Here is a 71081-nt window from a genome sequence, read left to right as displayed (position 1 = left end):
GAGACTCCCATCCACTGGAGCCAGTTTAATCCCCCAGGCAACGCATTCTGAGCCCTCTGCCATCTGGGCCCAGTGCCCCTGTGCAGCCTCTCGCCTGGCCCCTCACCCCAAACACCCAGCCTCATGGAGCCGCTCCGTGGTCCCCAGACACGCTCAAGCTGTCTCACTCACGTTCATCTCTCCACCTTCTGCCTTCTCTGCCCGGGAGCTTCTACACAACCTCCCAGGCCCAGAAAGCCCCCTCCTGCAGGAACTTCCATCCTGTCCTCTCCCCAGCCAGGCAGAGCTCGGCTCCTTCCTGTGTGTCTCACTGCTCCTCCCACCACCTTATTCGGAGCACCTGTCACTCTGCCCAGTCGTTAATCAGTAATGCCTGCATCAGTGGCCTGTGAAAGCCCCCAAGCATCCTCTGGGGTGGATGGAGAAGATGATGATCAAGATGATGCCTAGGTGAAGAGCCTGCAGAAAACGTCTCCATGTGCAGCTGGGCCCTTACATCCTCACAGCAGAGACCTGGTGCAGGGGCGCTGTCCTTACCGGGCCCATCTGACATATGAGGATTCCGAGGCCCAGAGAGGACTTGCCCCAGTCACACTGGAAGTGGCAGGCCAGGACCTACCAAGACCTGCCAGCCAGGACTCCAGATACCATGGCTGTACCCACTGTGCTTCAGGCCTTTTACAGTTGAGGGCACTGAGGGGCAGGGAACTATGTGCCCACACTCACCATAAATAGCACCGATATAATTTATATCTAGGGGCTTCTTATCCCAGCTCCACACTCCACGTGGCCCCTGTTTACTTTTCTTTATTGATTTGAGAGAGGGAAAAACACTGATTTGTTGTTCCACTTATTTATGCTTTCTCTGGTTGATCCTTGCATGTGCTCTGACCAGGGATCCAACCCACAACCCTGGTGTGTTGGGATGATGGTCTAACCAACCGAACTAGCTGGCCAGGGCTTCCATAGCCCCTGTTTAAACCTCCATCTAAAGAATCCCAGGCCAACCCCTTTTTCCTTTTTCCCTCGGCCTGGGACTTGGACTGTTTCCAGATTTTGGCTGTTATAAATATAGTAGTTGCTATGAATATTCATGTACAAGTTTTTGTAATGCTTTCAATTCTCTTGGGTAAATAATTAAGAGAGGAATGGCTGGTTCACAACATGGGTTATGTTTAACTTTTTATTAAACTGCCAAACTATTTTTCCAAAGTGGTGATACCAATTGACACTCCCACCAGCAACATCTGAGACTTCCAGCCGCTTCACAGGTTCACCAAAGGCTTGGTGTGGTCAAGTCTTATTAATTCTACATGTTCTAATAGATCTATGGCTGTGACATACTGTAGTTTCAATTTGCATCTCCCTAATGACTGTGATATTGAGGGGTTTTTCATACTTTTATTAGCATCCATATATTTTCTTTAGTGAAGTGTCTGCTCAAATTTTTGTCCATAAAATCTTTTTTTTCCCCATAAAATCTTTGTCCGTATTTTAATTGGTTTGTTTGCTCAGTGTTGAGTGGTAAGGTTCTTTTTTAAATATGTTTTTATTGATATTAGAGAGGAGGAAGGGGGAGAGAAAGAAAGAGAAGAAGAAGAAGAAGAAGAAGAAGAAGAAGAAGAAGAAGAAGAAGAAGAAGAAGAAGAGAAAGAAGGAGGAGGAGGAGGAGGAGAAGAAGAAGAGCGGGAGAGAAAGAGAAGAAGAGAGAAAGAGAGAGACATTGATATGAGAGAGAAACATCTATCAGCTGCATCCTGCAAGGATCAAGCCGGCAACCCCACCATGTGCCTTTTGGTGCGACCTTTTGGTGCATGGGACAACACTCAACCAACTGAGCCACACCAGCAGGGCATAACTGGTAAGATTTTTTATGTAGTCTGCAAACTTGTCAAATATGTAATCCTTTTCTCCCAATCTGTGGCTGCCATTTCATTTTCTTCACAATGTCTATGAGCAGTAAATTTTAATTTTGATGAAGTCAAATTTATCAACTTTTTATGGACAGTGCTAACTTATCTTAGCAATATTTTATCATTTTCAGTGTATACTAGTAGATCATATAGCTATAGATATAGATATATAGATATATAGATATAGATGTATAGATATAGATATAGATATAGATATAGATATAGATATAGATATAGATATAGATATAGATAAGATATATAAAATCAGATTTATCCCTAAATATTTTATATTTTTATGCCACTAAAATTTTTTAAAATTTCCATTTCAGCTTGTTTGTGGCTAAAGTATGGAAATATAATTGAGTTTTGTATGTTTATCTTATAAGTTCTAGTATCTTTTTTGCAGATCTCATGAGATTTTCAAGACAAGCAATCATGTCTGTAAAGATAGTTTCACTTCTTCTTTTCCAATCTTATTTGCCTTTTATTGTTCCCCCGCCCCCCCACCCCAACCCTTTATTGAACTCGCTATTTGGCTGTTTGAAGTTGTACCACAGTTCACTAAACTATTGGCTTTTTAAAGTCTTTTTTCTCTGTATTTCATTTTGAAGTTTCTGTAACTATTTTTTTCAAGTTCACTAATCTCCTTTTTGCAATGTCTAATCTACTGTTATTTCCATCCACTGTATTTTATATATCCAACATTGTAGTTTCCACTTCTAAAAGTTTTTATTTGGATCTTTTTAAATTTTTTAATTAAAAGTACCAATTTTTAAACTTTTTTTATTTAGCTAGTTTATGTCTCTACATAGTCCATCTCTCTTCTCGTTAAAATATAAAACACACCAATTTTCATGTTACTATCTATTAATTGTACCATCAGTTCAACTGATTGATTATCTCTTCACTATGGGTAGCATTTTCCTGCTTCTTTGTGTTTTTTGTTATTGTTAGTCCTCACCCCAGGATATTTTCCCATTTATTTTTAGAGAGAGTGGAAGGGAATGGAGAGACACAGAGAGAGAAACATGGATATGGGAGAGACATATTGATTGGTTGCCTCCTGCAAGCACCCCAACCAAGCCCTGCAACAGAAGCATGTGCCCTTGACCGGAATTGAACCCAAGACCCTTCAATCCACAGGCTGATGCTCTATCCACTGAGCCAGACCTAGGGCTAGGGATAGTAATTGTTGATTGGGATCGCAGACGCTGTGAAATTTACCTTGTTGGGCTCTGAGTTGTTTTGTGTTTCTATAAAGAATCTTGGGTTTTGTTCTGGGAAGTCATTAAATACTTGGAAACAGTGCGACTATTTTGTTGCGTCTACTATGGGATTACTTTCCCTCGGCACTCAGCCAAGACCCTTCTTAGTACTCTAATGCAGCGTTTTTCAACCGCTGTTCCGTGGCACACTAGATGTTGCCTGGTGTGCCGTAGGTGCAGACAAGACAAGAATTTTATAATTTTTCACTATTTTGTTTACTTAATATTTCATAATAAAGTAATTATAAAATACTTTCTTTGTGTTTATTTGATTCCTATTCAAGAGAATTACTTTATATATAGTCAATATAGGCACAGAGTTAAATTTTTTAACATTTTCTAATGGTGGTGTGCCTCGTGATTTTTTTCATGAAACAAGTGTGCCTTTGCCCAAAAAAGGTTGAAAAACACTGCTCTAATGGATGGCCCTAAATGAGACTTTCCATTCTGACTATCAGGCTGTCGGGAATAGGCTCTGTTTCCCAGCCTTGTGTGAACTCTGAGCACTAATCCACTTATCCTTTGGAGTGGTTCTCCCCCCACTCTCCCCACCCCCCACTCACGTAGATGAATACTATTTCTAGTTGATTCATACTCAGCTGGACAGCAAAACTCATGTTTCAGATGGGAGAGTAAATATAGTCTTTGTTACTCCATCTTCACCAGAAGTTCCTGTCATCCGAGCTGGTGTTGGAATCAACCAGGAAGCGTCAGGGTTGGCTCTGTGCTGAATCCAGGAGGTTTTCCCTCCCTTACACCAGGTGGCACACCTGGCCCCAGACAGGGACGGATCCTATTGTGCTGTCAACTGCTCAAGCACTGGGTGCCAGCCAACCCGGGCAGTAGCCAGGAAGAGGAGGTAACTGGTGTGTCCCAGGGGAAGACAGAGCTGGGGTATCTCATTATAACTTTTATCAATGAAATGATTCCTCCAGTGCCTCCACCTCCCCCAGCCATCCCAGCTGGAGTCTGGCAGCTCTGACCTCTTCTCCAGTCTCTGACTTCACCTGACCAGGACTGAACAGGGATTAGCACCTGCAGCATTCTAGCTGGCAACATTAACTACTACCTATCATCAACAACAACAGTAAAATCTCCTCACCCCTCTCACCCCCCCCCCCTTTTTTTTTTTATCAGTTGCCATTTTCCAGGCCCTAGGCTACTTGCTAAGAATCCGAGGCCGGGGGAGGTAAAGTGACTTCCCTAAGGGGCAGGCTCAGGATTTCGCACTTATCTTTGGAGACCTGGGGCTTTGCCTGTCAGGAATGAGCCCTGGGAACTTTCCTATCCTCGGAGTCCCATCCTCTCTTTTGCCTGAGCCGTTTCTAGTCCTGACTTGTGTCTGCCCCTGGGCCTCAAGCCCTGTCAGAATCTGCTTAGCTGTGAGAGGTGGCAGGATGGGTGAGACACACGGAGGCATCCTAATTAAACAGACCGAAGTTCAAATCCTACTTTCTAGCTGTGCGGCCTGCAGGGAGTCACTTACTCCTCCGGAGCCACAAGAATCGCTTCTACAAAATGGAGTAAGGGTGCTACCTCACAAGGCTGATGCGAGGATTAAATGAGATAATATATAAAAAGTACGTACTTCGCATGGGTGTTCATACATGATAGCGATGTGAACACAGAACCAGCTCTCAACGTTCCTGTTCTGTTGAATGAGATACTGGGTTGCCTCTCAGAGACAATAAACTAAAACTGCAAGTCATGCAGCCAAAGCATGTGCAGGGGGAGAGAACGGTGATTGCCAGCTGCACCTGGAAGTCTCAGCCCTCCTTCCCCCGGAACCAGAGGACCAGGTCAGAACCAGAACTTGAACACCAGATCCTTTCAGAAGCCAAGCGTTCCTTGTCCGGGAAGACCCAGCGTTGATGCCCCTTTACTACAAATGGCCAATTCCAATCCCCTCCAATTAAAATGATGTACCCCGCCATTACTTCTGCATACTGCTCCCCAGCCCCTTAAAGACTTTAACCTAGTCTAGTGAGCAGGATGGATTTGAGGTACCATTCGGTCTCCCATTTTTGTTGGCCGGCACCTTCTTAGTCAATGAACTTTCCCTTATTCCAAACTCTGACATATTGAGTTTTGGTCTTTTGAAGGGTCAGGTACATGAACTCTGGTTTGGTAAAAGCAAGATTCTCACTTCCAAGCTGGACTGTAAGGAGTTTGGAAGTCACCAAATTTAAAAGCTGAATAAACTGGAAAACCAACAAGTCTTCTTAAATCCGTCAGAGAAGTGAGGTCACGGGGCCAACCACTGAGCCAAACACGGGAGAGACAGACAGGTGGCTGCAGAGAATAGCAACGTGCCAGAGCAGAAACCCACGAGTGGGAACCTCCGCAGGAATGAGGACGGGACGGGAAAACCTGAACTGTCATCGAAGAATTGCTGGAGGCTCTCTGTGGACAAGTCTGAGAGTTTAAAATTCCGGGGGACCCAACCACAGGGATACTCCCTCAGGTTGGTGAGTTTTACCTCCAGTAGCTTGACCAGGTCCTCACAGTGAACGTGAAAAAAATCCCCTCTGCTTCCCGTGGGGTAGAAATACGCCAGCGCATTCTGTTCTTCTTAACAAAATCTGCCCTCAGTAGAAACTATTTATCAGAGCCCAGCCTATTGGGGTTCTATCAGAGTGTGACCTATCTGGAAGGGAAATATCCAACTGCCTAAGTAAGGTGGAAGGTGAAGGGGGGACTGAGAAACACCTGTCCCGGGATGCAGGTTCACTAAAATACTGAGACATAACCATAGGACTATAAAACACGTCCCGTCTCCCACACCTTTACCACCACATCACTAAGGTCTCTTTAGACATTCCTCCTACCCAGTACATCATGCCCAGCTTTCAACAAAAAATTGCAAATACAACTTGAGCAAGCAGTGAAATCAGGCGGGGACGTTAGAATCATCAGACTGGAAAATTTAAACAACCATGATTGCTATGCTAAGGGCTCTAATGGAAAAAGTAGACAACATCAAGAACAGATGAGCGATGGAAGCAAACATGACATTTCTAAGATCAAAAAGAAATGCTAGAGATAAAAAAAAATACCTACAGAAATAAAAATGCCTTTGATGGGCTATGGACTCAGCTGAGGAAAGAATCTCCAGCTTAAGGTTATTTCAGTAGAAACTTGCAAAGCTGAAAAACAAAGAGAAAAAATACATACTGACTGGGGGATGAAGGGAGAACAGTGGGACAATTACAAAAGGTATAACCGCCGGAACTGGTTTGGCTCAGTGGATAGAGCATCGGCCTGCGGACTGAAAGGTCCCAGGTTCGATTCCAATCAAGGGCATGTACCTTGGTTGTGGGCACATCCCCGGTGGGGGGTGTGCAGGAGGCAGCTGATCGATGTTTCTCTCTCATCGATGTTTCTAACTCTCTGTCCCTCTCCCTTCCTCTCTGTAAAAAAAATCAATAAAATACATTAAAAAAAAAAAAAAAAAAAAAGGTATAACCTACATACTGTGAATACCTGAAGAGAAGAGGGAGGAACAGAAGCAATAGCTGAAGGAATAATGACTGACAATTTCACCCAAGTTAATGTCAGACACCAAACCATAGATCCAGAAAGCTAAGAATACACTGAGCAGAAAAATCTCACCCTCCCCACCCAAAAAAAGAAGCTACACCTTTATTACATTGACTACAGAAAAATCAAAGATGAAAGAAACCAGAAGAAACAAATACCTTATCTATAGGGGAGCAAAGATAAGAATCGCATCTGACCTCTCCTCAGATACCATGTTAGCAAGAAGAGAATAAAGTGAAATATTTAAAGCTGAGAGAAAAACACCACAAACTAGAATTCTGTATCTGTAAAATGTCTTCCAAAATGAAGGAGGAATGACGACTTTCTCAGGCAAATAAAAATGGAAAGAATGTGCTGCCAGTAGACCTGTCTTGCAAGAAATGTCAAAAGAACTTCAAAGAAAAGAAAGGTGATATAGATCAGAAACTTTGATCTGTGTTTAAAAGGGAAGAGAATCAAAGAAGAAATAAGTGAAGGGAAAATACATTTTTTAAAGTTTTTCTTCTTCTTTTTTTTTTTTTTTTTAAAGTTTTTCTTCTTAATTGATCTTAACAGATAGGTTTGTTCAAAATAATGGCAACAAGGATGGTTACAACTTATGTATAAATGAAATGAATGACAGCAATGATATAAGGGACAGGAAGGAAGAATTAGAAATATTAGTTATTATAAGGTACTTGCACTGTAAAATAGAACAGTTTAGTTGAAAATGGACTTGGATTGGTGTAAATGTATATTGCAAACTCTAAGGCAATCATTAAAAAAAAAGTTTAAAAAGGAGTAAAATTGATAAGATAAGAAAGGAGAGAAAATGGAATCATAAAATGTTCAACTAAAAATCACAGAAGGCAGAAAAAGAGTAGAAGACAAAACTAGATACAAAGAAAGGACAATGAATAAAAAAATAGTAACAAATATGGCAGACACTTATCCAACTTTATCATGTAATCACTTTAATGTTAATGGTCTAAATGGACCAATTAAAAGACAGATTGTCAGGTAGATTAAAAAAAAACAAGACCCAACTATATGTTATCTAAATAAACCCACTTCAAATATAAAAACGCATATAGATTAAAAGTAACAGATAAAAAATAAAAGTAATAGATGGAGAAAGATAGACTATGCTATATTAACCACAAGAAAATAGGAGTCGTTTGTATTCATTTCAGCCAGAGCAGACTGTTATCAGAAATAAAGATGGGCATTATGTAATGAAAAATGGATCAACAATCCAATAACACAGGATCTTTAATGTGCTATGCCTAACAGCAGAGCATCAAAATACATGAGATAAAAAGTGATAGAATTGTGAAGAGAAATAGATGAATCCACTCTTAGAGTTGGAGACTTAAACACCTTGCAGTCAGAAAAGGACAGATCCAGCAGGCAAAAACTCAGTAAGGACATAGCTGAACTCTACAGCACTATTAATCAACTGAGTATAATTGATATCTATCAACTACCTATCCAGTAGCAGTAGAATATACATCCTTCTCAAGCTCACATGGCATATTCACCAAGATAGACCATATTCTGGTCCATAAAACATAACTTTCACAAGTCCAAAAGAATAGAAGTCATACAATATCTGTTCTCAGATCACATTGAAATTAAACTAGAAAGCTCTCATAGAAACCTACCTGAGAAATCCCCAAATACTGGGAGGTTAGATAACACACTTCTGAATAACATATGGAGTCAAGAAAGACATCGAGAGAAATTTAAAAATATTTTGAACTAAATAAAAAATGAAAAATACAACTCATCAATTAATACACATTGCCCTAGCTGGTCTAGCTCAGTGGATAGAACAAGGGTCCAGGTTTGATTTATGTCAAGGGCACATATCTTTGTTGCAGGCTCCCTCCTGGCCCAGGCCCTGGTCGGGGCATGTGTAGGAGGCAACCAATCAATGTGTTTCTCTCACATCAATATCTCTCTGTGTCTTTTCCTCTCTCTTCCTCTGTCTCTAAAAGTCAAGGGAAAATATCCTCGGGTGAGGATTAAAAAATAAAACAAAAACATGTTAACCACTACCATTAGCCTCACCCTCTGGCCGCAGCCCTGCCCCAATCATATCTGAGCTCACTATGATTATCATACGTTGGACCACCCAGGTCCCATCTCTTGGGTCTCAACTGTCAATGCTCTAAAATCCCACTCCACTTGTGTGATGACAAGTATAAAAGAAAGTTAAGAGCCTCCTATCTCAAGCATTTCTGAGGGCAGCTGATATAATCCTACCATGGACAGATAGATCACCTGGTGAGAGAGTAAGAGCTGTGTTAAGATGGAGAGTCGGTATGTGCCAGCTGTGTTGTTATAGGAGAGATGTCTGTGCTGAATAAGGTGTTGACTCCATGACCCTGAATGGCCCCTTCCAGTTGTAAAATTTGGGGGATTCTAAAAATCTCTGTGGTTTTTAAACCTTGTGCTCCTTGAGCCAGATTATTCCAAGATTCTTATTTCTAAGGTTATTTGATTTTAATGTTCTGTGACTTTCAGGTTTTATAAGCGGTACTCAATATGATGATGTAGACGGAACTACCTTTGTGGGGGAAATGCTTTGCTGATGGTTTTAGTAGACATCTGACTGAGAGCCTGGGCTCTGAGGGGATTGGGGAGAGAGTGGGAGCACATGTCCCGTTGCACATCTAGATGCCAGCAGGCTGTGCTCCACAAGACGTGATCCTTCTCTGGAACATCCAAAACATCTATAAAATGTACTCTCAGGAATGCTTGGGAGGAGTGATTTTATTTTATTATTATTTTTAATAAGAAATCCAAATAAGGATCTGAGTTTCATAACATTCAAGTCAGTGTGGTTCCGGACCAAGCCAGCATGCTCTGCTGGAGGCCGAGGTGATGAGGGTAACTGAATCCCCTGGCATTTAGCTGGCATCTCTGGGATAAAGCAGGGCAACCCTGTGTGGCGGTGCAGGCATCAAGGGGCCCTACAGTATCCAGGGGGCTCCATTCATATCAAAGCTTATGTGAATGGCTTTCTCCAGAGGCACATAGTGCACAGCCTGAGCAAGAACGGGACAGCCCTGGCCCTGAGGCATTGGGAGAAATTTCACCACCATCGGAAGGGACAGGGAGGCCCCCAGCTGACCTTCAGGCTCTCTGCTTTATTTAGATTCTATGTTTAAGATTTGAAGACCCTAGGGTTCTGTGACTACAGTTTTCTGACTTAAAGAATTTAAGAGTATAAGAAGGCGTTACAGTTCTAAGGCAACAACCTTCACCACCAGCAACAATGCTGTTGCGTTACCACATGCCAGGCATGGTACCAGGCACTCTACATGCATTATCTTAGTTAATGATTATTACTTTATTTTTATTGTTGACGCTATTACAGATGTCTCCACTTAAATTAATTCATTTATAATGTGTCTTTATTGATTTTTTTTTTTTTTAAGAGAAAAGAAGGGACAGGGAGAAAGAGATAGAAACATCAATGATGAGAATCACCGATTGGCTGCCTCTGTACTTCCCCTACTGGGGACTGAGCCCACAACCCGGGCATGTACCCTGACCTGGAATCAAACTGGTGATGGCTTAGTTCATAGGTTTACACTCAACCATTGAGCCACACCGGTCGGGTTCATTCTCAAACCCTTATGAGATATCCATTATTCTCTCCATTTTGCTGAAGTGGAAATGGAGGCACGGAGAGCTAAATCATCAGTCCAAGATTACAACAGCAGTTCTGAAGCCAGGTATTCTGACCATGGAACTTCTTTATCTCTACCCTCTACTACTGGCAGTCCTATAAGCACTCCCCTCCCTACCTGGTGAGACCACTCAACCCTTTACCTAGGAACTGTCCTTTTTTTTTCCTGGTCAGGGATCTGTAAAACCGACCTGAGAGTTGAGGTGTGTGTGCTGTGTTGAGTTGAGTCATATTGAACTGCGCTGTGTCATATTGGAATAGATTGTGTTGTGCTGAAAGTGTTTGTCTCCATTATACTGTGAACCTTCTAGAACAAGGACTGAATCTGATTCAACCTTTTAAGTTCAGCTCTCGCCGAAACCGGTTTGGCTCAGTGGTAGAGCGTCGGTCTGCAGACTGAGGGGTCCCAGGTTCGATTCCGGTCAAGGGCATGTACGTTGGTTGAGGGCACATCCCCGGTAGGGGGTGTGCAGGAGGCAGCTGGTCGATGTTTCTCTCTCATCGATGTTTCTAGCTCTCTATCTCTCTCCCTTCCTCTCTGTAAAAAAATCAATAAAATATATATTTTTTTAAAAAATTCAGCTCTCACTCCAGGGACTGGCACACTGTGGGTGTGTAAACATGTTTGTTGTGTGTGTGATGCTAGGCAGGGAATGCTGGTGTCCATGTACTTTAGATAATCATCTTGTGACTGTATTGTGAAGGGGCCTGGTAAGGTGAGCACACTCCCAAATGCACCTGAGAAGAGGGAGCCCAGTTCATCCTCGCAGGAGCTTAAAGGTGAGGGGAGGTCAGACCTGCTGCAGCCTTTGGGTCCCCAGGTCCGGAGCAGATGGTAACTGGAGTCAAGATGAAAAGCCTGCCAAAACCGGTTTGGCTCAGTGGATAGAGCGTCAGCCTGCGGACTGAAAGGTTCGATTCTGGTCAAGGGCATGTACCTTGGTTGCGGGCAAGTCCCCAGTAGGGGGTGTGCAAGAGGCAGCTGATCGATGTCTCTCTCTCATTGATGTTTCTAACTCTCTCTTTCTCTTCCCCTCTGTGAAAAATCAATAAAATATATTTGAAAAGAAAAGAAGGGAGGTGGTCTGGGACACAAAGGTGCTGGAGCCAGGTTTGCCCCTTGCCTTGTAGCTTCTTCTCCCGTCAGGACCAGGGCTCCATCGGACACCCTGCTTGACCCATGGGAACTCTTCCCCAGGGCCAGATTTTGCCCTGATTCCTATGTTAGACTGGGGTCCTGCTGTGGACCTCCTGTCTCTAGACACAGACCCAGCTTTATCTGCTGACCATGAGCCTGTTCAAGCTCAAAGCCTAGGAGTTCCTCCCTGTTTCAGCCTCTCTTTGACGTGAAATTGCCCAGCTGCTGAGTGGGGCCAGCTCTATAGCCCATTTGCCCCATATCCACCTTAGTTCTTATGCCCAGAGGTGCTTATACCTGCTTAGTGACCTGCCCTAGATTAGGCTTGGCTTTCCTACCTGGACTGTGTCTTGCCCTCTTACTGGACACCCTGCCTGGCCTCTCCTTCTCCAGCCCACCCCTCCAAACCAGCTTCCATACATCCCTCCAAGATGCAAATCTGAGTGTGTCCCTTCCTTGCTCACAATCCTCCAAAAGCTCCCTATTGCCTACAGTAGAGCATCCCAGTTCCTTAGTCCAGCATTCAAGGTCCTTCATGGACTGTCCTTCTGACCTCTCCAGCCTCCACTCCTGCTGTCCTTGGAACATTCCCTGGCAAAGGCAAACCATCTTTTTACTCTTCCTTCAAGCTGTCCTCACTGCTTGGCATGCTTTCCTCAAGTTCCAATTCCTTCATCAAGAATCAACTTTCCCTTGTTCCTCCCTGGGTTTAAAACACCCTATGCACAACACCAAGGTGGCAATAATCACATTGTATTAGAGTTGTCTCGTTGCATTTGTTTCCCACCCAAGTGGGAGTTCCATGTGAGGCCATATTCTGCTTCTAGCTTCATCCTCAGTGCCTGGCACAAAGTACCTATGTGCTGAGTGCATGAAGACATGAATGAATAGCAATGAGTGAGTGAGACAATGGCATCCACAACACCCACGCTGGGGATGGTGTGGGGGATGTTGGAGCAGGCCAGGGGTCACGATGAAACAAAAGCAGAGAACACCAGGAGATGGCTCCAAGAGAGAGGCCAGGAAGTTGCTGCAGCAGGCCCCAACCCATCTCTCTGGGTGGCTGCGTCCTGTACCAGAGCCCTGTGCTCTGAAAAGCTTTGGAATCCCTGTCATTTCCTCATGTTTGTTATTTCTGCTACCTCTGCAAGGAAGTGCTCCTTGACCCTCCCCTTGGGAAGAGTTGCTCAGGCCTTACCCAAGCCTGTTGCATTCTTTGTGTGTATGGGAGGGGGGGGGGGTTGAAGGGGGGAAAGTAGCTGCACAGTTCATGCCTACCCTGGGCACTAGGACCCTCCTGGCCTGGAGGCTGGACCAGTGGGCCCTCCCGCTACCACTGTCTAAAGCCCCTGGTGAGTTCCCTGTCCTAGCTTTCTTTTATTTAGCCATATTCCTGATGACAAAGCACTCCATGCTCAGCCAGCTGAGAGAGGCAGAACTGACAAAAAGCTTTGTGAGGGGTATAGAGTGTCTGTTTTATTCATCATTGTACTCCAGGACCTAACCCCATGGCAGGCGCATGGTGGGAGAGCTCAAAAACTGCTTGTTGCATGAATATCAAGATGGATGGATGGATGGATGGATGGATGGATGGATGGATGAAAGGATGGATGGAAGGATGGATGGAAGGATGAATGGAAGGATGGGTGGATGGATGGATAGATGGATGGATGGATGGATGGATGGATGGATGGATGGATGGAAGGATGATGGATGGATGGAGCCAGACCTGGTGACAAATGTGGCCAACAGAGTGTGGGATGCCCTGGGAGAGTGTTAAGAGGCTTGAGTTCAGAAACAGAGAGCTCATCACCTCATCCTCACCTTCTCAAGCTCTTGCTTAGATCCTGGAGGTCCAGGGTGGGTATTCCAATGGGGCCTTTCTCTGCTTAGAGACACCCTCTCCCCATGCCAGGGTTCCCATTTCCTGGGGAGCTTTAAACAGTATAGATTCCTGGTCCCACCTGAGACCTACCACTCAGAATATTGCTGGTGGAGCCACAGAACCTGTGTTTATAAAGTCCCTCGGGAGATGCTGCCATGCAGACGGGCATAGACACTCCCACCCACTGGAGCCACTTTAACCCCCAGGCAACACACTCTGAGCCCTTTGCCATCTGGGCCCAGTGCCCCTGTGCAGCCTCTCGCCTGGCCCCTCACCCCAAACATCCAGCCTCATGGAGCCACTCCATGGTCCCCAGACACGCTCAGGCTGTCTCACTCACATTCATCTCTCCACCTTCTGCCTTCTCTGCCCGGGAGCTTCTACACATCCTCCCAGGCCCAGAAAGCCCCCTCCTGCAGGAACTTCCATCCTGTCCTCCTCCCAGCCAGGCAGAGCTCGGCTCCTTCCTGTGGGTCTCACTGCTCCTCCCACCACCTTATTCAGAGCACCTGTCCCTCCGCCCAGTTGTTAACCAGTAATGCCTGCACCAGTGGCCTGTGAAAGCCCCCCAAGCATCCTCTGAGGTGGATAAAGATGATGATGATTATGAAGATGATGACTAGGGGAAGAGCCTGCAGGAAACGTCTACGTGTGCAGCTGGGCCCACTCACAACAGCTTGTGCAGGAGTCACTGTCCTTACCGGGCCCATCTGGCACATGAGGAAACAGGCCCAGAGAGGACTTGCCCCAGTCACACTGGAAGTGGTAGACCCAGGACCTACCAGGCAGGGCTCCAGATAGTGCGATCTTACCCACTGTGCTTCGGGCCCTTTACAGATGAGGACCCTGAGGGGCAGGGAGCTACCTGCACAATCTCACTGTTCTCACAAGGAGCACTTGTACCTAGGGGCCTCTGATCCCAAGCTCCACACTCCGCACTCCCTGTTTCACCTCCAGCTAGGTAATCCTGAGGCCAACCTCCATTCCTCGCCTGTTCCAGGCTCCTCTCCTTTTCCCACAACCCCCCAGGGACCTGACCTGGCCTGCCCTCTGATCTCACTCCCCACCCATCTGCTCCACCAGTTCCTAGGAAGGAACACCCCATTCCTTACTAGGCCATCTCTCAGCTGGCAGGCAGAAGTCTGGCACCTCTGGCAAGCTTTTCTCCTCCACTTCCCCTCCAGCACTCCCGACTGAAGAAGCTGTGGTGGTGGAGGGAGCAAGCCTCCTCCTCTGCCTGAGCCCTCTCCGCTCCCCCATCTGCCAGGCAGAGCGTGGCTCTGCCCTGGCTGCCTTCAGGGCTGAGACGTGGTTCTGATGATCTCAGGGTAAAAAAGCTCTAGGCCCTGGTCGGGAGGAGGAGACCCCAAGTCATCCTGGGATCGAGCTCTGTCGCCCTGGCAGCTCACCTAAAACCTGCCTGTGCCCCAGCCCCTCATCCAGAGAACAGGATCTCAACAGTGCCTTTCACACAGAATCATTGTGAGAACTGACTGCAACAAGGCACAGGTGCCTATCAGGGGCACCTAGCACCTCCGTCTAAAGGGGAGCGTTGAGTGAGGGACCTCTGTGGAGGGGACTCAGACTAAAGCAGAGTTGTAGTTGTGATCGGGCACCTTCCTGGGGCGCTCCAGTGGGAAACCTGGCTCTCCAAGGTGCGTGCCCAGCCAGCCAGCCCCCGGCACTGAGAGAGAGGCTAGTTAGCGGCCCAGGTACTACAGATGTTAACCGCTGTCACTATGGATGTTCCTTAACTCATAAGAAGTAGAGTTCTTTAAAAAAAAAAAAAATTTTTTTTTTTTTTTTTTTTTTTTTTTTACTGATTTCAGAGAGGGAATGGGAGAGAAAAATAGCAACATCAATGCTGAGGATCATTGACTGGCTGCCTCCTGCACATCCCATCCGCAACCCAGGCATGTGCCCTGACTGGGAATCAAATCACAACTTCCTGGTTCACAACCACTGAGCTACGCTGGCCAGGCACAGAGCTCTTTAACACATCCTTTTCTCACCCGCCCTTTGCAAAGCCCACAGAAGGTATCTATGTGAGCTTTGGCTCCAGACTGGCCTGAGCTCATTTCCAAGTCTGCTACTTATTTGTTGCATGATCTTGGGCAAGTTCTTTCCCTTCTCCGGACCTCACTTTGCCTCACCAGTAACGGAGGCAGGACACTCCCAGTCTCGGAGGGGCCCTGTGTGAACCCCTTTCACGTCCTGCGTGGTTCAGGATTTCGGTTCAGGGTTTGGGTTCTGGAGAAGACCGCACACAAATGAAAAGAGATTAGAAAAGTGTTAATTTGGGAATATTGGGGGCCAGGCAGGAGACCACCGCTAGTGGGAAGACTACAGCCTTATTTTGGCCTTGCCACCCCTTTTATTCGGGTTTTGGATACACCCATAGCCCTCAGGTAATTCCAATAACAAACTATCTTACCAGTAAGGATTTACATGATTATTCGGTGGGGAAGTTGCCTCAGTTACCATTGTCTTAATTAGATAGGTTGTGGTTGGCACTGACCTTTCAGAGCTTAAAGGTTGAATAGCCTTCCACATCTTTCTTTCTTGTTTAAAAAATATATTTTATTGATTTTTTACAGAGAGGAAGAGAGAGGGATAGAGAGCTAGAAACGTCGATGAGAGAGAAACATCGACCAGCTGCCTCTTGCACACCCCCTACCAGGGATGTGCCCGCAACCAATGTACATGCCCTTGACCAGAATCGAACCTGGGACCTTTCAGTCCGCAGACCGACGCTCTACCACTGAGCCAAACCGGTTTCGGTGCCTTCCACATCTTTCTATTAGTTCTGGCAAGGTCCTACGAAGACTACAAGTGTCAGACATGAACAAAGTACATAAGAATCCTAAAAGCTCTCCTACCCACTTATTCTAGATAAAGAAACTGAGGCTCAGCACGGCTTCATTGCTTCCACCACAGCTATAAAGCAGCTGAGCTGGCTCTGACCAAGGACTCCCACTTCCACACCAAAAATCGCCCCTGATTCATGAGTGTTTGAGGCCATAAAGGCTCCGGCTGCTCAAAGCCAAAGACTGATCTTGGGGTCCCTCTTTATGCACCTTGCCTTAAAACCGTCATCAGCCATAGCTGGCCAGGTCCAGACCTCAGCACCAGTGGGTCATATGGGACAGGGCCAAGTCAAGATAGGTGTGGTGAGCCTGGCAGGCGAGGTCCTGTGCCCTGTGCCCACTGGAAACTCTCAGACCCGAGACAGGGCAGCAGGGAACTTGTCCCAGTCAATTGCACTGCGAGGACACAGCAACCTCACCTCCTCGACCAGGAGCTCGGTCATCAAGGCTGTTCTCCCTTTTTCCGGCCTTTAGAGTCCGTGGGTTGAGAGACACTGCACCACCCTGCCCGGCCCCTGCTGACTTGTTAGGCTGCTTCTGAGGAAAAGGCAAGAATTCTTCTGAAGCCATCTGGCAACTTTTAGCATTCTCTCTTTTGAAGACAACAATGAGATACCATTTTTCACTGATCTAATTGACAAAGACTGAAAATATATAGACACACCCAGTATTGGCCGGAGGATTGTGGAAAGGGCAGTCCCTTGACAGCTGCTAGAAGTGCAGTATGCGCGACAGTTTTGAAGAATGATTTTGCAAAGCCTTAAAAATGCCCCTGTCCTCTCCTCCTGTCGTCCCCCTCCTCCAAGGATTTGTACCGATTTCTTGATACAAAATTCGAGTTGTTCATAACTGCCCCCAAATGAAAGCCACCTAAATATTCTTTGGTTAAATCCATGGCGGGTCCTTGGCCAGCCACTAAAACTCAGGCTGGGAAGACTATTTACTCCCGGAGAAAATGCTCGTGATAGGTTAAGAGAGAAAGCAAGTAATGCCCAGGAGGACGTGCAGGGATTAAAGCATGTTTGATCAGCGTTCCGCAGGGATCGTTCCCTCCTGGGCGCAGCCACCACGCGGTCACGCTGTACGGAAGTTGGGGCTGTGCCGCTGGAGACGGAGGAGGATGCAACACCATACGGAGAGAATGGCCCCAGCCCGGGATCCCCTGAAAGCAACTGCACGGATAAAAGCACCTCCGCAGTGCCACAGGGAACAGAACCGCACAAAATCACGAGGAACAAAACATTTGCAGTTTAAAGCCACTAAATTTTGGAGTAGTTATTTTATGAGCTGTAGATGGCTGAAACAACCCGTTTGTTTTCATTTCCTAGATTTTTATTTTCTTTAAAAAAAATTTTTTTTAAATATATTTTATTGATTTTTCACAGAGAGGAAGAGAGAGGGATAGAGAGTTAGAAACGTCGATGAGAGAGAATCATCGACCAGCTGCCTCTTGCACACCCCCACGGGGGATGTGCCCACAACCAAGGTACATGCCCTTGACCGGAATCGAACCCGGGACCTTTCAGTCTGCAGGCCGACGCTCTATCCACTGAGCCAAACCGGTGCCGGCTATTTTCTTTAAAATTTTATTTTAAAGATTTTCTTGATTTCTGAGAAGGGGAGAGAGAGGAACATCAATGATGAGAGAATCATTGATGGGCTACCTCCTGGGGATTGAGCTGGCAACCCCTGACGTGTGCCCTGACTGGGAATCAGTTGTGACCTCCTAGTTTATAAGTTGACCCTCAACCATCCAGCCACGCTGGCCAGGCCATTTTCTAGATTTTAAGAACGCACGAAGCAGAAAAGCAGAAGGCCTGTGTCTGAGCAGCCAGCCTTGTGCATTCCTGAAAGGCAGGGCCTGGGTGACACCAATTACTGAGTCTTTGTCACAGGCCAGTCACTGTGCAGCTTTTACAAACCATCACATAACAGATCCTTAATAAATACTCACTGAAGAAGTGAATCAATGTGCTAGTCAACCACACTGCAGCCCTGTGAGGTAAGAGTTATTAAAAGTCTTATTATAACTCAACTAATATTCATTAGAGAGAAAAAAATTTAAATGTAGGCATTACAAAAGAAAATAAAAGCTATCCCCAATCCTTCTACCCATCATTTCAATGAACATTTATCATATATATATGTATGTATATATATGTATGTATATATATGTATATGTATGTATATATACATATATGTATATATGTATATATGTGTATATATACACACATATGTATGTATATATACATATATACATATATATGTATAGAAATTCAATTATATTACATAGGCATATTGACTTCTTTTGTTTTTTTATCCTCACCTGAGGATATTTTTTCCACTGATTTTTTTAGAGAGTGGAGGGGAGGAAGAAGGGGGGTAGAGAGAGATAAATATCAATGTGAGAGAGGCACATCAATTGGTTGCCTCCCATTCAAACCCTGACCAGAGCTGGGGGTTTGAGCCTGCAACTGAAGTATGTGCCCTTGACTGGGAATCGAACTGGCAACCCTTCAGTCTGTGGACCAATGCTCTAACCAACGAGCAACCCGGCCAGGGTGCATATTTACATTTTAAAATATGACAAATGTACTGTTTTGTAACCTGTTTTTTTTTGGTTTTTTTGTGTTTTTTTTTTTGTGTGTGTGTGTGTGTGTGTGTGTGTGTGTTTTCATTCAAAACAATCTTGATTTTTTTAAAAAAAATGCTTTTATTGATTTTTTTCCAGAGAAAGGAAGGGAGGAGAAGAGATAGAAACATCAATGATGACAGAGATCAATGCTCAACCACTGAGCCTCACCAACTGGGCTTGATTTTCTTTTCATATCAGTGTGTGTATATTTCTATTCAACATTTCTAATATACACACATGTTTGCCTTTGTGACTCATACCCCTTCCTCCGCACCACCCTGTTCTCTTTGTCTGTGCTCTATGACCCCAATTGGTCTGACCACAGCCAATTGGACCCTGGGCAAACCTCTGACCAAAGTGGAACTAATCTGCTTGTCTCCTCTACAAACAGAAGCAGGACCAGGAAACAGCTGAGTCAACCTTGAGGGTCATTGAGGTGGTCCCATGTGATGTCTGGCATTGTGTGATGGTCACATCCTGTCGGGTAGAGCAGAACATACCTGTCCATGAAAAGAGAGAGGAATAAAGCCTGGTGAGGGATGGAGACCATCCTGGTGGTAGTTTCCTCACGAACCCCTACCTTTTTCAGCCCCTGACTGCCTCTCTGCCACTGATTTGGGAGACACCTCTATATCGGTATGCTTTAATGAATTCTCTTTTATTGACTGAAATTGTCTTAAATATATTGATACCTGCAACTGAAAAATCCCAACATTATTATTCTAAGGAAAGGAGAAAAATGGTGCTCATCAGCCACAAGGGCAGGCCTCTGGGAACTGGTAAAAAGGAGAAGCCAAGAGAAAAGAATATTGCCCCAGTACCTTCTACAAGCAGAGGCTCTACCACCCACTCTACAATCCCAGGCACACAGGCTGGAACACAAGCAGTCGAAGCCCTTCTTCTATGCCTCTGCTTTCCAACCTCAGCAGCGAACGTCTGCCGGACGCCTGCCATAGTCACGGCCTTGTGCTCCGGGCACAGATGGGAATGAATGCATCAAGTTCCATGGCCTTGGGTAAGTCATTACCACGTCTCTAGGTCTCAGTCTTTTTACCTGTAAATGGGTTGATACACACAATTCTAAATTTCTTTCCAGCTCTCACACCTATCAACTTAACGTTGGGGTCTTGGTCCCAGACCTCCAGGAAGAAGGTTTTATATATATATTTTAATATAGTTTATTAATTTTTTACAGAGAGGAAGAGAGAGGGATAGAGAGTTAGAAACATTGATGAGAGAGAATCATCGATCAGCTGCCTCCTGCACACCCCCCACCGGGGATGTGCCGCAACCAAGGCACATGCCCTTGACTGGAATTGAACCCGGGACCCTTCAGTCTGCAGGCCGACACTCTATCCATTGAGCCAAACCAGTTTTGGCAGAAGGTATATTTTACAAGCTCTAGAAGTGGCATCAGACTTTCCCAACACCTTCATATGCATTGTGCCCTGTGATTCAATCAATAGTCCCACCAGGCAAGACTTATTCGGCCTGAGGGCACACCGCTGTTGAATAGAAGGATTGGAACTTTAATCCAAGTCTAGCCAAATGCCCAACTACCCTGTTTCCCCGAAAATAAGACAGTGTCTTATATTAATTTTTGCTCCCAAAGATGCGCTAGGTCTTATTTTCAGGAGATGTCTTATTTTTCCATGAAGAATACGGTACACATTTATTGTTAAATGAAAATAAAGAAAATTTATTACCTGTATATGGTACGGTAGTACGGTAGTTGTCAACACAAACCAGACAAACTGTGAATCCTACAGTATCAAGAATTTACTCATTTATTCAATGACAATCATGTCATCATCTTCTGGAACATCATCATAACAATCCAATTCCTGAATTTCCTGGTGAATTTCTTGTGACTCCATTTCTTTCAGAATCAGTGGACCAAATCTCTCATGTTTAGCCTAGGGGGGGGCCTTATTTTTGGGGGATGCCTTATATTTCGCTCAGAAGGAAACCTGTAAGTAGGTCTTATTTTCGGAGGATGTCTTATTTTCGGGGAAACACGGTAGAGGGGTCAAATAACTCTTGACCATTTTTTTTTAATTATTTTTTTTTTACTGATTTCAGAGAGGGAGAGGGAGACAGAGAGACAGAAACATCAGTGATGAGAGAGAATCACTGATTGGCTGCCTCCTGCCCACCCCACACTGGGGATTGAGCCCACAACCCGAGCATGTGCCCTGCCTGGGAATTGAACCATGACCTCCTGATTTATAGGTTGATGCTCAGCCACTGAACCATGCCAGCCAGACAACTCTTGATCTTTATTATCATAGTTTTAAAAATGAGGAAAGTTTACCAGGTAACTAGAGTAGTCAACTTCAAAGGACAGAAAGTAGAATGGTGGTTGCCAAGGGCCGGGGGGTGGGGGTGGGGTGTAAGTAGATGGGGGGGAAATTACTCTTTATTGGGTATGGAATTTCTGTTTGAGAAGATGAAAAAGTTCTGGAGATGGATAGTAGGGATGGTTGCACAACAGTGTGAATGTGCTTAATGCCACTGAACTGTCTACATAAATGGTTAAAATGGAAATTTTATGATACGTATGTACGTTCTGTCACCATTGTTTTTGAGGAAACAGGTCCAGTGGAATAAAGGGAGTAAGTATAGATGTGATTGTGAGAGTTCTGGAGACAGACAGCACTCAATCCTTACTTCTACCACTGGTTTACTTGCTTGACCTGGGGCAAGCTATCCTGAAACCGTGCCTCAGTTTCCTTCTTGTGACATGGAATAAAACAGCATGTCCAGGATTTGTTACCGGAATTAAAGGAGATCATTCTATACGGCTCACTTCGCCCTGTACCTGGCACATCGTAAACTGTCAGCACACACACGTGTCATTATGACCAGAAAAAGTGTCTTTGGAAGTCACACCCATTACAACATCCTCATTACAAACCTGAAGAGACGGACTTAGAAAGTGACTTGCCTGCAGTTCCCCAGCAAACCTGTAGCAGAGCCAGCGTGGAACTGAACCGCCCTCTCCTAAGTCCTGAGATCTCCGCCTCCAGCCAGCCCAGGGCTTTCCCTTTCTTAAGAGCTCGCCTGACTTTGGGTGTTAATTTCAAGCCTCAGTGAGGAGGGAAGGGAGGACTCCGCAAGCTCACAACTGGTTCTCAGTCCGTCTCCTAAAGTGAGTCAGCTCTGGGATAATGGGGTGAATCAGCCAGCAACTCTGAAGAGTGTGCCTGACTGCCAGGTGGGGGCAGGCATGGCTGGATGCCAGCAAGTGGTTCCTGTTCCCCTGAGGGGGGTTGGAGAATGGGGGAGGGAAAGGGTGAGGTCCAGGTTTCATACCTTTAATTTGCTACCAATTTCCTTCTTTGGTAAAGCAAGTAAGCCTTAATCTCCTTAAACTGCCCAGGGGATGTATCCATAAAACGTGGTCTTGCCCTCAGCACAAGGTGTGAAGAGACAGGAACCAAGGAAGGACAAGTGGGAAGGTTTTGTACGAAGTTGCATCCGCATAAAGGGGATTATTATTCTGCTTCTCAGGAGAAATAAGGTTCTAAGAACAAAATGGAGCCCAGCCAGGCTGCTTGTTTTTCCCATCCGTACTGGGACTTGTCGGGGGTCTCTGAGTCCCTCTGTCTCCGTGTGCTTCTCCCACACCTCAGAGTGCCAGATCAATTCCTCAGAGGTAAATGTTATGAAGGACCTACTGGGTGCTAGGCCCAGGAACATGCCCTTGGACTCTCAGAAGAGCCCCGTAAGATCAAGCTTATTCTGAGCCCCATCCTACAGAGAGGTCATTGAAGCTCGCAGAGAGGAAGCAACTCATCAGAGGTGGCACCGCTGGCCGTGAGGAGCTGGGCCAGACTTCCGGACCATTCCAGCGCTTGCTCTCCTGACCAGCGTGAGGAAGAAAGTTCCTGTGGGCTGCATCAGGTCCCCCCCTTCCTCCTCCAGAGACCCCCAGAAAACAATACGTGGAAACAGAAAGAGGCAGATTCCTGCCACCCTGATATAAATAGGCGTTGAAAATGGAAAACACTAGAAACAATAATAGTTACCATTTTTCAAGTTATCTATCATAGGCCTGTCACTCAACAGTCGTTTTCTCCTTTATATTCTCAATCATTCTTTGAGGAAGATACTGATATTATTCCGATTTTATAGGCGGGGGAATTGAGACTCGGAAAGGCTACGTAATATACCCAAAGACACACAGCTAGCAGATCTATCTTCGAAACCTGTGCTCTACCCCCCCACCTATCACGGCTGGCCTCATTCATTCATTCTTTGCTTCATTCATTTAAACATTGATAGCCTTTCCCTTGTGCTAAGCAACTAGCTAGAAGAAGGAAGTCAGAAATGCCTGAGTCCCTGCCCCAAGGAAGTCATTATCTAGAGAAAGATACAGTTCAAATAATTGTAATCTAAGTGATAGGGCCGGACCTAGGTACACTGCTGGTCAGGAGTTTTTGTTTATTTTTTTAACCGAGGCGCTGGAACTCAAGCTTACTACCTGTGTGATCCTTGGCAAATTACTTCACTCCCCTGAATCTCAGTGTTCCATTTTTAAAAAAGGAGAGCAAAATACTTAGAGTTTTTGTGGGTATTAAATTAACTGAAATAATATTGTATCCATTCATTCATTCAACAAATAAGTCCTGAGCCCTGGCCAATGTGACCTGATTGGTAGAACATCGATCAATCGTCCTGCGTACCAAAGGTCACGGGTTTGATTCCCAGTCAGGGCACATGCCCAGGTTGTGGGTTTGGTCCCAGTAAGGGTGTGTGCAGGAGGCAACTGATGGTCAGTGTTTCTCTCTCTCTCTCTCAAATCAATAAAAAACATAATTTAAAAAAACAACAAATTAGTACGGAGTCCCAGTGTGTGCGGGATTTTTTTTTGGTGCTGGGGATGCTAGCTAGAAGAAGCAGACAAGCAGACATTCCCTTGAAACCAGAAAGGGATTTTTTTTATTTTTTAGTAAAAAATAATAGTACAATTTTTAATTGAAGCATACTATACAAGCAGAAAAGTGCAAAAATTGGACGTGTACAGCTCGCTGAATTCTGACAAACGGACACACCCTGAGTGAGCAGCACCCTGATTACAAAACATGACCAGTCAGGTCAGAATTAGGGTGTGGCAAGAGAGGCACTCCTCTCCCCAGGAAGACTTAAGGGGGTGCCAAAAGCGCAGTCATAAAGATAAGCAGTGTATTTCATAGAGTATTTCCTAAAATCAAAACGAAAGAAAAAAATACCCCATGATGACAAAGTACCAACATTTCAAATGACAAGATTAGTACCAGTGCCTGTTGAGTTATATTAAAGCTCAGGGCGGGGATCAGTAATTTGGTGAATTAGAGGAGCCATCCTGGACTGGGGACCAGAAGGGGTAGGGGAAGCTGGTGCGTCTAGAGTTAAACACGGGCAGTGCCAGGTCCCTGTGGGACATGACGAGGGCTGTCCTGGAGACAGCGGGACAGACAAGCCTGGTGCTCAGGAGAGAACAGAGGAGTGACGTGTTCCCAGCGTCAGGGAGCCAGTGGCGGCCCTGAGGGATCTTGCAGAGAAGGACACAGAAGGATAAAGAAGGCAAGCAGAACATTCTCTAGGAGCAGGTGGTTTGAACAGGTGTGCCAATGAGAGCGAAAACATGAAGCACAAAAAAAACTGTCCTGCTTGGCCCACCAGGCCTCGGAGGAGTCCAACACCGTGTTTACCTGCAGCCCTGGAGGATTTGAGATGCAAAACATCCTGCGGTCTGGGACTCCCGCATCCCAGCCGCCCTTGCATCAGCTGCAATTGACTCAGCGGGCCTTTCCTCCAGACTGCCATGACGTTTGCCTTTTAAAGGCAAAAAAGAAAATAATAAAAATGTAAAAGCCTTTTCCCGGGCTGGCTGGCGGCTTACTCACGGATGACTCGGGAGACGCGAGGCGGAGCCGCTAGGACTCAGCGCCGCCCCCTCGGCCGCCGCAGGGGGAGCCCACGTAGCCCACAGGCGTGCGCTCCGGCACGCACTCCAGCATCATCTGCCATCACCACCTGGGACGGCCCTGCCGATCCCAGCATGCTCTCTTCCTCCGAGCAGCCAAGCCTGGAATGGCTTGGAATCAAACCCAGAAAAGTCCCCAGTTCCTTCCTGGCGGCCTCAGAGACAAAGCTGCCAGTGTGAACGCAGCTTGGGGAGGGGGCCGCTTGGGCCCTCCGAGATGACGGCCAGGGCTCCCCGGCACTCTTCACAACTCTAAAGCCTCTAGCCTTTAGAGTAGAGGGTAGGGTAGGCTTGAGGGGAGGCTGAGATTGCCGCAAGTCCTTCCTCTGCTCAAAAACCCTCCGTGGCTCTCCTCTGCCTACTGAACCAAGTCCTAACTCCTATACCTGGCATTGAGGGCCTTTGTGACCCTCACCCACCAGCTTCTTCTCTCATTCAGATTCCCTCCAGGCTCGGCTCCTCCCTCTCCCAGCCCCCAACCCCCAACACTTCAAGCACAGGGGCTACTTAGCCTGGCTCTCTCTGGCTTAATTAAGCTGCACCTTCATGACCCACTTTCAGGCAATTATTTGTTTATGCTCCCTGCTCTCCCCCCCCCCCACCGCACCCCCTCTTCCACTCCCCAACCCAACCTTCCAGGCTCAAATGCTACTTATTGTTTCTGGTGTTCCCTCCTTGGTTGAAGTTCAATCCTATTTCACAGGACTCAGCCACCCCAAAATAGACTAGCAGGCCTGAGAGTCTAATCTCTGATCCAGGCTCAATAGCTTCTGATGACTGTACCTCTAAAGACAGCCTCCAGGGGTCATACAACTTTCACAGGGAAAAGTTAGAGAAATGAAATTTCAACCAGGTCACGGGTGTCTGTTTGAGCAGGTATGGTGTGAAAGGCAGGGGTAACGCTGCTTGGTCACTCCACTTTGCCTTCGAGGGCCACCATGGCAATAGGAAGGGGAGTAGTTGAATTTCCGACACCGGGAATTAATACCATTTATTTGGGTAAACTTTAACTCGCATCCATTCACCTCAGGCTTACCCAGGAAGGAATTGGTATACCCGTTTTATAAACGCAGGTCTTGAGGCTCCGAGAGAGAGAGAGAGAGAGAAGGGATCTGCCCAGGGATGTCTGGACAGTAAACAGCAGAGCTGGGATTCGGTCTTCTGACTCCAGGGCTCCACCATCCGTCTCTGAGCTGGGTGGGAAGATTCTTTTTTCCCTTCAGCAATTACTCTCTGCCTGCCTGCCGTCTCTGCACGAGTTCTTCCCTTTGCCAAGAATGGCCTTTACACTGACCGACCTGGTGACCTCACATTCATTCTTCTACACCCTGCTGCCCTCCTCCTCCCCCTTCCCCCGAAGATCTCCGCTCTCTCCGTGATACAAATCCTGCTCCTGTGTGCATTCTTACCCCTGCAGTCCACTTGGTGTGGTGGTGCGTCTCCCATCTTGCGTCCTCTCTAGTTTTGGGTCTCCATGAGGCTAGCTAGCGTTAGGGTTAGGGACCCATACCTCTGTCCCGGGGGAAGTGAGACCCCTAGCTGAGTGGAGCATCCCACTGCTGGGAAGAGGCACCCAGAGTAGACTAGATGTGCTAGGGAACAGAGACTGCGCGCAGGGAGGTGGCAAGACCCAAAAGGCACTCAATGAAAGGCTAGAAGAGTTACCAGGAGCCTGGTAGGTCAGTTGGGTACAGCGTCCTCCGGATGCGCCCGTCCATCCTGGGTCAGGGTACATACAAGAAGCAATCAATCAATGCAAAATAAGCGGAACAACGACTCTCTCTTTCTCTCTCTCTCTCTCTCAAATCAATTAAAAAATAAAGTATTTTTTAAAAAGGTGGCAGGAAGCAGGCAGATTAACGGCCCATTCGTTCATCATCTCTGCCTTCCTTCTTCACTCCTTCACCCAAGCGTCGGAGTGACGGGAGTCCTCTCTCGGGCCCCCTCCCCGCGCAGCCCCGCCCCCGACGTGCCCAGGCCCCGCCCCCGCGCCCCCTCCCCCGCCCCAGCACTCACACACACACCAGTGGCGCCAGCCAATGCCCGGGGTCCTATAAACCGTGGAGGTGGCCTCGCGGAGCTCCCAGACCGCGGGTCCTGGGAGAGAGCGCCATCACACTCGCCGTCGTAGTCTCGGGACCTGAGCCGCCTGCCCGCCCGCCCGCGCGCCCGCTGCACCCGGAGCCTCCGGCGCCACACAGCCCGGCCATGGATCCCAGCGAGAAGGTGAGCCGCGCGCTCGCCCGGCCCGGGTCCCTGCGGCCGCCGGCCGCGCCGTGCACCCGGGGGGCGGGCGGCGCGCGTCCCGGACCTCCCGGGCGCCGGCCTAGCGCGGGGGGACCGGGCCGCGGAGGTGGCCGGGGCTCGGACCCGGCGCGCTCGGAGGCGCCCGGCGCGCGCGCTCTCGGCGCCCGCACAGAGTGTGTGGCTTCCGGGGCAGCTGCGCGGGACCGGAGGCTCACGTCTCTCACGATCTCCCGGCGCCCGGACTCCTCCTGTGGCACCCATTGGCTGAGCCGGCCGAGCCCCCGGCCCGGCCCGGCCCGGCCCCGCGGCGGCGTGCGGAGGAGGCGGGACCCTCCTCCTGCTGGCACCCCGCCGCCGCTCCCCTTTCTTGGGGCGCCGCAGCTCGCGCGGCCTGGGCTCCGGGGCGCGGGGCTCCCCGCTGAGGCCGGGGGACTCTGGCTCCGGGGTGCCCGGGGCCTCCCGGGCTTTAGATGAGAAGAAGCTGGACCCCCCGAGGCCCTTCTGGGCGAGGAGCGCAGGCCCCGGAGCTTCACGTGGTCCGGGGAGGCACGCTTCCCTCTGGGGCGGGGCCGCCGCCGCGTGTCCCCGGGGCTGGGACGCGGGAAGGGACCCCAGGCTGAAGGGGAACCAGAGGAAGGGGGCTGGGGACCTGGAGGCGTCCCGCTCTGGATAGGGGACCAGCAGCTCCTCTTCCCTCCGGGGATGGCTTTGTCCGACCCAGAACGGGTATGGATCGAGCCCCTCCCGCGTGCAAGACATGGTTTCTTTCCTTCCTCCCAGGTTTTCAAGTCACTTTTTTTTTTCTTCTTGGAAACTTTCCCTCTTATCCGCTTGGATGGTCCCAGCTCCTGGGCTGGGAAAGCGCGAGGATGCGCTCTCTTCTTTTTTTTTTTAAACTGGGTAGCCTGAGCTCTGCACCGCCCCTGCCTGTGGGCTGCAGAGGGGTGCGGTGCGTCTGATCGGGGTCCCGCTGGACATTGACACCAGGGCTGTGCCCTCAGTGGGAAAAGGCTCCCTCTTACCTGTTGAATCCTGACTGCTTGCTTCATTCCGCCCTGGGGAACTCGAATTCTGACAGTCATAGGTTAGTTAGCCTGTAATGTTGGGATAGAACCTAATAAAAACCAAATGGAAAAGCGCTAGTGGCCAGGGCTTGAGACCACCAAGTCTGAACCCTTGCTGTGTTATCTCAGGACCCTGGCAGGCCGCTGAACCTCTCTGGGCCTCCGTTTCTCTGTGTGTAAGGCAGATAACTGTGTGCTCCTTCCAGGATAAGAACTATCTGTTCAGCATGTGATATAGAGGACCTGGGTGTTTATTTGTTGAGTGGATAAGTGAATATTCTGCGTGGAGGTAGAATATGCTTAACAGTGTCCGGGCTGGCATGGCTCAGTGATGGAGAATATCCTTAACCGTTTGTAAGCACCTGGCTAGTTAAATGCTTTTCTGAGGTCCTGCAGATGTGGTTCTGAAGTCCAGTGTAGCTCAGTTGCCTTATCTGCCTGCTAATGTTATTTTCATCACTAGAATAGCTGTAAGAATTCAGAAGGAAAATGTGTGTGTCCTCCTGGATGGTCCATAAATCGTCCTGGTCGGTGTGGGCTCCCAGGATGCATTGCTCTTACTTGGGCCTCAGGTTTCCTGGACCTGAGCTGTGGCCTCTGTCCAGAAGCCTGGCATTCTGACAGTGTGTACTTTCGGGGAACCCCAGGGTGTCTGGGCCGCGAGTACCACTTGGTCAAGGAATCATGAAGGTCCCAGTTCTTCCCCAGTTAGGCGTTTGTCAGGAAACTGGTTTGCAGAGGTCGCCAGCCCAGGGGTGAGAGATGAGTCAGCTAAGGTGGCTGCCCTGCCTCCCCTGTCAGGGCGAAATGAATCACAACCCAATGAAAAACGACTTTCCCAAGGTCACACACCGAGCCTCCTGCCTCAAGACACACGGCCGTCTTCCTAGAGTGACAGAAGAGGGTGAAGGAAAGTCAGAGCAAGAAGGGGCCTTCCATTTGGCAGACGAGGAAACTGAGGCCAGAGAAGGAAAGAGACGTGACCGAGATGAGGCTTTCACAAAATAGTGGAGATGTTCTATAGTATTTAAAAAAAAAAAAAAATGATGCTTTCTTTGCCACACCCCGGTCCTCTGTGCCATCCTGCACGCACCCCGAGTGAGGAGGAATTCCCAGACTCCTGGGGCTTAGCAAGCTCTCTCTGGGCTCGCAGGAGTCTCAGAGTTGGATTAGGCACAACTTGACAACTGAAACCCTTCTGTGAGCGGGAACAACATGTGTCCTCACAAAACTATGACCTTGGGGAAGTGGCTCTCCTCAGAGCCCTGGTTTCTTCCCCGGAACATGGAGGCCCGCTCCCCTGTGGTGGGTGCGGTGAGACAGGCCCGGGGCCCTAAGTCAGAGCAGTGGCTATTTTAAGTGGATACACCCTCAGTCCGGCCTGTTTGGGTGCGCAGGCTATTGTAAACATCTCCATGAGGATCCTTGTCCCCGACTGAGCCATTCGGGGACCCGACCCCACTTGCCCCGGAGCTGGGTCAGCCCCAAATCCCCCCTAATCAGCTTGTGACTTCAGGGAGCTCAGCCTCCTGGTCACGGGGTGTCGCGGCCAGAGCTCGGCTCTGGCTCCAAGGGTAGGGCATCCAGTTCCCCCTCCCCCGGGCTGGCAGAGGTGCGGAGGCCGGGAACAAAGGGGAAAGTGTGTGCGGCACTGGCTGGGGACCCGCGGCCCTCCCCCCACGCCACTCCTGGACAAAAAGGTGAAAAAGCCACGCAGTTTGGTAACCAGTTTGGTGACCGGCGTCCCCAGGATCGTAGAGGCCGAGAAGGCATCTTACGGGCTCAGAGAGGCTGTGTCCGGGCCCACAGACCCCGCCTGGCCACCAAAACAAACCTCCATTGTTACCTCCGTCCGTGGGAGGGGTGGAATGGAGCTGGAGGCTCTGCCATCCGGCCACCAGGCCAGGGCAGCCGTAGCTAAGGCGTAAATGCTGGGGTTTGGCAGGAACGAGGCCTTGGATTTGGGCAGAAGGAAGGCAGCACCCATCCTCTCCCAAGACCACCTCTCTGGCGTTTGCCTCCCAGGGGCCTCGGCACCCTGGAAGTTGAGGGGGAGAGAGCATTTGCCAGATCCCGGTTTATGGAGCATTTGTCTACAGAGGGAGGCCTCTCTGTCCGTATCACCAAACCCCCCCCCCCCCTCCTCCCGGTGGAGACGTTTGGGAGTGGGGAGGAGAAGGAGGTCCCCTAAGCAACAGCTCCACCATCCGACCTCAGGCCAGCCACGCCTCCTACTGGAACTCATTTCTTCAACCGCCGCAGTAGGAAAACAGAAAATACCTCTCTGGGTCAGGTTGTGGATTCTTTTTTTATTATTATTATAGAAGTATTGGAGGCCACTGTGGAGAAATACACGAAGTAAAAGAGTAAATGCCTTCCCCCAGCTGTAACAGTTTGCTGTTTACCCTCACACACCTCATTTTGTGCGGGTGGATATGTGTGCCTGTAAGTGTAATTTTTATGTAATTGGATCCCGTTCTGCGTGGCCCACTGCCCGTTAGAAGTAAATTCTCGCAGTTCTTCTCTGCGTGTAGAAGCAAGTACCATTTGTACAAGCTAATTATCTTCCCTTTCTCTACACAAAATGTACATTCTAGTCATTGTTTTGTACTTTTCGCTTTTTTTCTCTGAAAAAAATCTACCCTGGGGCTCTATTCCAGATCAATTACATACAGATGTGTTGCATTCTTTTCAACCAGCTACGTAGTGTTCCATGACAGGCGTGTCCCGTGATTACAAAATGGTACCCCCATCATTTTTTCTTCATGCCACTCATCGCCTGATGTATATCTTAGGTATTTCTTTTCCGTCCTCGCCCTCACCTAAAATATCAAGTTCCAGAGAGGCAGGAATGTGGTGTAGAGTGCCCAGTTCCCCATTGACTAGCATAGTGTTGGGAATGTGCATCCAAGCATTATCCTTTCCTTAGTAATGTAATTTATTTTTTGTAGAAAACCTCTCTTATTGAGAACTGGAGGTCTTAGGGGAAAGGGCATGTTCAAGGTCGGGGAAGCTGGAACTTATATTTGTTTGCCGAGAGTGTCGTCGACTTTTGCCTATCCCCATGGTCTTATCAAATTAAATTGATCAGAGTTGAATTGGTACCCATCTCACCACTGAAGGGGTACCCCCTCAGGGTGGCAGCTTCTCCAGATGTCCAGGTCCTGATGCAGGGCCCACACACACACAGCCCAGGGAGTTAGTTGTTTGCATTTAACATCTCATTTTATTTTTTAAATATATATTTTATAGATTTTTTATAGAGAGGAAAGGAGAGGGATAGAGAGTTAGAAACATCAATGAGAGAATCATCGATCAGCTGCCCCTTGCACACCCCCTACTGGGGATGTGCCCGCAACCCAGGTACATGCCCTTGACCGGAATTGAACCTGGGACCTTTCAGTCCATAGGCCAATGCTCTATCCACTGAGCCACACCAGTTTTGCTAACATCTCATTTTAGGAGCAGCCCCTTTTTACTTATTTAGGGAGAACGATGTGGTTTTGCCTGAAAGGCTTTGAAAATCCTATGCCGTTTACCCATCGAGTTTGCACGTAGCGGTTCAGGGGACCTGGGGCTTAAAGTATTATAGAAATTGGCAAACTTTTTCTGTGAAGAGCCACGCAGTAAGTAAATATCACCGGCTCTGTCACCGTCAGCCACGATCACTCATCCCTGTCACTGTCGCACAGAAACAGCCATCAACAATACATAAACCAGTGAGCGTGGCTGTGTCTCAATCAAACTCTATGAAGGCTCACTGAAATTTAATACAATTTTCTTGCAACACAAAATATTAGTCCTTTTCCCCAGCTCGTTAAGAAAACATAAAGCCCATTCTTAGCTGGCAGGCTGGACTCGGTCCACGGGCCTTGTCGCCGACCTTGGAGCAAAATCCACCCGAGTGGCCAGGAGCTTGGGCCTGGGCTGTTCTGACTCAGAATGGGCAAGGCCCGGCGCTGCTGGACGGGGATCTGACCTACATAGAAAGCACCAGGTAGAAACCTTGTTTCCTTCAGGGGCCAGAACCCGGAAGCGAAGCGGGGAGGACAGGAGCAGAAGGGCAGGCGTTGGCATCAGAGACCCCTCCCTGCTTGAAATGTCACAGAAGCCGAGGGATGTGTTTCTCTCCGAGCCCCCCATTTTCTCATCTGTGAAGGTGGGAGCAATCTCTCCCCAGCGTGTGCTCCTAGTGGTGAAATGGGGGTGTGTAAGCAGCCCCGGGGATGGTGCCTGGCCCCTTGCAGGTGCTGCTAAATTCAGCAGCTCCCTCCTCTCCTCCTGCTTTAAAGATTGATGAGGACTGCTCCCCACACACAAAGGATTGATCAGTGCCTTCTGCCTCCAGGGCCAGGGACAGCGAGGCTCCGCCAGGCAAGTCCTGACATCCCTGGGAGGGTGGAAGCGAATGGCTTCAAAGGCAGTAAATGCCTGAGGTCCCTGGAAGGTCAGGCACTGGGGCCATATAACCCATTGCTCAGCTCTTAGGAGGAAAGGTCAGAGAGGGCAGTTCCAAAGAACTCCCGTCCCAGCCCCTGCCCTGACCTTCTGCTCCCGCTTATCACACACGGGTTTTAAGTCTATTATGCAATTTCTTGGGCCTTTTTTTTTTTTTTTTTAAATCCTCACCCAAGGATATGTTCATTGACCTTAGAGAGAGAGAGGGAGAGAGGGAGAGAGAAACATCAATGTGAGAGAGAAACACTGATCTGTTGTCTCCTGTGCATGCCCCCCTGTACATGCCCCGACATGGGATTGAACTGGCATCTTAGGTATGAGAATCAAGCCCACAACCTTTTGGTAGAGGGGATGATGCTTGAACCAACTGAGCCACCCAGCCACTGCATTGGGCTTTCTCTTTTTTACCCAGAATGTTGTTCACGTGAAATCTTAAAAAAGAAATGTACAGGAAATAAGTACAAAGGGGGCTGTCATGGATCCAGTAAGCTCCCACTCCCTCAGCCCCCATCTCTTTAGAGCTGGGGCCCAACCAGTTACAAAGGCTGTGTCCCATGCTCCCGTGCGCCTGGGGAAGCCATGGGAGCCACATCCTGACTCCAAATGGCAGTAGCCACCTGCCCTCCTCTGCCAGGATCCACCGAGGTTCTGCTGAAGGCCAAGTCCGAGGAAGGGCACGTAGCAAGTCAAAAGGCTACGCTGCTCGCAACGCTACCCGGCCAGAGCCAGCAGCAGCATCTCCGTGTGTGGGAGGAGAGGTCCCAGTTGCTGACACCTCACCGCTGGCTTCTGGGGGAGGGGGAGCTCTCGGCGAGGCTCCGGACCCCCAGACTTAGTACAGAGGTGACGACGTTTGGGGGTGTGCTGTCCCTCTCTGTGTGGGACCCTGAGCCTGAGCCGTTGCTGACCTGGAGTGTCTGTGGCACCCGACGGGTGTTGGGAGTAAACTGGGCTCGGTGGTCTTTCCTCTCCAGCCCGGTGGGTGGGGGTAGGCCGTTCCTGTTGGCCTGTCTCCGCCTCTCGGAGCGGAGCTTTCAGTGCTCATCGGAGGACTGACAAATGGCCAAGTTAGTCCGTGAGCGTGAATACCGTTCTGGCAGAGCAGATACACACAGAGCCAGTTTTGTCCAAAAGTTAAATTCAGACACGGTGGGTCTTTTACAAAGTCCCCGTGCTGTGTCCTACCCCGAGCACTCTAGGCCCTGCTTACTGAGTTCCCAGTCTGGTGGGTAAACAGCAGGTGAGTGTTCCCAGCTACGTGGAGCAAAAGCTGGAGACTGTAGCAGACACGGCAAGGGAAAGGCCTGGAGGAGTGGGTGTTGTAGAGGCAGTCCCATCCCCAGGGGACGTCAGGGGGCCCCATGACTACTGCACCCCTCAAAAAGGCTTCCTCAGAAAACTGCAGGCTGTGGGGTTTGCACCCCTTCCCTAAGGCACCACCAACTTGTCCTTTAGCTTGACCCCCAAAAATATAAATAAATACATGTTGAATAAATGGATTCCGTCACCATGCTTCAGTTCCAGCCACAGGGATGGCGGGGGCGGACGGTGCTATGGCCGCCCGGCTGAGGGTGGCTTCCACTCCTCCCCTGATTAAAAAAACACTTGTCTAGTGAACCCTGCGAGCTCTATGATGGGCTCTATTCAGACCTTGACAGCAATCCTGCAGGGAAGGAACTCTCGTCCCCATTTCCTATGTGAAGAAACCAGAGCCAGGGCCACCACAGATCCCAAGTCCACGGTGAGGGAAGCAGCTCCCTGCCCTCCAGCCTGGGCCTCCTGACCCCAAGGCCAGCAGCGGCCAAGCTGGGTCTGGTGGGCGCAGGGGGGCGGGAGTGTAACTGTGTGGTTGGTGCCTACCAGAGAGCATGGGCACCTAACATCCAGCCACGCTGAGCACCTCCTGTTTCGTCGGGGGCCCCCTATGGGGCCTCCTTTCCCCTGCACATGCTGTTCCGTTACCTGGAATGCAGTCTTGCCACCACCTTCCCCGCTTGGCATTCAGACTCCCTGCATGGAGTCCTTCACGGCCCAACTCCGGTGTCCCCTCCGCAGAACCCATCTTTGATGGTCCCCAGGCAAAACTGGAAGTCTCTCTGTCCGGGACCCCCACAGTGCCCTCTCCCACCGGCTGGCTGAAGCTCAGACCGCACTGGCCTGTGCACCGGACCAGAAGCCTCTCCGGTGATGTCAGGACCGGGCCCTGAGCACGGGTCCCCGAGCGTTTGTGTGGGCCCTCACGCAGCGGCCTGCCTGGGTGGATGTGCTTATAACCCAGGGCGTGGACAGGCAGGTTTTCTATGGCAGAGTTTGACCTTGACCTGCCAAATAGCACAGTCCTTGATTCCTAGCAGCCGCCAGAGGCGACAGCTGCTGCTCGGGGTCCCAGGGGTGACTTCAGAGACCCAGAGAGGCCCCTGGAAGATCCCAGCCAGACTGAGAACAGGGCCTGTGGTAACAGCACTACCTCTCACAGGGCCCCGGCCGCACCGTCATGTATTCATGTGCTACCGGCGTGATTTTTACCAGGACACATCTCATCTGTGTCATTCTTCACTTCAATTGCTTTGTTCTAAGTCATATGAAACTGCAGGGCTTGTAAAAAGTTCAAAAATGTGCCAAAGGGTATATAAAAAGAAAATCTCCCTTCCAAGCTGCCTCTGCTACTCAGATCCCCTAAAATATCTTAATATATATATATATATATATATTATTATTTTTTTTTACAGAGAGGAAGGAAGAGGGATAGAGAGTTAGAAACACATCAATGAGAGAGAAACATCGATCAGCTGCCTCCTGCACACCCCCCACTGGGGATGTGTCTGCAACCAAGGTACATGCCCTTGACCGGAATCAAACCTGGGACCTTTCAGTCGCAGGCTGACCCTCTATCCCCTGAGCCAAACCAGTTTCGGCTAAAATATCTTTCTTATGTGGCCTTAAATAAGTAGATATTTATACCCCAAGCCTTATTTATTTATTTATTTATTTCCCAAAAAGTAGCATATAGCATACTGCTCTGAAGCTTGCTTTTTTTTTTTTTTACTTAATATATCTCAGTGTTTGTCCCAAGTTAATATTGCATTATATAATTGGGACACGTTTTATTAAATCATAGGTTTGCATCGCTCGTTATATCGAGGTTTTTTAAAAAAAATATTTTTATTTTTAGAGAGAAGGAGAGAAACATGGATGCAAGAGCAAAGCATCCATCGCCCACCTCCTGCACACCCCCTGCCAGGGATCAAGTCCGCAGCCCCAAGCATGTGCCCAGGGGACCGAACCACCGGCAGCCTTTCAGTGCTCAGGACAACGCCCTACCAACTGAGCCACACTGGCCGGGGCCGCATGGCTTGTTTTGCGCTCACTCTGTTGTGTACTAGAGAAACATCTCTGTCGTACCGTGTTTGTCACACCCTGGACAACCCGGTGGACAGCCCCCAGCTAACGCATGTGACTCACCAGGCGGAACACGCTCACATGGTGAGGTTCAGCAGCCACCGTTCAGCCCCGCCTCTGCCATTGCTCCGTGCCTTCCGCATCCTCTTCCTCAGTCCAGGGGTCAGCCTATGAATGGGCTGGGCCGGGGCCCACCGGAGGGGGCTGTCAGGTACTCACCAGCCACTCAGACCTGACTCCCTGGGTCTGAAGGCTTCCTGGGGAGTTGAGAGAAGGGCACTCTGGGGTGAGCTGAGTGTGGGGTTGGGGTGCTGGGCGGGGAGGGACAGGGTTTAAAGGGGGTGCAGCCTGCCGCGAAGAAAGCCCCGGCGTCCAGGATGAACGCCCAGAGTTTGGCCCTGGAGGGGCCGGGTGAGCTGAGGGAGGAAGGGCCCAGCGCTCACCTGGTGAAGAGTGGACTCTGAGCTTGCGCGCTCGGGCTGGCCGAAGCCCCTTCCTCCTCCTCAGCCTCTGCTGTGAAAGCCTCGGCTTTCTCAGTGTTGGCCTCATAGCAGAGACTGGAAAGGCCACACTAGGAACATGTCTGATGAGCAGCTAAGCCCAGTGCTGTCAGTGAGGGTTCGGTGGGGAAACTGAGGCCCATCGCAAGGCGTGGCTGAGCTGAGAGCCACGAGGGCATGGCTCAGCCCTCTCCTCAGGGCCCAGCCCGGTGTGATGTCCACAGTTCTTTGCTGTCCCTCCCCTGGCTCCATTCTCTCACTACCAGTTAAGGGCCTACCTAATGTCACATTTCTTTTTAAAAATATATATATATTATTGCTTTTTTTACAGAGAGGAAGGGAGAGGGATAGAGAGCTAGAAACATCGATGAGAGAGAAACATCCACTAGCTGCCTCCTGCACACCCCCTACTGGGGATGTGCCCGCAACCAAGGTATATGCCCTTGATCGGAATCGAACCTGGGACCTTTCAGTCCACAGACCAATGCTCCATCCACTGAGCCAAACTGCATGTCACATTTCTTGACTTCTTTGTTTTAAAAGAAAAAGAGTCCCCCTTTTAACAAGAGGGGCTCTTGCTACAAGGCACCGACTCTCTAGCAAGGTGCCTTGTCACCCAGGGCCCGCCTGCCTGCTGCTCTCAGGCCCCAGCTTCCAGGGGGCAGAAACCCACCACCGTCTTTCTCCCCTTTGCCCATTGAAAACCCTTTGCCCCACTCTTTTACTTGCCTCCTGACACGTACTTTTCCAGAGCACATTCCTGAGCGGTATGTCATCTGTGTCCAAATAACCCTGAGAGGTTCAGGGTCTGGGATGGCTACGTGAGGGACATGGGGTGGGGAATCCTGGAACCCTGGGCTCCAGCCTGGCTCTCTGTAGACCTCTGAGCGAGCTGGAAACTCTGCTCTCCCTCCCCTCTGCCTCCTGGGGCTCCGTTTCCCACTGTGAATGGAGGGAGGGAAGGATGGGACCACATTTCCAATGCCGATCAGCCTGAAACTGTTCCCATTTTGCAGACCAGCAAACAGAGGGTCTGGGACGAGTGGGGGAGATAAGTCTTATCAACACTTAGCGTGCTGGAATTCACAGAGCAAGCAGGCAGGCGGACTAGAATCAGAAGCTAGCCCCTTTTGAGTCCAAATCCAAGGCCCCCTCTCCCCCACCCATCTATGTAGTTTCTCCCGTGTAATTTGGGCATTGCTTCCTGGATCTCCGCAATCAGTCTGGAGCCACCTGCACCCCGGCATGGCTCCACCCAGAGAATGACACCCCAGAGAAGACAAGGCCTGTCCATCTGCAGCTGAAACCTAGCTGCGGAGAGAGAGAGGAGACCCAGTTCCCGCTCCGCCCCGGAATGAGTCTGGCCAGCCTGGCGTCTAGAGTCAGGAGGGCTGGTTAGGGCACCTGGAGTCAAAAAGTGGCCAAGTTTCCTGGGAGAAAGGCTGGTGGAGCGCCAGGAGTCAGGCAAGATACCTGAGTCAGAGAACCTGCCAGCCCAGGCTCTGCCCTGTAGTAACCCTGCCCTGAGCTGCCTGTAACAGTGTGTTTTTTTTTCTCTGCAGAAGCTGACCGGCACCCTTATGTTGGCCGTGGGAGGGGCAGTGCTCGGCTCCCTGCAGTTCGGCTACAACACCGGGGTTATCAATGCCCCCCAGAAGGTGAGCGCTCTGCTTTCCTCGGCTTATCAGCACCAGCTCGCACTGCACACCCTCTCACACACTCACCCTGCTTCTGAGGTGTCAGGCATTTATGCCAACTCACCATCTGCCTCAGTATCCTCTTTCCTGGCCCCGAACAGGTCAGAGGTTCTTACCATTGGCCTTAAATTCTTGGGGCCCTATAGAATCATGGGGTCTTCATAGCAGGGACCTTGAGCAACCTCCTCTACAACACAGACATTTGTAATAATCAGAGCAATCCCTGGTATAATGAGGCTGCATTTATGTGGTACCTGGGGCCAGAGAGGGCTCTCGTGGTGCTTATCTCACTGGCTGCTCACCTGCAGCCCTAAAAGGCAGGCGGGCAGCATCCACCGTGCCCATCCTGCAGATGGAGAGAGTAGCTGGAGAGAAGGCACCGGTCTGGCATCACCCAGCTCGTCAGGGATGGAGCGGGTGTCCAGCACCAGTCTGCTGGGGAGCCCTCCGGGCCTGATGGCCCCTGAGCCTGTGCTCACACCCATCCACGCACAGCACACTCCTTATAAGGCCTCCCGCTCTAGGTTGAGCCGCCTCCTCTCCCTGGAGGCCCTCTGCCAGTCAAAACACAAATGGCGTCTTGCCCTAGGGAACCGCAGGGGCTAAAGGCCTGTGCTCACTTCCTCTCCCCACAACGGCATCCCAGATCTGCCCTCACTTGTTCACTAGGAGGGACCCTGGTGATCACCTCAGCCCAGCCCTCTTGCCCCAGGGAGGAGAGAAGAGGAAAGCAGCCAGGAAAGGAAACTGGACTGCCTCCCTCCCTCCTCCACACCAGGCCTTCTGCATATGTTCCTGAGGTTGAGCGGTGATTTCCATTTTACGAACCTGAGAACTGGCCCTGGGCAGATGAGGGTGGATGACATGAGTAATGGTCTCAAGGTCCTGTAGCTAGTCAATGCTGGAGTCAGAAGCCACGTTCTTGTTTACACGACCCCTTCTGGACCAACCGGCTTGTGAGTGTAAAATGCTGCACCTTCCTGGGGAGGATGAAGTGAGAGTGGGCATTCGCTGTTCAGACTAGAAAGTGAGAGTGGCTGGCCCCCAAGGCTCGGGGGCCCCGGGGAAGGACAAGGTGGTGTCGGGAGTCAGAGCTGGGCCTCCTCCAAGCAGGCGGAGGGTGGCTGTCGAGCTACGCCCCGTGCTGAGGAGCGGGTCACAGGAAGGCCTGGCCTGCTGAGTCATGAAGGGACTTTTCTCAGCTTGTCTGGGATGGGAACTGAGGGCGCATGCTTGGTGCAGCCACCAGCCCTGCATCGCTAAGTGCTCCGAACAGCCCTTGCCAAGGTGTGTGCCTTGGAGCGGGCTCCTTTTGGGAATCCTTACAGATGGAAAATCTGTATCATCATAGAAGGAGGTTGAGGGCACATTAGGATTCCCTGGACACTCCCAGATTCTGAGCTCATTGGTCTGGGCTTCTGTTTGGGCATCGAATTATTTTTCCTCTCTTTTTAATTTAAAGTCTTTATTTTATTTTATTTTTTTAAAATATATTTTATTGATTTTTTTACAGAGAGGAAGAGAGAGGGATAGTTAGAAACAAGGTCCCTCCTATTAAGGTCCCCCACAGGGGATGTGCCCGCAACCAAGGTACATGCCCTTGATCAGAATCAAACCTGGGACCTTTCAGTCCACAGGCCTGTGCTCTATCCACTGAGCCAAACCAGTTTCAGCTGAAGTCTTTATTGTTTAAAGTATTACATAAGGCTTATTTTTTTCCCTCATTGACTTCTCCCCAGCCAGTCCATTCCCCCGAGAATCGAATTTTTAAAGCTCCCCAACTGATTTTAATGTGCAGCCAAAGTTGAGAACTATTGGGTGAAGTGATGTCATGACTGATGACATAGTGAGTTACTGACAGAACTAGGGCTCTCAGAGCAGGACACAGGAGGTGTTTTCCAGAAACAACAGGGTGGGGATGAGCAGGGGCCCTCCACCCTGCAGAGAGGGGAATAAAATGCCCAGAGGAGAGAAAGTCCGGTGTGTGACTTGGGTGAATGGGAGGAGAGAAAAGATTGGGAAGGCCACAGCTAAGCCAGAGCCTGGCCACCAAGGGCCTTGTGGGTAGGGTAGCTTTCATCTGTAAAATATCCAGCCATCGGTGTGGCATGGGACAGTCAGACTGGGCATGTGGGCCTGACCAGTGTGGTTCAGTGGTTGAGCATCGACCTATGATCCAGGAGGTCATGCTTCCATTCCCGGTTAGGGCACATGCCCAGGTTCTGGGCTGGATCCCCAGTAGGGGGCATGCAGGAGGCAGCCAATCAATGATGTTTCTATCTCTCTCCCTCTCTGTCCCTCTCTGAAATCAATAACAACATATTTGGGGGAGTGGGGGCAAAGAATGGTCATGTGCACACTACCATCTAGGGCAGTGGTGGGCAAACTCATTAGTCAACACAGCCAAATATCAACAGTACAACGGTTGAATTTCTTTTGAGAGCCAAATTTTTTAGACTTAAACTTCTTCTAACACCAATTCTTCAAAATAGACTCACCCAGGTGTGGTATTTTGTGGAAGAGCCACACTCGAGGGGCCAAAGAGCCAAGTGTGGCTTGCAGACCGTAGTTCGCTGACCACGGGCTAGGGCAAGCTAGGGAGTGTGGACTTTAGAACGAGGACAGTGGGGGCCCATGAAGGAGGGCAGAAGTAATCAGATTTGTATTTTGGGGAGATGATCCGGGTGTCTGGGGTCTGGGATGGATCGAACATGTGAGACTAGAGACTGGGGAAGCTGGTGAGAAGGCTGCTCTTGCAATAGGGGTGGAAAAACAAACACCGAGTAGGAAGGATGGGCAGGATTTGGTCCTCAGATTGGTGTGAGGACAAGAAGGTAGGGTTTCAAAGTCGTTTCTAGGTTTCTGGTTTGGGAGGTGCTGACAGAGCCTGAGGGCCGTGCAGGAATGGAGATTTGGGATGGCACCACCAGAGATGTACGAGACGCACTTGGACGTGGGGTCAGTTTCTTAGGGATCAACCGGAGAAAAGCTACAGGTTGGTCATTGGTATCCAAATAGCGGGAGAGGAGACTGTTCTAGAGAGATTGGAATAGAGAGAAGTGAGGGCCAAGCCTCACTGATTGAAGAGGGGGATCCTTTGCAGGAGGAGAGCTAGCACTTTCAAGCTAAGAGACAAAACCTCACAAGACAGAGGAAGAATGGAAGCACCTGAGGGCCAGGGTGTTGGGTTTGCCCCCGGCCACGACCTAGAGCAGAGCCTGTCCATCCATCGTAAGAGGCACTCGGGAATAGTGGGTGGAGGAATGGAGTGAAGGAACGCTGTCAGGGGCCCCAGAGGTCAGCCTGGACCAATCAGCCCCATATTTCTGGATGTGGAAGACCCACTGGTGACCCCGTTGTGGCAAAGGCTGGCTGGGGGAGCCATGTGAGCAGAAACCGCCCTGTGGCCAGTTGAAGAGAGAGGGGGAGTGGGAAAGAGGAGAGACGTGGTGGAGAAGGGAGAAGAGGGGTATTAGCTAGAGGGGCCACCTGGCTGGTTTGGCTCAGTGGATAGAGCTTTGGCCTGCGGACTGCAGGGTCCCGGGTTTGATTCCAGTTAAGGGCACATGCCCAGGTTTTGGGCTCAGTCCCCAGTGGGAAGGCAGCCAATCGATGAGTCTCTCATTAATGTTTCTATCTCTCTCCCTCTGTCTGTCTCTCCCACTTCCATACCCCGGCATCAGTCATTCTCTCTGAAATCAATAAAAATATATTTTAAAAAAGAAATATAAAGACTTCATTTTATTTTATAATTATTATTATTTTAATCTTTACCCAACAATATTTTCCCATTGTATTTTAGAGAGAAGGAAAGACAGGGAGAAATATCGATGTGAAACACATCAATTGGTTGCTTCCTGCACCAGGGCCCAGGCAGTGAGGAGCCTGTAACGAAAGTACATGCCCTTGACTGGAATCAAACCCAGGACCCTTTGGTCCACAGGCCGACACTCTATCCATTGAGCCAAACTGGCTAGGGCAAGCCTTCATTTTTAACATGTAAGGAGTTGGCAGAGGAGAAGGGGGTGAGGAGGAGCCTGGAGGAGCGCCTCCAGAGGAAGATGGTGAAACAGAGGCAGAGGGGCTGCTTCTGGCCGGAGGGACTGTAATACTTCTGAGGTTACGGATGTGGACAAATCCTAAGCAAAGTTCTCCAGGTCGTGGGGCCTCCGGTCCCGTCGGAAATAGGTGGAAGGTGAGACATGCTGTGGAAGACAGGTGGGGCAGCTGGCCAGGGCGTCTAGAAGGCCAGGTGGGCAGCACCTCGGGCCCAGCTGAGCCCATAAACTGCGCATGTGGGCACCCGTCCAAAGGTCACTGAGGAAGCCAGCCTCAGGACTGGAGCCAGGGACCCGAGCGGTGCAAATGGATAACGCACACCCTGAGCCGAGCGGCACTTCCTGGGCCGCACTCCATCTATTTACTCTCGCACTTGACAAACACTTCTCACAAGCCTGGCCGCTGTGCCCCAGCCAGAGGCAGATTAGAAGGGATACGTTTAACACCCAAAGAGGGGAGAGTACGACCGAGCGAGAACGGAAAGCGCAGCTCAGAGCACTTGGACATGGGGTCAGGGATTCTGCAACTTCGTTCCATAGGGACTGTGCCAGGTGGTGTCCTAAACAAGAGGGACAGAGGGCACATGCTGGCCCTCGGGCAGCTGCCTACACATGGTCTGAGCAGGACTCTGCCCTCCAAAGACTCAGCCTCCCAGGAGATGGGGAGATTCTCCTTCGGGAAAAGCCAGTATAATTATCAGAGGGCTTCAAGGTATACGGGAGCAAAGAGGAAGGAATGACTGATGCCGGGGTGTGGAGGTGGGAGAGACAGGCAGGGTTTCTCGAAGGACTTGGCCGCTGCTCTACACCTTAAAGCGGGGTGGGGAACCTTTTTCCAGCCAAGGGCCATGTGGATATTTATAACATTACTCGCAGGCCATACAACATTATCAACTTAAAAATGAGCCTTCTATACTTGGTCAAACATTTAATGAACTCACCCCCAGTGCCTTGGCTGGGTCAGACCAAACGATTTCTTGGGCCTTATACGGCCCGCAGGTCGGGCGTTCCTCACCCCAGCCTTAAACCTTAACGGTGAGGGAGAGCAGGTGTCCCAGGCATGGGGGCGGCTTGTGCGAGATGCAGCGGCACCAAGTGTATCCCTAATGCTGAATAGCTAACCGCCGGCATGGTCCGGCCGACTGCCCACGGGTCCGACCCACTGCCCGGTCTGTTGAGACCTTCTCTTAGGAAACCGTGCGGGGCTGACGGGTCGCCCGCTGTCCGGGAGGACTACCGCCGGTGGTGAGCATGCCGGGGCTGCTCTTAATCACCCGAAGCTCAGGCTCCTCCATAAAACAGCCCCGGAGGGCTTCCTCCTGGAAGTGGTTAATTAACGATAATATCATTTTAAATGTTTACAAAGCAGCTCCCCATAAATTATCTCCTCACAGTAGCTTCTCAAGGTGCGTGGGATGGAGGCTGTGAAGTAGGAAACCGAGGCTAGGTGAGGTCCCCTGGCCGGGGAGAGAGGCTGAGCCGGAGGTGGACTCCAGGCCCCATGCCTCCGTGACCCTCTGCGGCCCCGTGCCAGGCCGCCTGCCCCCTCGGGGAGAAGGCGGGAGGGAGCCCAACCGCAGAGCGAATGAATGAACAAGGGCATCGGCCTGGGTGGAGAAGCGGCCTCTCCCTCCGCATGTGGCTGAGTTGCCAACAGGATGACTAACGGCCATTTAGGAACCATGAGTTCCTGGCCCAGGGACAGTGTCAGGCACGTCTAAGGATGAGGTATCCTCAGAAAGCACACGGCTGGGCTGCCCCTCCTTGTTTGACAAAGGAGGAGCTTGGCCTGGAGAGCCAGCAAGGTCTGCCTCACCCAGTGACTGGGTGACTTGGTGAGCGAGTGTCCCAGTCCCAGCCCTCTGCGCCCCCCCCCCCCCCACCACCACCACCAGGCTGCGCCTCTCCTTACCTGGGCCAGATCCGAAGAGTCCGGCTCCCCTCTCCCCTCTCCCCTGCCCCCATCTCCACTAACACAGCCGCTTACGCTTCCAGTGTCAGGCATTGTTCTCGGTGCTTTAGAAATCCTAATGCAATTGATTCTTTCCATCACCCCGTTAGGTAGGCACTATAATCCCTCCTTTATAAGAAACTGGAGCACAGAGATGCTAAAGCCATTAAATCAAGGACACACAGCTGGGATTTGAACCCAAGGAGTCTGGCTCCAGGCCGCACCCTTGACCACTGTGGAAACCCCGGCCATCATACTGTAGTTTGATGAGCCCCGAAAACCCCCTTCACACCTCCAGCTGCTGCCCAGCTGGTCCCTCCTGCTCCGACTTCCAAGCCCAGCCAGGCTGAGTCACATGCAGACATTTCAACCGTTTACACAATTTCTGACGTTTTCATGCGACAGCTCTTCCTACCCCCGGCCTCCGCCGAGCCCCAGCCACACAGATGAATCAGACGGTCCTCATGTTGACATTCAGTCTGGAGGGAGCACATGGTACCTTGTAGTGACTTCCTCAGGGCCATCATGGAAACGTGGACCGGCCAGCGGGAGCAGAGGAGAGGGAGGGGCCACAGAGCAGGGTTTTCTCAACGCTGGACGCCCGGGGCCCTGTGCCTTGTAGGATGTCTGGCAGCACCCCTGATCTGTGCCCCCTCGGTGCCAGTCGTAAGCCACCGGAGTGACAACCAAAGATGGCTCCTCCGCACATTGCCAGATGTCCTGTTTGAGAACCAGAGACAGAGAAGGAGGGCGGTTATCAGGACGGCTTTCCAGAAGAGTTAGTGCCTTTTCTGAAAGATGTCAGCAGCGCCCCGGGAGAAGGAAAATGCAGGGGCGTGGGGTACCCCGGTAGCATGGGGGCGTTGTGTGGGCGGAGGAGACACTTCATCCATCCCGAGGTGAGAAAGGCTGTCTGCAGGGGACACCTCGGAGGCCAGGCCCCCGTGAGGAGGAGCCCAGAGCCAAGGCCTGGCTGGGTTTGGGGAGAAGCCAAGCCCGGGCTCTAACCGAGAAGCAGCCTGGGTGGTCCGGGCCTCTGCGGCCGGGTGGGGCCCAGCTTCTAGCTCCACCTGTGGCCCAGCGGACGCGAGGGGCAGGGTTCTCTGTCCAGCCCCACCTGTAGCCTCTGGCTCTGAACCAGCAGCTGGCCCTGGGGCGTGGCTGAGAGTTGCTATAGAGACATAACTCCGGGCTGAGGATGGGGTGCAGCTCCAGCTGCGGGGGGGTGGGGTGGGGGGGTGGGGGGGGGCAGAAAGGGAGAACAGGAAATAGGGGTCAAATTCAGACTGAGGGCTAAATTGGAGGAGCTGGGAGCTCAAAGCTTGCCTGGCTGTTAACCCCTTCGTCCCCACAGGAATGTCTCCGAGAGAGGAGAGAAGGTTGAGAGGGAGCTCTGAGTCTCTCTCGGGATGATCTAGAAGGCCTGGCCTCCTGAGCGAGAGAGATGTCTGCAGGGAAGGGTGGTGAGACAGCCAGAGGTTCCAGAACACCCCTTCTATTGGTAGTCATCTACTAGAGTTTTAGATCAAGGTTGGCAAGAAGGCCACATTCAGCCAGCAGCCTGTTTGGATGGCCCATGAGTTAAGAATGTTTTTCATTTATGTTTTTAAACGATTAGGGCTGGGGGAGGAGAAACGGAAGCAACAGGGGCCATATGTGGTCTGCAGACCCTAGTATCTCCTATCTAGCCTTTTGCGTAAAATGTTTACCAGCCCTGCTCTGGACTGTGACTTGTATGCTTCCCGCTGTGAGGGAGCTCACTGCCTGTCAGGTGAGTGATCACGGCCTGTAAGGCCTTGAAAGCCGGTTTTTCTCCCGGGCTGACTCTGTCCACCAGGAAAGCCTGAGGCTGGCGCTTGCCTTGGGTCCTTGCCCACAGTATAAATTCCTAAGGGTAATGCTTCGTCTCCCTGCAGCTCGCAAATGGCAGACCTCTGAAAGCGAAAGCGGAGGGTCCTCAGGGACGCGCGGTGATGCAATAACAGCTTATTCCGTGGGCCAGGCAGCGCCTCCACCTCCTGCCAGGGCAGGGGGGAAGTGGGAACTTCCTCTGTAGACAGCAGGCATGTGGTCCGTCACCACAGCGGCTCGGGTGTGGGGGCAGGAGAGGATCATTCCCAACGAGTCAGACGTGATGCAAGCCTGCCCTTCCCCCTCCCCCCACCCCGTGCTTATTTACCCCGGAGAACGGCTAGGATGAGACATCGCTTCTAACCGGAAACCGAGGGATCTCACCTGCCCAGAGCCCACCCACTTCTCCACGTGGGCCCCATAGTGTCGCCGAGCAGGCCACGCTAGTTCAATGAGGGGACAACTGGGCAGAGATCCTTAAAAGCCCCAACTCCTGACGGTCCCCCCTCACAGGACCCTCCCTTTCTCCCCAGAATGCACCTTGGCAGGGTGAATGAGCTGTAAGGGAGCGGAGGAGAGGGGCAGCTGAGCCTGGGCACTGGGTGGGCAGGGCTCCGCCGGCCATGTTGGGGATTAATTATGAGAAGAGGACTCTGGCTTCAGCGGGTGGGAGGAGTCGGGAGCAGAATCCAGGGGAGACCCAGGGCAGATGTTGCGTGAGGGCCGTCCTCGAGGGGCAGGTGCCAGGGCGAGTGCAGAACTGACAGGGCCCGGTGATTGGTCGGATGGAGGGCATGGCAGGGCCCAGGGTGTCTGCCAGGCTTGTGACGAGCACGTGGGAGGAGGGCGCATGAGGTGGCATGTTCAGGAGGAGCCCGGGCCAGGCCTCTCCTCACACAGGAGCCGGGCCGAGGATGTTGCCAGTAAACATGCTGTGGAGGCTGGATCTGTGGGGTTCTTTTAGGGGGTAGTAAGTAGGTCCTTCCCTTCGGGGTACCCAGCTCCTGCAAGGGGGGTGCTGGGGGCAGTGATCCCAGGACCTCTCATTCTCCTGGCTCCCCAGGGATCTATCTCCCTGCCTTTCCGGGGCCAGGGCCAGCTTTGAGCACCTCGTGGGGCATGGACCCGAGGGGCCAGAGGACACACGGCCCCACACCGGCAGCAGGAGTGGAGAACAGGGCATTGCTTCTTCCCAGAAATGTCAGGTCTCAGACCAAGAGGCAGGGCTCCACGGCACAGCCTCAGCTTGGCCAGGAGGTGCTGCTGCGGGGGGAGAGGAGGAGCATGGGGCCCAGGTGGAGGGCTGAGCTGCTCCCCTTTCCTCAACCCCGTAAGGTAGCCTGAGTGGCAGAGGGGCCCATGAGCCATGCAGGAGCCAGGCCTGCATAAGCTTTGGGCCCTCTGACTTGCCACTACAAGCAGGAGACTTAACTGGAGGTGAAGGGGAGGAGTCCAGTCACACCTCACTTGCACATGTTCCTCCAGCCAGCCCCAAGCCAGCCCCAAGAAGAGGCTTACAGACCTGAAATGCCCAGACAGACACCTCCGCCTGTACCCTTCAGCTCACGTTAGGCAGTCAGTCCTCACTCAGCCCTTACCTGTTGACTCTTGGTGCACAATTCAGACAAGTCCCATCTGCCGACTTCTTGGCAGAATCTAAAAGGGCGGTGCGGGCAGTTCTGTGGTCGAGCATCGGAACCACAGGAAGATTCTGAGAGCTGCAGGAGGCACAACTTCGGAGCATCTGGGCAAGCCCCTCTGGCTGTGTGTAGGTCTGGTTGCTAAGGGCAGCAGGGAGAGTGACGGGCGGGAGCAGGACTTCCCCGGAGGACAGGCCGGGAGAGTGTGGGGCCTCGGAGGCGTGTCGTGTATCTGGACGGCACCCTTATCCAGGACAGCTTGTTCTCCTCGGGGCTGATAACCGCAGCATTCCTGTTCCCGGCGGTCCTCCTCGGGGGTGGCTCTGTCCCTTGAGGAACACAGGCACTCTGTTTTGTTTGTTTGTTTGTTGGAACCCGCCTTCTCTCTGCCCTCAGATGAGGCAGGGGTTTCCAGAAGGAGGGCCTCGGGCCCTTTCTCCATGGACTCCTTCCTTCACTCACGAGGCGTCCCTGGCACCAGCTCTGGGAAAGGCCCCGGTGTGAATCCACTGGGGTCCCTGTCCTCCGGGAGGACAGACTTCTTGGATCTCAAAAGGTCTTAGTGTGATAAGGCAGGGTGGGCCCTCCCGGTAGGGTAGCCACAAGGGTGGGGATGTGGTGCCCAGCGCTAAGGTAGAGGCATGGGTAGGTGGGAGGCTGGACTGATAGCTGGCAGGAGCCCTGGTTTGAGTTGTGGAATGCAGGCTTTGTTAGACTTTGTCAATGGTCTGCACTTCCCTCGGGGCAGTACTATCCCTTGGCTCGGGGATGGTACCAGGTACCATGTAAGCATCGTAAGGACACTTCATTAATTTCCTACAGCGCTATTTCCAATGTTGTCATTTGAGATGAGATCATTAGTCTTTGATCACGCTGGAGATAAGGACAGAGCTGGGACTACCCTTGTGTCGAGGTCCCTAACCCTGTACTGTCTGGCTTCCCCGGGATAAATATCATTGGAGCTGCCTCTCTCCTCCCCCCACTCCCCATGGCCCCTATCCTAACTCCCTAGAGGCCAGCCTGCCAGGTGTCTCCATGCCTGAGACAGGCAATGGCAGCAGGGCTGAGAAAAGATGGCTAGTGGCCGAGGATCCACTGGAACCTCCGGGCCAGGCCCAGCAGGCTCAATGGCATTCCTGGGACCGGAGGCCTCTGTTTCCCCTTTGGTGATTGTGCCTAACCGCAGCCCCCTCTTCTGCTAGACCCCTGGGACTTGGGAGGGTGAGGGAGTGCCGAGGGCAGGGCCAGGGGAGGGTGTCTAAGAGATGCATCTGCCGTGTGTGCATGAACTTGCAGCATGATGCAGCAAAGGGCGCTGGGATGGGCACGGGGTTGTTTGAGCCTCACGTGGTGAGGGGAGGAGGGGCACGCAGGTTTGTGAGTGGCTGATGCCAGGAATGCTCAGGTGATGTGGGCATGAATATGTGTGTGAGGTCTGTGTGCACAGGAAGCTGCTTCTGGGTACATTGGGCCTGTGCCCGGCTGCACATGTGGCCGGGGAGGTCTGGCCGGTCCCATGGCCCTAGGTGTGTGTCTGCATGTCCCGGAGTTAGAGAGAGAGGGTGCTCGGGCATAACCAGTGCCTCCTGCCTGTCACAATCCTGGGAGCCGGCCAGGCCCCCCCTGGGGAGGGACGGGGCTGGCGGGCAGGCCTGTGCTAGGACAGATGGCTGCAGTTCCTAGAACTACTTCCTCGTCCGAGCCTTTCCTACGTTTCCCGGCTGGGCACCTGGGAGAGGGGAGGGGGCCATGGGGCCTTCAGGATGGGATTTCCAGTCCAGCCACAAGGAGCTGGGCCTGGGAGACAAAAGGGCGGCAGAGTGAGTCTCATGAGCGTGGCTTGTGTGCACGTTGGCACAGCGGGCCCTGAGCGCAGAGCCGGTGAGCCTGCCCTCCTTCCCTCCCTCCCCGGCCTCTGGAATGGCAGAACCTGTCTGTCCGGCTGTATTTCCTCCCCCGCAGAGGGGGGAGGGGGGAACCTGGTGACAGGAGCTGGGGCCTTAGGGTCCTTGAGGAGAAAGGGGCAAGAGGGAAGGAGCACTTGCTCTCAACGCCCTGCTCTATGCCTGAACCTCCTCCAAATGCCGTTGTCCCCAGCAGGTCCCGCTGAGCATGCACCACCCACAGGGCGGAGCCCAGCCCCTGTTCCTCACCTGGGGAAGCTCAGCCCCGCAAGTGGGGAGGGACTTGGCTCAAGAACATGCAGTAGACCTGGCTGTTGTGACAGTGGTTGAACATCAGCCCATGAACCAAGAGGTCACTGGTTCGGTTCCCAGTTAAGGCACATGCCCGGGTTGCAGGCTTGATCCCCAGTTGGGAGGTGAAGGGGGCGTACAGGAGGCAGCCAATCGATGTTTCTCTCTCATCCATGTTGTTTCTGTATTTTCCCTTCCTCTCTCTCTAAACACCAATAAAAAAACATTAAAAAAGACAACAAAAAGAACATGCAGTTGAAATCGGTTTGGCTCAGTGGCTAGCGCGTCGCCCTACGGACTGAAAGGTCCCGGGTTCGAATCCGGTCAGAGGCGTGTACCTTGGTTGCAGGCACCTCCCCAGTGGGGGGTGTGCAGGAGGCAGCTGATCGATGTTTCTAGCTCTCTATCCCTCTCCCTTCCTCTCTGTAAAAAATCAATAAAACATATTTTTAAAATACTAATTAAAAAGAGAGAGAGCATGCGGTGAATTTGGGGCGTGGCCAGGCACAGGGCCCTCTTCGGCCTCCTGCAGTAAGATGCCCGTCCTTGGGTGGCAAGCGCCAGGGAGAAGAGCCGCCGGGTCCTGGCCTCCCTCGCCCACCAGGCTGCTTCTCCCCCTGCAGGTGATCGAGGAGTTCTACAACCAGACGTGGTTCCACCGCTACGGGGAGAACATCCTGCCCACCACGCTCACCACCCTCTGGTCCCTCTCCGTGGCCATCTTCTCTGTGGGGGGCATGATTGGCTCCTTCTCGGTGGGCCTTTTCGTTAACCGCTTTGGCCGGTGAGCACAGGGGTCCCGGCCCCGCCCAGGGTGTCCCAGAGGGGAGTGGGGGGGGGGGGTTGGAGGAGATGTCCCTGCCTATTTGGGATATTCCCTAGGACCCAGTCCTTGGGGAGTCTGGGGGACCAAAGGACCCACCTGACCGGTGACCCCTCCCCCACCCGCAGGCGAAACTCGATGCTGATGATAAACCTGCTGGCCTTCATGGCCGCGGTGCTCATGGGCTTCTCGAAACTGGCCAAGTCCTTCGAGATGCTGATCCTGGGCCGCTTCATCATCGGCGTGTACTGCGGCCTGACCACGGGCTTCGTGCCCATGTACGTGGGGGAGGTGTCCCCCACGGCCCTCCGAGGGGCCCTGGGCACCCTGCACCAGCTGGGCATCGTCATCGGCATCCTCATCGCCCAGGTGAGTGGGGCAGGGTCTGCTCCCCCCGCGCGGCCCCCGCCCTGCAGCCCCAGTGGCTCCTGAAAGGGTGTCCAGACAGCCCCCGGCTAGACCTCTCGCCCCACCTTCCGCAGCCCTGCCTCCTGGGACAGCCTAGCACGGGTCCCAGAGGACACTCCGCCACGCGTGGTTTCCCCGTGGGCCTCTGTGGCAGGAGAGCACATCTGGCCCAGCTCACTCAGCCCCTGGGCCATTGGTCCTCTCACTGATGCCGGGAAGCGGGTCCTACTTTCCTCCCAAGGAGGGAGCTGAGGTCAGAGAACTCGCAGCCTCACATCGGGGCAGAGCCCCAGAGCCCGCGCCCTTTCCCTAAAGCAGCACAGACACACAGCGGCCCAGGCCCCGGGGCGCAGGGGCTGGTTGTGGGCCCGGGCTGGAGCGCTCACAGCCGCTTCCTCCCGCCCTGCTTCCCCAGGTGTTCGGCCTGGACTCCATCATGGGCAACCGGGAGCTGTGGCCCCTGCTGCTGAGCATCCTCTTCGTCCCGGCCTTGGCGCAGTGCATCATGCTGCCCTTCTGCCCCGAGAGCCCCCGCTTCCTGCTCATCAACCGCAACGAGGAGAACAGAGCCAAGAGCGGTACGGGCGGGGCCCTGCCCCCCTCCCCAGCCCCAGCCCCCGCCCCAGCCCTCTTCCTGCTCTGAGCCGCCCCCGCCTCCCCTCCGTGTCCCCCAGTGCTCAAGAAGCTGCGCGGGTTGGCGGACGTGACCCGGGACCTGCAGGAGATGAAGGAGGAGGGGCGGCAGATGATGCGGGAGAAGAAGGTCACCATCCCCGAGCTGTTCCGCTCGGCCCTCTACCGCCAGCCCATCCTCATCGCCGTGGTGCTGCAGCTGTCCCAGCAGCTGTCCGGCATCAACGCCGTGAGTGCCCCACACCCGCCCTCCCGTGGCCCCGGCCAAGCCCCGTGGCCGAGTGCACGCCGTGGACAGAGCCCAAACTTCACATAACAAACGAGCCCCCGCCAAAGGGGCCTTCCTGATCACCAAACTGCTGCAGCGTCCCCGCCCTCCTGTGCCCGCCCTGTGTCCCGTCCCCCCCAGGCCCCGGCGCCCATGACTCCTCTGTCCCCAGGTCTTCTATTACTCCACGAGCATCTTCGAGAAAGCGGGCGTGCAGCAGCCTGTGTATGCCACCATCGGCACCGGCATCGTCAACACCGCCTTCACGGTCGTGTCGGTGAGTCTGTGCCCGTCCTTGCCCGCCCCCCCCCCCCCCCGGTCAGCAGCCAGGGTCCAGCTTAGTGCCTCTCGGCCTCATGACTGAGTGGCAGCGCTTACTGCGGGCCAGGCCTGTGTCATGTGCTCCCTGAGTGCCTTGTCACTTCGTCCTCAACTCGTCAAGCTCATGACTCCTATCAGACAGCTGATGACACGGATGCTCAGAGACGAGCGATGCTTGCCCAAGGTCACGGTCGGGGTGCTCGGCTGTCTGGCTCTCCAGGGCCAGCTCTCAGCCCCCTTGGCTGCTGTGGGGCTTTAGGGCCAGCCTCCCTTCCCTCACTCCCCGTGTGGCCCCCACGCCGAGTCCCCGGGAGGAGGGGATACCATCTTCTCGTGGTCTCTGCAGTGCCACGTGGCTTTCCCACTTTGGGGCGAACCTCTGGGTTGGGGTGGGGGGAGTTCAGCGTGGCACCATGTGGTGTGGTGGGCGGGCACTGACATTCTCTCTGCCCACAGCTGTTTGTGGTGGAACGAGCTGGCCGGCGGACGCTGCACCTCATTGGCCTGGCTGGCATGGCGGGCTGTGCCGTGCTCATGACCATCGCGCTGGCATTGATAGTGAGTTGGCACCGTGTGAAGGGTGAGGTGGCAGGGGTGGGTACAGAGCTCACAGGGGCTTCTTCTGATTCCAAAGTGCCTGCCTCAGCCCCAGCCTGGCCGTCGGCACCAGAGGCTGGGGTTGCTGATCTCCCTAGTTCTGCACTCTGCCCGCTCGCATCCTTCCCTGAGCTGGCTCCTCCCTGCACGGAGCTGGCCCACCACGGCACTCCAGCCGCAGACCCCAAGTCCCCTCTCCCGCGAGTTGCTTTGCCCGATGCTAACCCTTTAAGTGTCTTCATCTGTGGACACATGCCTGATCTCACTCAGTTCTCACAACTCTGTGTAGCTCAGTCAGTAGTCAGTCCCATTTTACAGATGAGGAAACCTAGTCCCAGGGAGGTTAGTAAACGCGGCAGATAAGGACAAAGTCAGGCACTGACCGCGGGCCTGCTGGCCACAAGCCCTTGAGGAACCTCTGTGATAACCTGTGCCAGGCACTTCACATACTCGAACCCTCATTTGTCCAACCTCTGCGCAAGGAAGGCGGCCGGTACGCCAGTTTTACAGCTGAACCGAGACTTAGAAGTAAGTCCCATGATTCCTAAGAGGCCCGGCACACAGCGACGAGTGGCAGGTCTGGGTTCTGGGCCAAAACCCATAACCTCCTCTGTGGCCTCCTCAGGGTGGCAGTGATTACATATAGAACCACACGTCCGAGGCCTGTGCCGTGCCGGCCCTGAGCTGGGTGCCTTGCAAGGCTTCTGACACCCGCCACGGGCAGACTGGCTTGCACCCAGAGGGAGGCCACAGGGATCTCTTCTTAGCACTCCTGCAGGCACAGCACGACCATCCCCGGAGGGTGGATGAGCTCACCACCACCACCACCGTGCTGGGCGTCAGTCATTTTGTTCCCAGGAGGAAACCGAGCCCCAAGGCCGGGTACTTCACTCCCTCTGTAAATCCAGGATCAGCCCCAGGCCTCCTGCTGTCCAGCCCAGCCCAGCCCGCCTCTGCAGTCTGTCTCCTGAGGCTCCCATCTAACATTCCTCCTCTCTCTCTCTTCTCCTCCACAGGAGCAGGTGCCCCAGCTGTCCTATCTGAGTATCGTGGCCATCTTTGGCTTTGTCGCCTTCTTTGAAGTTGGTCCTGGCCCCATCCCATGGTTCATTGTAGCCGAACTCTTCAGCCAGGGCCCCCGCCCGGCTGCCTTTGCTGTTGCCGGTTTCTCCAACTGGACCTCGAATTTCATCGTGGGCATGTGCTTCCAGTATGTGGAGGTGAGAGCCCCCGTTTCTCCGCACGCCATTCCTCCCCTGCCAAGGGCTCTCCCAGCTGTTCCCAGTGGACTGGGTCTCAGAAGCCCAGGCTACACAGCTGAGAGCCCTGACTTCAGCCCCAGGGTTCTTTCCTTGGCTTTGAATCGTCTCCACTCTGCTCTGCAATGGGCACCTGTACCCCTGGAGCCTGTTGCATGCCCACTGCAGGCAGGCAGGCAGGCTTTCCTTTAATCACCCCAGCACTCCTGGGCTGTAGGTGGGTTTTCCCTTTCTCAGATCAGAGGCCTCAAGAGTAAAGTGACTTATCAAAGATCCTACAGCTAGCTGAGACCAGTTTGGCTCAGTGGATAGAGCATCAGCCTGCGGACTGAAAGGTCCCAGGTTCAATTCCGATCAAGGGCATGTACCTTGGTTGCTGGCACATCCCCAGTAGGGGGTGTGCAGGAGGCAGCTGATAGATGTTTCTCTCTCATCGATGTTTCTAACTAAGAATTCTAGTTTCTAAACTCTCCTCCTCTCTGTAAAAAATAAATAAATAAATAAAGATCCTACAGCTAGAATGTGGAGAGTCAGGACTCTATCTAACCAAGCGTGTCTGTGTCTTTCAGCAACTGTGTGGCCCCTACGTCTTCATCATCTTCACGGTGCTCCTGATTCTGTTCTTCATCTTCACCTACTTCAAAGTTCCCGAGACCAAAGGCAAGACCTTCGATGAGATTGCTTCCGGGTTCCGGCAGGGCGGAGCCAGCCAAAGCGACAAGACACCCGAGGAGCTGTTCCACCCCCTGGGGGCCGACTCCCAGGTGTGAGGAGCCCCCACCGCCGGCCCAGCCCGTTCCCAGCAGCCCCGAGGGTCTCCGAGCACAGGCTGCTGGACGCGACTTCCACACTGACACATCTCAGCAGAGCTGGGCCCGGGCTCCTCTCTTCAGCCAGCAGTGATGTCCAGAAGCATATTCAGGACTTTTTAACGCCTCCAGGGTTTTAACAAAAGCAAGACTGTTGCTCAGGTCTATTCAGACGAGCAACAGGTTTTATAATTTTTTTTTTTTTATTACTGATTTTATTATTATTTTTGTATCAGCCAGAGTCTCCTGTACCCACACTTCAGGCTCCACCCTGAATGGCTCAGTGCCTGAGGGTGGGGACCAAGTCCTGCCTAGACGCACTTGCCTTTTTCACCAAGCTAATTTGTAGGGCTGGACCTATGACCAAGGACACACTAATCGAACTATGAACTACAAGGCTCCTACCCCCAGAGGTGGCCAGGGCCACGTGCTTGTGCGACCCTGAATCTCCCCACCCTAGGGGTCAGGCTCCGTTAGGATTCGCCCATTTCCGTCTCTTCCTACCCAACCACTCATTCATTTTTCCTTGCCTGAGACCAGTTTGGGAGCACTGGAGTGGAGGGAGGAGAGGGGAAGGGCCAGACTGGGCTGCCAGACTCCAGTCTCCTCTGCACTGAAGGCCGGACGGTCACCACAAGAGGAGGGCCGTGGGGGACGGAGAACTCACTACTCAAGAACACGCGGATGCTCCTGCCCTGCTGTGTATAGATAGAAATATTTATATATTTTTTTGTCAATATTAAGTACAGACACTAAGTTATAGTATACCTGGACAAACCAACTTGTAAATACACCACCATACTCCTCTGTAACTTACCTAAACAGATATAAATGGCTGGTTTTTAGAAACATGGTTTTGAAATACTTGTGGGTTAAGGGAGGAAGGTTTGGGTGGGAGTGGGAGAGAAACAAGCAGTTGCAACGGCTACACTTGGTTTAGACTCTTCGACTCTTGGAAGCACCTGTGATCAGCACCCTCTATGTTCAGGAAGCTGGTCTCTGTTACCCAGAGAAAATTGAAACGTCTTGACATTCGTGGCATCCCCATGTTCCTTCATATATGCTAGCTGGCATGCAAAACACATGATAGCAGTGTGCAAATCTTGATGGTTGGGCCTTGATATGCGATATCTTGCATGTGAGGTAGGTACTATATCAATGTTTGACAGGCTCAAAGGTTATATGCCTGAAGTCTCAGGGGAAATATGCTAACCACCCTGCCTTTACCCCACCCCCTCATACACCAACCCCCCCAACACACACACACACACAACGTGAATCATGTTCACTGCATGGCCAGTGAGCTGTTAAACTGCCTTCTTCCATCAATTTCACTTGGAAATGCCCCCTCTGGATCCAGTTTATATCCTTTCTTAAGACTTGATCCTCCTACCCTACCCCATCTTCCCCGCCGCCCCCCTTCTGTTCCTTTCCTATGGCACTATCCCCTTCCATCCTTATCACAAATTCCTAATTTTTTCCCACTAGTTTCAAGTTAATGGGAAGTCTCTTGGGTTCATCTGGATCCACAGATGCAGGGCTTGGCACGCACCAGGCACTCAAATAACTGATGGAATGAAGCACCAACTTTATTTGTCCCTAGAGGCTCAGCTGACAAAATCTGGGAGGAATTTCCTGTTGAAGCCTTCATAACTGCACACACGCACCAAAACTATACAGTCTTGGCAAGAAGAGGCGTTATAGGGAAGGGCGAAGAAGGGAAAGCCGGTACAAATAATGGGGGTGCCTATGAGGTGTGTGTCAGGTAAAGAACCTGAGAATTCAGTAGGATGGGGAAGCCCTATCACTTGCCCCCCCCCCCCCAAGGAGTTGTCTCTGTCACCTTCACTGGGTGGCCCCCAGAGGACAATGCAGAGACAGTCAGGGGTGCTATCTAGAATAATAAAAGCATAGTATGCTAATAAGACTGGACATCCTTTCAGATGACCTAAACAAAGCCAGGGCTGCGAGGAAAGCCCGGGTCCCTGGTGCCAGAATCCGGTGCAGGCAGCCAGGGGGAGGAAGGCCTACTCTTGCACGGTTTTCATGCATGGGGCCTCTAGATGAGTCATAAAATCCTAGGGCTGCATTCTGGCAGCCGTTAGCAGAGAATGGAAAAACACGTGGGGTGGGAGGGGCGCGCTAGAGGCAGGAGCTTAAGGATGCAAAGCAGATGGCCATCAGGGCCTGAGGCTCCTACGCGCCCAAGGCCCAGGAGCTGGGCAGAGCCCGGCCGCACCCGAGCCCCGCCCACCGCCAGGTTCCCTCCCGCGCTGGCACTGGGTTTGCACCAACCGGCCAGCCATTTCCCCCGACGGAAGTGCGTGCAGGCGCCCGGAGCTCGGAGAACCCGCCGCGCCCACAAGGCTCGGGGAGGCGCGGCTTCCGGCCCTGGACACCTTCCCCAGGAACCGCAGGCTCCCGCAGGCATGGGTGCGGGGCCGGCCGACCCCTGGTGTCCTCCCCAGACCTGACAGCTGCGGTCCAGCCCCACCCAGAGGTCGCCACCCACCCGGTTAGCCTCCTCTCGGACCCCAGGCCCCACCCATCACAGCCGGGCAGCTCCGGCCCCCGGGCCTCGGGATGCTGCAGTCGGGCTCCTGGGAGTTGCATTTGCTCCAGGAGCGAACGCCGGTTGCTATTTTCGCGCCGGCATCCTGGGGAAAGGAGCTCCCTGGGATACCTGTTGCACATTAGTTGATGCCTATGGTTTCTGACAAAGGGGTAAATGGGTCGCGGAGCAGACCCCTTTCTTTTCCAGTGCTTAGTTTAAGTTCACGGACAGTTCTGTGAAATCCTTTGTTTGCTATTCTGAGCTCAAAACGCTTCTCTCCCTGGAAACCTTACGGATCGTTTTCCCCGATGGGCCCATAGCATCCTGTACTTCTCCCATCAAAGCCCTCCCACCAGTCTGGGGAGGCAACTGCGAGGTCCTTCCCTTGTCCCCGTTCCCACCACAGACGCTGGTCAGGACGATGAATGAACTAGAATTCGCACTCCACGAAGTTCCACAATCTGAGTTTTTCCTGTGCGGTTTTAGGCAGAAAATCCAATTGAGACTGTGTACCAGGGAAAGAGTATTAATTCTCCTTCCTAACTAAACTTTTAATGATCCCTTTCTCATCCTATTATTATAATTTCTTAAGCCTCCTAGAAATCTTACCCCTTTCCATCCATTGCAATTGCTGGCCCTAGTGTGGACGGACCTCTTATCACCTCTTCCAAAACCACTGAAGCACCTCCTCACTGTTCGGCTCCTGTCTCTTCCCCCTCATTCTCCATTTTTAAAAAATATATATCTATATTATTGATTTTTTACGGAGAGGAAGGGAGAGGGAGAGGGAGCTAGAAACATCGATGAGAGAGAAACATCAATCAGCTGCCTCCTGCACACCCCCCACAGGGGATGTGCCTGCAACCAAGGTACATGCCCTTGACCGGAATCGAACCTGGGATCCTTGAGTCCGCAGGCCAATGCTCTAACCACTGAGCCAAACCGGTTTCAACTCCATGCTGCAGTCTTAATCATCTTTCTACAATGCAAATGTAGGCATGCTTCTCCTTCTTAACATGTCCCCTAGGTCTCCAGTTCCCTTCGGATAATGTCCAGATCCCTTAACCTGGAAATTCAAGGCCATTCATGATCCATTTCTAGCTCAGATGCAGCCTCATCTCTCAGCAACCACCCACCCATCCCCCAGCCACTGGTCACTCTCTCCTCTGACCTCCATACACCGGTATTCCTTCCCCTATGGGCCTTGGGGGTTCCCTCCACACAGATTGCCCTTCCATCTACTCATATTGCCCTCCAGGTGATCATGTCCTGTCATGGTCCCAGGAATTGGCTGGGGAAGCTGCTACAGGCTTATTGGTTTCTTGGGACACTGCTGCCTACTAGTGGCTGTTGTGTGAACAACTATGTCAGGGCTGGTTTTAGCCTCAACCTCTCAGGGATTCAGAGAACAGGTTGCTTTGGCGATCACCCTTCTTTTACAAGAAATCCATTTGGTAACCCTGCACCCCACAATGACTTTCTGAAGTCAGTGTCTGACCATATTACTCTACCGCTTAATGCTCTGCCTTAATGTCTTATGGTGAAACCCAAAGTCCTTAATCTAGCAGACAAGATCTTTCACATTCTGATCTTTGGAGACGCTAGCTCCTAGTATTATACATTCCTTCGACACCCCAAGATCCAGCCACACTGATTGCTCAGTGTTCCCTGGATGGTTCCTAATCATCTAACTCTAAAACTTGTTGTTCAACCACATGACCTCACTCATTTGTGGATAATAAAGAACATTATAAACTGATGAACCAAAAGATAGATATAGAGACAGTATATCAACAAGTAGACTGTCAAATTACAGCAGGAAGGGGAGGAAGATCTGGGGGAGATAATAGATCAACCGAAGGACTTTTATACATGCATATAAGTACAACCAATGGACACAAAACTCTGGGGAGGGAGGGGATGTGTAGGAGGGAGGGAGGGGGGGCAAAAAAAATCAATAAAATATATTTTAAAAAATAAAATAAAATAAATAAATAAAACTTGTTGTTCAAGCTCTTCTTTCTCCTGGTCTGCCTTTGGTCTCTCAAAAAGACCAAATTAACTGTCATGTTCTGTATGAAACATTTGTTCATTCCTTCAATTGTTACTTACCAGAACATAAATTCTTGGCTAGGCTTTCTCCTAAGCTCTGTGGTGTCTTGGAAAGAACATGATTTCCAGAGTCAGATAGAGCTGACTTCAGATTCCTACCCGGCCACTTAGTTGAATAACCTTGGGTAAGTCACTTCACCTTTCTGATCAATTTCCTCAGCTGTGCTGTGATATTAAGATGAAATAAGGCCGAAACCGATTTGGCTCAGTGGATAGAGTGTTGGCCTGCAGACTGAAGAGTCCCGTGTTGGATTCTGGTCAAGGGCATGTACCTTGGTTGCGGGCACATCCCCAGTAGGGGGCGTGCAAGAGGCAGCTGATCGATGACTCTCATCCATGTTTTTAACTATCTAGCTCTCTCCCTTCCTTTCTGTAAAAGATCAATAAAATATATTTTTTTAAAAGATGAAATAAGATAATGTATTTGTAATGCGGGTATTAATTGGAGTTACCCTATATTCTCCCTTTCCCCCCTTAAGGAAGTCCAGTCCTCATGCCCAAGATTTCTGTGAATTCCCAGGGATCTCTTTCATTTTTTAATTTTTTTTATTTTAACTTTACTGCCAAAAAAAAAATCTTATTAATTCAACAATACATATATCTTTGACATCTTTCCCGATGAGCTTGTTTGGGTTAAATGAGTATAAAACTCCAACTTGCTCATCTAGAAAATGGGAATCTTATCTATTGTGCCTGCTTATGTAATAAAATGGATTATTATACAATTCAGATGGGATAGCTAGTAGATGTCTCTGTTATTCCTTGTTTATACACTTATGTTTTGCATAAAATAAGTACAGGCTGTATTCCATGAAAGGGATCTATTCAAACCTGTCTTTGAGTCATTGCATCTTGTCTTCTCTTTGCCCTACTATATGTAAATAAAAGCAGATAAAAGTTACTGTCCATTTGTTGCAAAGTTACGCACCAGCTGTCTTGTGCTGAGAGAGATGTCTAAAGACTTTAATCCTACAGGAGGCACTAGCAGATGGAAGTCCAAGTTTCAGTGTCATTTCAGAAATACCTAAGGCCCCAGGGCTGGAAAGTTCTGTGATTGCCCAACTCATCCCTTGTTATCCTTCCTAGGGTCATATTTTTAAAGTTCTTTTAGAGCTTTTCCCCAAAAGTAACAAAGTAAAACTACACCAAAAATCATATATGCCCTCTTTTATTGATTTTTAAAAACTATATTTTATTGATTTTTTTTACAGAGAGGAAGGGAGAGAGATAGAGAGCTAGAAACATCGATGAGAGAGAAACATTGACCAGCTGCCTCTTGCACACCCCGCCGAGGATGTGCCCACAACTAATGTACATGTCCCTAATCAGAATCGAACCTGGGACTTTTCAGTCCACAGACTGATGCTCTATCCACTGAGCCAAACCGGTTTCGGCATGTATGCAATCTTTTAAAATTTAGTTGGATTTCCAAAATAGAAATACAGTAGGTCCTCGGGTTACGTTGGAGATCCGTTCCTATGACAATGTAACCTGATTTTCGCTGTAAGTCAGAACCCACCTACATGAGCACCTACGTCACTCACGTGGAGCACATACACAGCAGTAATGAAGTGAAACAGTAAAAAATTAAAATTAGCCGGGACCGCTTTGGCTCAATGGATAGAGCGTCGGCTTGGGGACTGAAGGGTCCCGGGTTCGATTCCGGTCAAGGGCATGTACCTTGGTTGCGGGCATATCCCCAGTAGGGGGTGTGCAAGAGGCAGCTGATCGATGACTCTCTCTCATCGATGTTTCTAACTCTGTATCTCCCTTTCTCTCTGTACAAAATCAATAAAATATATTTTTAAAAAATTAAAATTAAAAAAGATAACAATTCCTGAACTTTACTTGTGGTAAATAAATAATAAAAAACATAAAGCACATATGTACATACGTCGAAATGATGGGAAAAAAATTTTTTATATAAATAAATGGGAGATGGTTCGTAACCAGGAAATGATGTACATCAAGTCCGACATAACCCGAGGATTGCCTGTAGGAAATCTTCTTTTCTCCTTAACCTAGGTCTTGTGTATGCTTTGTTCTTCCTCCTCTCTTGCCTTGTCTCTGGCTAATATAATAGTGACTTGTCCCATGTAATCTACCAGACAAAGAGGGGGCTTCCATTTCCTTCTTTATATATACTAGAGGCCCGATGCATGGATTTCTTGACCTCCCAGCCGCGGCAGCTTGCCTCAACCCTTGAAGCCCCTGCTTCATCCGGAAGGTCGGCCGGAAGGTCGTCTGGAAGGTCGTTCAGTTGTCTTGTCTAATTAGCATAGTACATCTTTATTGTTATAGATATATTTTAAATTGACTTCAGAGAGGAAGGGAAAGGCAGACAGATAGAAACATCAATGATGAGAGAGAATCATTGATCGGCTGCCTCCTGCATGCCCCCTCCTGCATGTGCCCTGACCAGGAATTGAACCGTGACCTCCTGGTTCATAGGTCGATACTCAACCACTGAGCCACGCCTGCCAGGCTTTTTTTCTCTTCTTTTTTTCATGTAAGGGTCTTCCATTTGCAAGTTCCTATGGCTCTGATAGTTGGCATCTCCTAAACCACCTGGTGCAGGTTTCCCAGCACCAGCTGCTTCCTGCCGGGGAGCTCTGGTCTTCTCAGTGCTGGGGATGCAGCAGCAAACAAAGATTCGCCTTCGTGGAGCTTACATTCTGGTGGGGTAAACCCAACCAGCAATCAGCGGATGTCTAATAAAGTATCAGATAGTGATTTGTGTTATGAGGAAAAAAGGGAAAACTGAAGGACAGAGGATGATGGTTTGTGGGGGCAGGTTCGGGTGGGTGGGTCAGTTCTAGATCAGATCATTTGAAGGCGTTCCTGAGAAAGTGATTGTTGAACACAGACTTGAATGAAGGGAACACAAAGAAAGGCAAGACAGATATCTTTGCTCTCAAAATGGGAAGAACAAAGGCTCCACAATTAAGCTTCAGTGTATGGTGATGTTTGGCAGAGCAGAGGAGTATATGTCGGCCGTAAATGGGGGTGATAGAGCGAGGTACTCCCAAGAACTTCAAGTGGGAGAGGCAGCTTCCCCGCTGTAGCAGACAGCTGTTTCCGTTGCCTGTGACCCAATCAAGCTTCTCAAGGAGAACGGCTCCTTCCCTACTCTCAGCCCATATGTTTGTGGTGGAGTTGACTTCACCTTGAACTCCAGGGGTCACCCTGTGAAAAAACATCACATTCCTCCAGTTACAGTGGTCGGTTACAGAATACGCCCAGGAGGTGATCAGAGTCAATGAGATACAATGCTCTCGTGAGAATGGTTGGGAGAGAGGCAGCCACATGTTTTAGCTGTACTTGAGCCCAGAGAGTTAGCTGCAGTCATCTTGCACCACAAGAGAAACGACAGTCTGTCTGAGTGGAACCAATAAGGACAGATGGACAGAGAGAAGCAGAGTTTGAGTCTAGCACCCTGCCTGTGGCCAGACTTTCCCATTACATGTGCCAATAAAGTACCTTTTCTTGAGCTGAGATGGACTGCTTAGCTATAAAATCAACATGTTATACATATTGGCTTCCGTTGAGTAAGTCACTTCAAAGCATCTTATTTGATTGTTCTGAAGTCTTGACTTTTCAGGGGGTTGGTCGGGCAGGGGTCCATGAGCACTGGCTAAGAGCACAGGCTTCAGAGCCAGACACGGGAGTTGATGGCTAGTTTCTTAACCTCTGAGATTCAATTTCTCCATCTGTTAGATGCAAGTAATAATAGTATCCGCGTGATTTTTTTTTTTTTTCTTTTCTTATCTGGGAGCAGATTTGTGAGCACAAAAGACTATTTACACCCTAACCATTTGGTTCAGTGGATAGTGCGTCTGCCTGCAGACTGAAGGGTCCCGGGTTTGATCCCGGTCAAGGGCATATGCCTGTGTTGCGAAATCAATCCCCAGTAGGGGAGTGCAGGAGGCAGCCAATCAATGATTCTCTCTCATCATTGATGTTTATATCTCTCTCTCCCTCTCCAACCCTGAAACCAATAAAATGTGTATATATATATATATATATATATATATATATATATATATGCTAGACTCAAACTCTGCTTCTCTCTGTCCATCTGTTCTTATTGGTTCCACTCAGACAGACTGTCGTTATATATAATTTTTTTAAAGACTATTTACAGCATTTTGGGCTTTAAATTAATATTAAATTTTCCATCTACACACTCAAAACCTTGGTTTTATTTAAGTCTTATAAGTTCAATTTCAAGTATACTATTCTATTTCTAAATTGCTTATAATTATATAAAATAATAATTTGATTTAAGGGGATATTTTATTGAAGTTAGTAATACTTTAGGTAGTAATTCAGGTAGAACAATCTAAACTCTGTTAAACAATTAATTCTGAACTCTGTTAAACAATTAATCCCACTTTTAAACTTATAAAATATAATTTTATTAAGCATTTTAAACTGAATTTGTAAATTTCATATATTCTCTTTTTATTTTACATCCTTCATATGCCTAATCAATCAACTTTCATCCCTAATGAGCAAATCCTTTCCAGGTACTTAACAAAAATTTGTTATATATATAAAACATATCAATCTAGCAGATCTACTTGTCAAATATGCCAATACTATTTACAAACTTAAATTTTCTTACACCTCATAAGTCTAACCTATCAAATTAGGCTAATCTACCAAATTTTTCAATATACCATGTTATTTCAAAAGTACACTTAAAGTACCACACACACACACTTATTTCAAACTCATAAGTATTAATAGGATAGGTTTGATTTCCTTATCATTTCTATATTTAATTCTAAGCCTTTCTCGGTTTGAGAAACCACTTAACTCCCTGAGAAAGAAGTTCTAGCATCTCCAGGGAGTTCAGATTACTGGGTCAGTTCACAGCCATGATAGAGTTACCATCCAGGGCGGCCACGTTGAGGTGACTGGCCCCACAATTCATAGTTACCTGCTCAGGAAGGCTGAGGTTGACATCTGTAAAAAGCTGAGGCTATTGGGTTGACAATGTATCAGCCAATAAGGTCATCATCAGTCAGAGATTTGACACAGGGAGCAGCACCTGAGCTTTGCAGGCTTCCAGGTGAGTCTACCTGAGCCACGGGTGGATACAGTGAGCCCTTGTCATAGTCACCATAACAACAGGGGACTTCGAGTCCATAGCCTTCTCCGGGGTTCAAATTACACCCTTCTGCAATTCAGCTGGTCAGCGTTTCAGCCTCACCCAGGGTGCAAGAAAGGAAACTTCTCTCACAGAATTTGAGTGGATGTGTAAGCTCTTTTATGATATTTTTAAACTACTGAGAGGGCTGTTCATCCTTCTTCCGAGATTACATGTAACCTCCTGATGTAATCGGTCTGGGTGCAGCCTAGGCATCAGGATTTTTCAAAGCTCTCCAAGTAACTCTAATATGCAGCCAAGGTTAGAGAACCACTGGTAGGCCTTCTCTAGCTTTAAAGATATATTAATTTTCTTCCTTTTGGTCAGTTCTTTTTTGGACCAAGTTAAGGAATATTTTCCTATCTTGCAGTCACAAAGATAATATTCCATGTTGTGTTTTCTAATACTTTTCTATTTGTATAATGGTTTTAATACTCTAGGACTAGATTGTTATATTGTAAGATAGGGATCCCATTTTATTTTCTTCTGAATAATTAACCAATTTCCCAAACACCATTTATTTCAGAAAGTCTGTGTCTTTTTCTTTTTAATTTTTTTACTTTGAAATAATTTGATTCATGTGTAGTTTTGGAAGTGTTTTGGCCATGATTTCTTCAATAAGTTCTCATTCCTTTTCTCAGTTTTTTTTGTTCTTCTGGAACTTCCATAATGCATATATAGGCATTCTTTGCTTTATTGCACTTGCTTCATTGCCTTCACAGATGTTGCTTCTTTTTATAAGTTAAAGGCAAAAAAATATTATGATTCACTTTATTGCAATATTCACATTATTGTTGTGGTCTGGAACCAAACCCACAATATCTCCGAGGTATTCCTATGTTGGTCTGTTTTATGGTATTCTATAAGTATCTTAGGCTTTCTTCACTCTTCTTAATTCTTTTTGTTTGTTTTTGTTTCTTTGACTCAATTACATAAAATAATCTGTCTTAGAGTTTGCAATTATTTCTTCTGTTTGATCAAATTTGCTATTGAACCTCTCTAATAAATTTTTCATTTCAGTGATTGTATTCTTCAGCTCCATGATTTCTGTGTGGTTCTTTCTCTATAGCTTCTCTTTGTTGACATCCTCATTTTGTTCAGACATCATTTTTCTGATTTTTTAATACACTGGCTTGAGGCAGGGGAAGACCTTTAATAATCAGCTGGCTGGCACTAACCAGTTTGGCTCAGTGGAGATGTCCTGGGTTGGATTCCGGTCAAGGGCATGTACCCTGGTTGTGGGCACATCCCCGGTGGGGGGTGAGCAGAAGGCAGTGGATCGATGTTTCTCTCTCATCGATGTTTCTAACTCTCTATACCTTTCCCTTCCTCTCTGTAAAAAAATCAATAAAATATGTATTTAAAATAAATAAATAAATACCACTAACTTTTAGGGGGGGAAAATAATAATAATCGGCTGGCTGGAGATTCTGGGGACCTCGCCAAACTTTTTTGGTAGATGTGCCTTCTCCCAGCTTGTGAGGCTATTTTCCCAATTAGGTTGCTTGCTTTCTTTTTCAGGTTTCTTTTTCATGGCTCTTACTCCCTCTGGTGTCTGTTTGTGGTACTGCACATTGTGGGCACAAGTGTACAGATGACTGAAATCGTAACAAGAACCTTCTCAGACCATAATGAAATTAAATTATAAATCAAATATAGTAAAAACACTCAAAAACACTGAAACACATGGAGGTGAACTAGCATGTTATTAAACAATTAATGGGTTACAATGAGATCAAGAAATAAAAAACTTCCAGTAATTAGAGTTAATCATACCTGACACTATAGTCATGTTTTCAGAGCCATTATTAATGTTCACATACAGGGTTTTTGTTTGTTTGTTTGTGGGAACATAACTTTTCATTTCTTTTGGGAGTGGAACTGCTAAGTCTTATATTTAAATTTATAGGAAACTGACTATTTTCCAAAGCGTCTGTACCACAGGTAAGGGAATATAATCAATTATCCTATATAATAAAAAACTAATATACAAATTATCGTCATGCCCTCACACCATCATGCCGTAACAGCTCAGACACTCAACACTAGGGAGAGAGGCCGAAACTGGTTTGGCTCAATGGATAGAGCGTCGGCTTGGGGACTGAACTTACACCATACACAAAAATAAACTCAAAATGGATAAAAGGCTTAAATGTAAGATGTGAAATCATAAAAATCCTAGAAGAAACCATAGGCAGCAAAATCTCAGGCATCTTTCGTAGCAATGTTTGCAGATACATCTCCTAGGGCAAAGGGAAACTAAGGAGAAAATAAATAAATGGGACTACATCAAAATAAAAGCTTCTGCACAGAAACAAAAAATCAACAAAATGAAAAGGGGGCCCACTGTATGAGAGAACATATTTGGCAAAGATACATCTGATAAATGGTTAATAGCCAAAATATATAAGGAACTCATACAATTTAACAAAGGGAAGGCAAATAACCCAATTAAAAATGGCCAAAGGACCTAAATAGACACTTCTCCAAAGTGGACATATAGGTGGCCAAGAGACATATGGAAAAGTGCTCAAAGTCACTGGTCATCAGACAGATGCAAATTAAAACGACAATAAAGTGTCACCTCACACCTGTCATAATGGCTACCATCAACAAATCAATAAATGACAAGTGCTGGCAAGGATATGGAGAAAGGGGAATCCTAGTACACTGCTAGTGGGAATGCAAACTGGTGCTGCCATTATGAAAAATAGTATGGCGTTTCCTCAAAAAATTAAATAAGGAACTGTCAGTTGACCCAGTGATCCCAGTTCTAGGACTATGTCCTAAGAAACCCAAAACACCAGTCAGAAAGAACATATGCACCCCTATGTTTATAGCAGTGCAATTTATAATAGCTAAGATCTGGAAACAGCTCAAGTGCCCATCAGTAGATGCGTGAATAAAAAAGCTGTGGTACATTTACACCATGGAATACTATGCAACAGTAAAAAAGAAGGATCTCTTACCCTTTGAGAAGCATGGAGGGACCTGACGAGTATTATGCTAAGCGAAATAAGCCTGTCAGAGAAAGAAGTATCATATGATCTCATTCATATGTGGAGTCCAATGAACAAAATAGGTCTAGAGACATAGAAGCATGGAACAGACTGTCGAATCTCAGAGGAAAGGCGAGGGTGGATGGATGGATAGGAAGAGAGCAACCTAAGACCTTGTATACATATATGCATAACCCATGGACACAGACAATAGGGTGTATTGGAGGCTTGGGGTCAGGGGGCAGGCTATAAGGAATCAATGGGAGAAAAAAGGGGGCATATGTAATACTTTCAACAAAAAAGATTTTAAAATAAATAAATAATAATCTATCAGGCAGCTTTATACCTGCCTGAGTACTTGAATGTCACTGGACAAAACCATGTTTTAGGTAGTTTGGTACCATTCTAATCCCATTTTGGTACCAACATTAACAGTGCCTTCAACTCTGCCAATGATACCATTGTGATTTAACCTAATTATTTACAACAGGAAAGGAGCAAAGGGATGGCCAGATATAGGCATGTAATTTAGGCAGCTTTACCAGGAAACTACAACTTTACACTCCCCAGGGGTCCAACAATGCTCAGTAAAGTTGGGGGTACTAGCAATGGTGCTTCTGCATAGACAGACCTACAAATCCCCTAGTTTTTAGGTCCACTTTTTACCTGTCCTCAGGACCTGCTAATTATAAAGTCAGAGCCTCTCTGGAATTTTGCCAGAAAGACTGGCTCTCTCTTCCATTGCCCACTTCTGGGCTATGGCTTCCTTTAGTCTGTTAAGTCATCCTTGAATGTCACCTACTTCTAGAAATTTGTGGATGTCTTGCATCTGTCTCCCTTCTTCCCTACCATTCTGTTGTTTTAGGGGGGTTATTAGGAGAAAATCACTTGAGTTTAGACTACTATCTTAAACCTTTAATGTTTACATGCTTTACAAATCTCTGAAGATATTTATTTTTGCAACTGTTTTATGGGGTGGAACAAGCTAGCAAATGGTGAGGTCTCTTCCGTTGAGCTCCTTAATGTGATTATTTATGCAAATTGGCATCAGAGGTTGAGGAAAGCCAAAAGGCTTTTACAATAGAGTAAAACAACTTGGAGTTTCCAGGGAATCTGGGAAAAGAGGCTGAGAGCAGCAATGGGAGGAAAGAGAAGAGGAAGCTAGTGACATGCCATGATGGAACCCCCTCCCAATGTCTCCAAGGGATTCTAAATGCCTAGAATGGCAGAATTTCTCAGGGAAGTCCACGAAGGTGCTTAACTCGGGCAGGGCTAAACAGTGAAGGCTTGTACAGACCACAGGAACCTTTGGCAAGAGGAGACCATAAAGTATAAATCACAGGAACCTGCAGAAATCGTATGGAGAGTTTGAACTTTCCCATTCATGAAATTGGCAAGGCTCTGGGCCAATCCTACAGAGCTCTCTGGGTTAGGAGAGCTCCTGCTAACTTCACCCCCTTTAGTTCATCATCCACACCAACCCGAGTGTTCTTCCTCAGGGTGACGTGATCAAAGACATGCTCCTGATTTAAATTTCTGTCCACAATCCAAAATTCTTCATCCTGTCATCCAACACCCTTCACAATCTGGCCTCCATTCACCTTATCAGCTCCATCTCATCCTCACAGGACACTCTCAACTACATCAGACTTCCCTAAAACAAGCCTTCTCTTCCTCTCCTTTACTTGATAAATACCTATACTTTTTTTTATTAAAGAAGTTTGCCTTATGCCTGACCCAATCATGAACTTTTATTGGTTTAAATTTTTTATTTTTTAATATTTTATTGATTTTTTATAGAGAGGAAGGAAAAGTTAGAAACATTGATGAGAAATATCAATCAGCTGCCTCCTGCACACCTCCTACTGGGGATGTGCCCACAACCAAGGTACATGCCCTTGACCGGGACCCTTGAGTCCGCAGGCCAACGCTCTATCCACTGAGCATAACCAGTTAGGGAACCTATGCATTCTTTAAGACAAATTCTTTTTTTTTTTTTTTTTTTTTTCAGGTTTATATGATTATATTTATTTTACAAATGAAGTAAAGAAGCTTCACTGAAGTTAAATGATTTGCCTAAAGCCACACAGGCTACACAGCCCTCCAGAATAACTCCTGGCAAAGAGACCATTTTAAGTCAGGAGATCAAGGAGGGAGAGCAGCTGAATGGGATAAGACAGATTTTTTTTTATTATTCTTATTTTAATCTTTATTGTTCAAAGTATTACATATGACCCTTTTTTCCTCCATTTACGCCTTCTAGCCCACTCCCATTCTTCACCCCAAGCCTTCACCACCCTATTGTCTGTGTCCATAGGTTATGCATATACATATATGCATATAAGTTCTTTGTTTGATATCTTCTCACCCACTGATATTTTTGTTGTTGTTAGTTGGAGTGACCAAACACATGAATGCATGTTAATAAGTCTTGTCCTTGATACATCTTTAGACATGCTTTCTTCTCCACATTGAAGATATAGTACAAATATAACGTAAATATTAAAGCTTAGCATTTTAAGGCACCGTTGTTAGTTTTTGACTCAGAGCATGTGGGGTCTTTAAGACAAATTCAATAATCATCTCAGCCTTCTCATCCCCTCCAGAGTTAGCCATCCCCACCTATGATCGCCAACACCTTGTTCAGAGGGAAGGTTTTCTTCCTCTGGGTCCCTTGAAAGAAGGACTATTATTAACTTCAGGGACCCAGTATCCAACACAGGCCAAGTTCAGGCTCTCCTATGGGAACAACTGTAACACAGCTGTCATCCTACAGTGGACTATGGGTTTGTGTGCCAACCTCCAGCATTCAGAGGACCCAGGGACCATGTCTTTATGGTCAGTATTCCTAGCAGCTAGGAGAGAAGGAAAGGAAGGAGGGGGGAAAGGGAGGAAAAGAGGAGAAGGGGGAGGAAGAAAGAGAATGAAGAAGAAAATAACGCTAACAAAAAAGGAAGCCAGAGGGTGAATAAATTATCTAGTCAAGACTTAAAAGTCCGGACAACACAGAAACCGCAGCCCATGAACTTGGTCAAAAAAGGGCAAATGAGATTGGTCAGCAGATTATATCCCATGATGAAACCAGATGCCTTGTACATGGTCCTGGTCTTACTAGCAGCAAAGGCTCCCAAAGTCACTAAGGTCGGAAGGATAATGATACCAAGCTCCCCAGACTGAGAGGAGACAGGCA

At 49.7% G+C, this 71081-nt stretch overlaps 1 protein-coding gene and 1 long non-coding RNA gene across 3 annotated transcripts; one reads left to right on the top strand and one right to left on the bottom strand.

Annotated features, from left to right (window-relative positions):
• Positions 1–19003: 19003 nt before the first annotated feature.
• On the bottom strand, positions 19004–27043 carry LOC311617863. Of its 2 annotated transcripts, XR_014794191.1 has the most exons (4): positions 26910–27043; positions 24610–26612; positions 19744–19968; positions 19004–19422 (listed from the first exon to the last, which is right to left on the bottom strand). It is a non-coding gene; the product is annotated as an uncharacterized lncRNA (long non-coding RNA). The 2 variants fall into 2 exon arrangements; XR_014794190.1 differs by having other exon boundaries at positions 19744–26612.
• On the top strand, positions 26909–55920 carry SLC2A1 (solute carrier family 2 member 1). Its single transcript, XM_084874624.1, has 10 exons — positions 26909–27119; positions 38124–38219; positions 50577–50737; positions 50905–51145; positions 51600–51762; positions 51859–52046; positions 52258–52362; positions 52863–52964; positions 54020–54223; positions 54832–55920. Exons 1-10 carry the CDS (start codon positions 27102–27104, stop codon positions 55030–55032), a joined length of 1479 nt encoding a protein of 492 aa, XP_084730750.1. The 5' UTR covers positions 26909–27101; the 3' UTR covers positions 55033–55920.
• The last annotated feature ends 15161 nt before the right edge of the window (positions 55921–71081 follow it).

This window comes from Pipistrellus hanaki (assembly GCF_964339955.1).
Source record: "Pipistrellus hanaki genome assembly, chromosome: 2".
Taxonomy (NCBI): Eukaryota; Metazoa; Chordata; class Mammalia; order Chiroptera; family Vespertilionidae; genus Pipistrellus; species Pipistrellus hanaki.
The sequence above is the reverse complement of the archived record's forward strand: the minus strand, read 5'-3'. Positions and strand labels throughout refer to the sequence as shown.

Coding starts and splice junctions, on each gene's coding strand:
- SLC2A1 (XM_084874624.1), top strand. Junction 51,763..51,858: donor GGAGAACAGAGCCAAGAGCG/GTACGGGCGGGG, acceptor CGTGTCCCCCAG/TGCTCAAGAAGCTGCGCGGG. Junction 54,224..54,831: donor TGTGCTTCCAGTATGTGGAG/GTGAGAGCCCCC, acceptor TGTGTCTTTCAG/CAACTGTGTGGCCCCTACGT.